The following is a 70,377-nucleotide window of genomic DNA, read 5'->3' as shown; positions in this document are numbered from 1 at the left end:
CCAAGTAGGCAAGTACCATGATCATCCTGGGGCCAGAACCCCGCCTCTCTAGCTACTTGCTTCATGCATGTGATTGTGGTGCTGGTGCCTAAAGTTCAGTTCGCATTCTGAAAAAAATGAGCTGATACTTGAGACCTTTAGCCTGGAATTTGAACATTGTGCCATCCTTATAAGTAACATTTCTCGCAGTATACGCTACAGAATTTAAGATTAAAGTTTTTTTTCAATATCTTGTGTGCTGATTTGAAAATATGCATGAGCATCATCGTTGAGACTATTTAAGATTAAACATTGTTGTTTCAGTGCTCCTTTTTTAGGGGTGGCATTAGTTAACTAATACTGCACAAATTTTTTGTTTTCAGAATTAATTGGCAGCTCCGTTTTTATTTCATGGAACTAATAGTTATTGTTTACAGTCCTTTCTTCGAGGTAGATTCTTCTTTTTTGGTGGAGGGCCTATGGACGATGAAGAATCAGTTTCTATGGCAACTGGAGAATTAGGGCAGCTTAGACAGAGCCATCCCGTCACCGATGATCAACAAACTAACCGTTCCGTTCCATTGGATGGTCAAAACAGTGCTGCCGAAAGTGAGCATCACAGTATTACAGATCATATTTTGCGTGACGATAATCATCACTTGGAGAATGATACTAGCAATCATGAGATTCATACGTTCCAACCAACGGAAGATGAATCTGTGAACGTACAAAACAGTAGCACTCTAAACAGTAATGATGCTTTGCAGGATGATATTGATCATGAACAAATGAACAGACATGACGACGGCGAGTATTCAGACTCATGGTCCCTAGAACAAGGCAGTGAGCAATCTGGTTTTTCCTCTTCTACCCTCCCTGACAACATTGAAGCAGGAGCTTATGGGCAACCAAATGAAGGAGAAGGCGATGCTTCCGACGGACCGCACATTATCGATTCCGAAGAGGCTGCTCAACCACGACAGCCGCAGCCAGATCAAAGTTTCTATCGCCACACTTATAATAATTGGTTCGGTCATCCGGTACATAGTTTCTATGGAGTGGAGCTTCCAGAACTCTTAACCAGGTACATATCATTTCTTCAAAATAAACCAGAAAAATGCAGTTTACCACTTTGTCAAATCACACTTAAACAGGTCATGTTTTGCAGGGGTAGAGTCTCTAATCTTCTTATCAGCGGATTCGGTCAAAGTCTGGACCAGCTCCTTATACAATCATATGCTCGAAGACAAGAGCTTGTTGAAAGGCAGATGTTGAACACAGCTGCTTCAGTGAATGAAGATCATGCCGAACATTGGATAAACGAACCGTACCAAGCCGAGCACGACTACACCACTGGCGAGCCGTCGTTTGTGTTCACAGGTGAAGGACGCAGGCGACGGCAGTGGTATTGGACCCGCCCTGAATTTGTGAGCCTCCTCTTCTTCATTATTGCAGGCCAGTGTATAATTCATAATCATCCATGCTTTGTGTTATTTATGAAAGAAAACTGTTTGACAGGTGATAGACTCCATCCAAGAGCTGCATGTAGACATGGCCGGGCTCTATCATGGAATGAACAGCATGCAGAGAGAGCTGCGAGCATGCAAGGAGATGCAGATAGAGCTGCAGAGATCCATCAAACAAGAAGTCTCTGCTGCTCTGAACCGCCCTATACGTGTCCAATGTTAGTCAGTTAGTCTTTCCCTTCTTCCCCATCTCCTGGAGTGTATACTTTGATTATCCACACTGTGTGTGTCTGACAAAATATGATGAATTCTGAACCAGGGTGGGCGGAACGACAACTAGATGATGCATCACGCTGTCATCTAGTAAGGAAAGGAACCTGTTGCGTCTGCTGCGAAAACAAAATCGATGCGCTCCTTTACAGGTTTGCTTCCATCTGTCACCATATGTGCACTCACATTTGTATGTAGTTGCAAAACTTATTGAACAACACAACTAATGTGACATATTCTCATGACATCTCAGGTGTGGACACATGTGCACATGCTCAAAGTGCGGGCGCGAGCTCCTCAACGGGGTCGGAAAATGCCCAATGTGCCGTGCACCCATCATCGAGGTCGTGCGAGCTTATAGTCCATAATGTGACAGTCTTAAATTTTGAAGCAGGAGTTGTATTTTGATTATGAGATTTAAATGTATTCCGTTGATATCCAATGGAGTACTAGTTTCTGAAACCTCTGTTGCTTTTTTTCACATTGAAACTCAGTTATTAGTTCTCCATTGTTTCTATATACGGAGCAATAGTTTAATATTGTGATTTGAGAACTAAGAGTTATATTTTGATTATAAGATTTAAACTTATTCCGTTGATGTCTTACTGCAAATTTTGGCTCTGTGCTTAAACTCTTCAAGCAAATGTGGCATGTGCCACAAATAGGCCACAAGGCTAATGATACTGTTGATCACAAATTACATTCAATGATATGTTATTTCAGTACAATACCTAGATACAATGCACTTGGAAACTCCTATCTAAATAGGGTCCTCTGAGCCAGTCACTCCTTTCTGTGGGTTTTAACCTAAGGATTTGAACCAAAGATCCCGGATTGTGTTGGATTTTAGGGTCTTGAACTACGATGCTTCTTAACCATGTGATGATCACGTTGTCTATGTTTATTTAGTGCATGATGATGAGGATTTGTTACACTAGGGCGTGTGTTAAGATATGAGTCATTGGGACTAGGATATTTGTTAAGATATGATTCATTGGGACTGCCCTAACTTGCCATTGTCCAAACTTCTAGTGGAGCAGCCATGTAATGCAATAATTGGTCTATAAGATTACTCATTGGCAATATAAATTCTGAGATTAATTTTTTTCCTACTCATAAATACAAAGTCGAGGGGGAGATACTTACTAGGAAGCTTATGATTGATTCATAAGACAATCACATCGCATGGACGGTGCAAATACGCTCTCCGGGTTTTTGGAAACAATCTTCTGAGGAGAACGACTCGACTGATCAAGGAGCAAAGCAAGCCATGCGTTGAAAACATTTATCTATAGGGGTGCAAGAAGAGCATCAAAAACTATCTGTGGTATTTTAAGTCAAATGTCTTGTGAGTTGGCGTAACTCCATGATGACATGGATTTTATAATCATCATCATCGCCATGGCAACAACTCTAGAAAGTTGACATTGACAATATCTATATTACTCTCTTGGCCATTAAAAATGGGTGATGGTGTCCGGTGTTCCTATGTTCCCCACTACGGGAAGCATGGAGATAATATGCACTAAGATTCAACTAACCAAAGTAAGCAGTGCTCGTGAAATATGAAGTACCAATTTATTTTGGTGTAAATGAAGTACCTATTACATCATCTAAATATACACTATGAATTTCCCTCTAACCACAAACAAGAGGCTTTGTATTGAATGATCGTTTGCATACATCAAAGTTAAGAATTTCACTTTGAAAAGTACCAGAACAACACAATCATAGTGCTGATAGTAAAACTGCTTCAGATACCATCAATTTAAATCATGAACTACAATTTTTATATGTATGTAATAGTGATAAATTAATGAATTTTTAATTTTCAGAAATATGTAAGTATATATTTATAAAAGATATGAAGAATAAATTAGTTAGAATTCAATGGGAGCTCATGAATGGAAAATATCATGAAATCATTTGAAACTAGTATACAAAATACTCTAGTTTTTCTTTTTTGAGACAAACAAATTACTCTAGTGAACTATGTTGAAACTAATCTAATATAGATGCACACCTATAACAAATTTAGTAGCTCAATCCGTGTCATGTAGCCATAAAAATTAACAGGCGAACGTCCACCACTCTAGCTGGTGTCATTTCATGTTCTTCTTAGTTGAGAGCCCCTCCTGTTTTTTTGTTATAGTGAACGACATAACCTTGTAACAACCTAGCGTGCTCTTTATTTCTGAACAAGCGTTTCAGCCGTGGTATTATAGTAGCATACCACATAACCTTGGCAGGAACCCTCTTCCTGGGGCGCTCGCCCTCAACATCACTGTGAGAGGGGCGATTTTTTCAACCTCCCAGTCGATCCACCACCTCGCCGTCGATCCGAAGGATCCCTCGCCCTCCGCCGGCCGCTCCGGCGGCGGGAGGGTGGGGGATCCCCGCCTCACGTGTGTAGATATGGTAGGCTCTTTTGGGGCTTCAACCGGCGGCGCTGAGGAGAAGCTGGGGCCGCCGGCGTTGCTTTTGGTGCAGGTGGGCGTCTTCTTCGGCGACGGCGCTCGTGGAGCTCCGTGGTGGCGCACCTGCTTGCCACGCACCCGCGAATCAGAGGATTCGCGCCGTGCTCTCTGGCCCGGCCAGATCTTGCGACGGCGGATCTGGGTGAAGAATAAGATGAAGGCTGCTGTTCATGGTGACCGCATCGACGGCGGTGGCGGCGCAGGGCGGAGGCTCTGCGGAGCCGAGTGGCGTCGACTTCCCGTCCGTGCAGGGGTGTCTCCCGATCCAAGGCTTTGGGGAGTTCGTGCGGCGCCGCGCCGGCGCGACGTTCTCGTTGCCGTCTCCGGTGTTGGGGTTCAGAAGGACCTTATTGTATTTTCTTTGTTTTTTCTGGACTGTTCTGTACGAACCGCGGTTTAATATGATCAGGGTTTTCTCGCAAAAAAAAAACATCACCCGGATCATCTCGTCTGATCTTATACCGCGCAATGCAGTGCATACCAGGCATGCATCCAAATTCTCGTACTCTCCGCGGTAGAGGATGCAGTCATTAATGCATGCATGTATCTTTTGCACATCTAATCCTAGATGGCAGACAACCTTCTTCGCTTCGTACGTACTGGCGGGTAATTTGTTGCCCCTTGGAAGCTTCTTCTTAATTATTTTCAGCAACTTTTCAAATCCTGAGTGACACTGTTCTTTGCCTTCCATTGCAACAATTCCACTGTGCTACCTAGCTTTTTATGGCCATCTTCGCAAGTTGGGTATAACAATTTGTTGTGATCCTGTATCATCTGGTCGAAGGCCAACCTTTTCTTTTCAGTTTCACATTCTCTCCTTGCATCAGCAATGACCCGACCAAGATCATCATCAGCAGGCTCATTTGGTGCCTCTTGATCTTCTGCTTCATTGTCTTCATTGCCTTCTGATGGAAAACAACCCCCCTCTGCAGTATCACCGTATTCAGGAAACATGGGATAGTTGTCATCATCCTCTTCTTCTTCATTGTCTTCCATCATAACCCCTCTTTCTCCGTGCTTGATCCAACAATAGTATTGGGGCATGAAACCGGATCGCAGCAGGTGGCCGTGAATGGTACTCGAATGAGCGTAATTTACGACACTCTTATAGTCAACACATGGACAATACATAAAGCCACCATGTTTGTTTGCCTCAGCCATTGCGATAAAATTACTCAGGCCCGAAGTGAACTCGTCAAAGCGTCGGTCAATGTAAATTCATTGCCGATTCATCTGCATGATATAATTAAGCTTATCAAAAACCAATACAGAATATCATGATTAGTGAAACGAACCCCCTTTTCTCGAACCCCCTTAAGAGGGGTTCTAGAATAGCTATTCTCGAACCCCCTAAACCGACCAAACCAAGGAGATTTACACAAAAATAACCCTTTTCTGAAACTATAGCACAGACTGACCATTCGGGCAAACTATTTCACTCATCTAACCCTTTTGTGTGGCGCCCCTCTCATGGGCGCCACACATGCCCGAGTGGCGCCAGTGTGGCCGGCGCCACTATCCATCCGACGTGGCATCCTCGACGCTGAGGTGGTGCTCTAATCTGACGTGGCAGGATGTGTGGCGCCGCGGCGCCACACTTTGAAAGTGTGGCGCCTGTGGCAAGGGTGCCACACATCCTGTTATGTGTGGCCACGCGAGCCTGCCCCAGCCCGACCCAGCCATTCTCCTCTCTCTTTTCTTCTTCCCTCAGGAAAGGCGGCCGGCTCTCTCTCTCTCCCCCCCTCAAATCCCTTCCCAAATCTCTTGGATTTCATCAGATCTGTCCGTGGAGATCGTTCCCAACCCGTTCCTTGAGGTAATCTCCTCCGTTCCCCTTCTTTTCATCCATTGATTTTGTGTATTTGGTTGAATCTACATGTGAAACCCTAGATGTGGATTTGGTTGATTTGAGGGTGGAGATGGATTTGGTTGGATGTTAGGGTTGTTGAAGTAGGAGAAATGGTAGTGTGCTAGTTTGTATGGGTAGATTATGTTGATTATGGTAACTAATGAACACATGTGTGTATGTGTGGCGCCCTTGCCACGGGCGTCACACTTTCAAAGTGTGGCGCCGATGTGGGTGGCGCCACACATCCTGCCACGTCAGATTAGAGCACCTCCTCAGCGTCGAGGATGCCACGTCGGATGGATAGTGGCGCCGGCCACACTGGCGCCACTCGGGCATGTGTGGCGCCCATGAGAAGGGCGCCACACAAAAGGGTTAGATGAGTGAAATAGTTTGCCCGGAGGGTCTGTCTGTGCTATAGTTTCAGAAAAGGGTTATTTTTGTGTAAATCGCCCAAACCAACTCGCACCGAACCGAACCCACCCATAAAAAATTAGACCCACCACACCACCGCACGAACCCCACCTATTCACCACCTTCTTTCTCCACAGTTTCTGCCCCAAATCCACGCGCGCCGCCGGCTAACCCCAAACCACGCGCAATGGTGGCCGCCCCCAAATCCACCCTCGCCACCGGCCGCCCCCAAGCCACTCGCGCCTCGGCTACCCCCAAGCCACTCGCACCGCCGACCGCCCCAAATCCACGCGCGCCGCCGGCTGCCCGATCCACGGTCGACACCGGCCGCCCCCCAAGCAACGAGCGTCGTCGGGCCCTTCCTCAGGCGCCAGCTCGAGGGCTGCCTCCCTCCCTTGGTCGCGCCCACTCCCGCCTTCCTCCGGCGCCAGGTCGTGGGCCGCCAGTCTCCCTGGGTCGCCGCCATTTCCACCTTCCTCGGCCGCGAGGTTGAGGCGCGCCGGCCTCCCTGGTACGCCGCTAGCCCGCTATCCCCACCTTCCTCCGCCGCGAGATCAAGCACAGGGGGTGCCATGGGCGCAGGACAAACCCCGTCGCGCGAGTTCACATGCCCCGCCGCGGGTAGTTCACATCACTCTACGCTGCCAGCATGTGCAGCTCCATCTTCAGGTTCGTGAGATGTACCTCTCGGCAGTTTGTTGTGCGATTTTAGGGAGTTTCTTGTGCGGTTTTGTGGCCACCCGAGGTGCTTCGGATACCTGGCCGCCCACTGGCTATACCCTGTCCATTTCTCTAAACTGAAGTGCCCTGCGTTGCCCTGGGCACTGAACTTCTTCGGTGATATAAAAACTGTTGCAAGTGTTGTACTATATTTCTTAACTGCTGCTCCGTGTGTGATTTTTTTCATAAAGATTGTTTGCTAGCTTTGTATTTGAGCAAATGTTGGATGATTGCAGCACATAAAAAACTGTTTCACCTAGTTCACACATGAAGTTTACTCATTTTTATTGGAAATTCGTTTCATATACTGATTACTATCAAAGCACATAAGCACTAAACTGTGAAGTTCGATTTTATTTAAAATGCAAGTGCACTTTTATTTAAAATGCAAGTTCTCTTGTCCAACTCAAGAAGTTCACCTTTTTTATCGCTAAGTTTTGTTTTGTCAGGAAGTTCACCCCATATGTGGCTGAAAGTTCATCATTATCTAGACGGTAAACTTATCTGAATAGCTATTCTAGAAGAACTAGGGTGTGATTGAGTAAGAGCAAAAAGTTCATAAGTGCAAATTTGTAATTTCATGTTTGAACTGCCGTAGTCTGTATTTATTTTAATCAATGCACTGGAGTACTAGTTCAGTAGTAGTGAGATTCTATTTAATGGAAGTTGGGAGAAGCAAGTGAGCTGCTTCTACGTAACATGTACAAGTCTGGTTATTTACTACACCTGGTCGTTTGCTGGTTTGTTCTCTCTCGCTAATGAATTCTCACCTATAGCATTTGCCCTCTACATGATTGTTGTTATGCCTAAGAGAGATTAAATTAAACACTCTTCGATGTTTGATCTTATTTTTTTGTGGAGTTCACTTCAACCTACGAAGGAAATCCATTTATTTTGGTCAGAGAAGTTTTATTAGTTCACACAGTAAGTTTGCATATACCACCTCAGTCTGGGTAAGTTCATCTTTCCCCCCTCTTTTGTGCACGAAGTTGAGCAACCTCTGCACTGCTTGATGCTATGGAAAGCTAATTCTGAACTACTGCATGGATACAACTGAACCACAACGTGTGTCGCTTGCTAGCGCTGCGCAATCTGCAGTTTAGAAAGAGTGCGCAGTTCAGAGAGATAGTGTTCAGAGAACTCATTTTTACGGGGAAGTTCAATAAGTCCATGATTAAAGATAGAATATGGTGTTTAATAAGTTCACTTCTTCTAAATCGTGAAGCTCACTTCTCCTAATATGTGAAGCTCACTTCTCCTAATTTGTGAAGTTCACATATACTGTTAGATAGAATATTTGTGAAGTTTGTGGCTGCGGATGGATGATTCTTGTATATGCAATAGTTTTATCTTATGATGATGCAATAGTTTTTATAATGTAAAAACAGAATTTTGCATTATTGAAGTTCACTTCATACTCATGAACATATTGTAACCCGTGTTAGCTACAGCCGTGTGTTGCATAGAGGGAGAATGAGATTTATTTCTCCGTCATGTATTCCATAGAGGAAATATAATGCAATTCTTCCTTTTGTCTATATAGAAGTCCAAGAGAAAATATATGGCGATGCTTCCTTTTTTCTATATAGTGCTCTGTCTAAGAGTTCACTCTTTTGATTAGGAAGAAAAGACAGTTCATAGAAAGTGAACCCGATAGCAGTTCAGTCGCATCTTTTTGGTAGTTCTGACACAAATACGTGAAGTTCATTTTGAGTGGTATGCTTTTATCATCTTGAAGTATGCTACAGGACCGATAGGACAGGAGTACAATCTGGTAAGCGCCCTCCAATAATTTCTTTCAGTTTTCCTATACTTGCTGTGCATGTGGCGGAGATGCTGCAGCCTCTTAGTGCTATCATTAACCATGCCAATCTCTGAAGTGATGCTATTAATTTCTTGGTGATTCTTAGTTGATTGCTCACTAAAGTTAATTGTATTCTATTTTGCAGAGAAACTAATATAATGTATTTGTCTGGAAGTGCACATTGGTGAAAATAGGAAATACGCTGTATAAAAAATAGAAGTGCACTTTATTTGGTAAGTTAACATTTTCCTGTCCAAAAGGTTCATTGTTTTGGTAGTTTGTTTGGTATTCATGGGGATATCATTCTTTATAGGAAGTTCAGTTTTGATTGAAAAATGGTTTGATCACCAGTGAACTTCTATTTAATAGACATGGAGAGAAGCGAGTCCACTTGTGATTTTTTAGTAGTTTGATTCGTCCCAACAAGAGTTCACATTCCTGTAAAAATAGGAAAAAAATGCATGTGCGGTTGTAAAGTACAATTTTGTTTTCCTAAAGTTCAATTCAATCAAACAATGGGAGTTTACTCTATCTCTAAAAAAGGTTCAGTATAATACATCGGGGTTTATATTATTTTGGGTAGTTCACTCTTTACCATCCAAAAGATCATTGTTTGGTCTCACAGAGTTCTATATTTTTTTTGTAGGAAGAACTCTGTAAAAAGCAGGAAACAAAAGTTCACTCAAGAAACTCCAAAAGTTCACTATGTGAAGCATTGAAGCCTACTATGAAAAAATAATGGAAAGGTGGAGGAGTTCGAGTAAACTCAGGAGTTTCCTTCATCGACTATTCTGTCGGCGAAAAGCATAGTGGAAGTTCACTTTTTCTCGGTGTGAAAGTTCAGCTTTATATAGCCGGGGAGTGTAGTCCATCCGCGTTTATGTTCAAGGTTTGTTTTGATCTTTGTGTCACCTCCTCTAAACTAATACAAGTGCACACTGAATGGTCTGAACTTTAAATATCTTGACTCATATGTACGCTATATTTCCTATTTGAATCTAACATGGTATGCTCCGAGTCTTAAGTTCCAAATTGAGCTATTAAAATATAAACTCGAATAATTTGTGTTTGCAAACAAAATAGTTATTAGTATAGAGTTCTCTGATAGTGACTGACATCTTGTTTCGTCAGATAAAAATAGTTAATAGCAAATGTCTAGATACAATGACATCTCTAGATTCTCTTATAATAGCAAATCAGTAAATTTTAGTGAGATCTGATACAAGCTTAATATTTATTCAGATTGGAACAGATCAAATGACATCTCTAGAACCTCACCTTCCGAGGACGATTCAGGCTGGGAGCTCGTGCATGCAGCCAGGAAAATTGCAGCAACTTCTTCTCCTCGATGCGCTGCGATACTTGAAGTTCAGAAAGGGAGACCAAATAAAAAGTTTAGAGATAACGACTCAGCCTCTCCTGTTTAGAGCAAGCGCTACCAGTATGAAATCCAGCGAGCGCCACTCTGAACTCCAACGCCCGTAGGCATGAACCACCACAAGCACCAACATGGACTCCAGAGGGCACCGATATGAACTACCCTAGGCTGCAGGTGAGGTTCTGCCCGTTGTTTGTTGTTTTCCAGTAGTACAATTCGTGAAGCTGCTGTTTAGCTTTTCTTATTGATTTGGAAGTAACAATTTGGAAGTCTAAAATTTCTTGTTCGGAAGTTCAGAAACTGAGTATAAGTTTGATTACATGTTACCTGTGTGGTTGTGTAGTGTTTATTCATCTATGTTACATGGAAAAATTGCATGAAGTAAAGTCGTTCAGCTCAAAAGAACTCCATTTATTTATAACATGAAATCCATATTAGGTTTATAACAGGAATGCCATGTCATGTAAGTTCAGGAACATGCTAAGTTTGCCTTTCTAATTTATTCTCACACTCTCACTAATTGGTTTATAAATCAGACACTCACCCTTTGCATCAATTGATTAAATAGCTTCAAAGATAGAAGTTCACCTTGTCCATGCCTGAAGTTTACTTATTAATTTTTGGAAGTTTATTTATTTTTGTTTGTAAGTTCACCTTGTATCGGAGTTCACTTGTTTATACTGACAAGTTCAATTTCATATTTTTGTGACTTCATTTCGTCTGGGTGACTATTTCATCTAAAACCGCTCAAAAGATATAGTTTAGCACGAGGCTGTTGCTGCTGGACAAGCTGTATATGACAATGTCCACCTGCAGTACTTGTTCATTTTAGGCAGTTCACTCGTTCGAGAGAGGTTCACTTTTTTAAATCTTGAAGTTCTAATCATCTGAGGAGGATGTTCACCTTTTCTGCTAGTAAAATTTTGCGAGAAGTTAACCTTTTCTGTTAAGAGTTAAATTAGCAGTTCACTATTCCTTGTCACAAAGTTCACTTTTAAAATGTTGGGAACATAAGTTCAATAAATGAACTACAAAAATGGTTCACTTTAACCACAATTTGTGCATGAAGTATTTTTAAATCAAGGAATTCACTTCATATGTACCTGAAGTTTTCCTCTTTTTATCCAGGGTTTTGTCTCGTTAATTTTGTTGGCAAGTTCACATCTTCCTTGCATAAAGTCCGCCTTTTGTCTCTATGGAAGTTCAAATTACATTATCAGGAAGTTCAGTTTGTGTGCAAAGTTCATTTTTTATGAGTCTAGTTTGTTCGAGAAGTATAGTGTGCATATAGTATAGAATTATAATGGGTCAGGAAGAGTTCATTTTTCTGTTTAGGAAGTTCAGATATTGCAATTGGAAAGTTCAGTTATTATTTTGTACTAATCTATTGGCTACAACCATGGCGTTGTTCTTTATCAGCTGGGAAGGCACATAAGAGAAGCCTTCAAGATGACACCATGGAATAAGCAATGGCGGTGGCTGCCTGTAGTCATGGGAAGTTCAGTAACAGGTTGTTTGATGTTTCTTTTTTCTTAGATTGTGGTCTGTTGCTATGCCAGTGTCTCCTTCTGGTAACCACCTTACTAGGTTGGGAAGTCCACTATGAGTATCCAGGGGAGTTTACCTTGAGCAGTTTGTTGGTTCTGTTGCAGATCAGTTGTTCAGCAGTAGTAGTGTGGTGGCTCGTCTAGATCTTGGTATTGTCGAGCGAGCAAACGGTGCGTGAGGCCCTTCCAACGGTAGGTACTGCTGCTGTAGCTGCTAACCTAATTTACATTGTTGATGCCACCCTAAGTATTAATGCTTTTGTTTCTCTTCATCAGAATAAATGGATGCTTGTGTGTGATACTTGAATGGATAAGCAAAAGAGCAACAATATATGGGAAAGAAATTTATATGTTATACGGTGGATCAAAGAACTAAAAAAACTATGTGTGGTGTTTCTATACCTCGAGGGCGTGGGTGGTCCTGGCAGCTCGTTTCAATCAGCATAATGAGAGGTATATTTCTCCTTCGACAAGGAAGATTATAATTTTTTGAACTCCTTGCGCCACTCTACTGTGTTAGTTGATTGTTCTGTCTTTCTTGGAAGTTGGTGCCCCTGTTAGTTTTATGCGCATGAGAACAAAAATTAGTTATTCATAATTCCACTTTGAGAGTACAATGGTTGTGAGTAAATTGTTCTTACTAGATAATTCTTTGGAATGACTATGGGTTTCCCTGCACTTTATCCCATTCATATGGATGTAGTAGTAAGAAACAAATGTATATGTAGTATGGTTGAGTCATGCATGACTAGCTCTAGTTATCCAATCTTAGAAAAACCAGTAGTTACTTTTATATATATAAATATTGTTCATCGAATGCAAATGTATGTGTTGATGCGTGGCTGATAAAACAAATAGAACTCACTTTGTTCTCGGAGCAAAGTTAACTTTTATATTGTGTGGAGTTCACTGTTCGGCAGCAGTTAAGGATTGTTGACAAGAAGAAATAAGTTGTTTGCTGACAAGAAATAGTCGTTTGTGTTAATTTCCAGAAAGACAACTTATGTGAACTTTTGAAGATTTAATCATTGTAGTTCTCAAATATAATTGGTGAACTTCTCGAAACATGATCGAAGCTATGGACTGCTGATCGACTATGTTCTTTCATTATAATCCAATATTTCGAGTTATTATTCACCTAATTAGTTAACTTTGGTGCTAGGTATTTGGGAAGTCCACTCTTATTGTCCGAGCATTACATGTATATACAACCGGGACTCCCCTGAGCGCTGCGACCCCGACGGGGCAATGCTGGAGAGGACGAGGTCATAAATGTGGTGCCAGCCCCGTCTGCTTCAGGGTGGACACAGCTTGGTGGTCGCTCCCTATACATGGCGTCGTCATGCCCAACAGCCTCACGTCGTGGGGGGCATCTGTTGCAGGAGCATTGCTAGGAGTAGATGGATTTTCATTTGAGTCTGCTAGATGAATTATTCCTGAAGTTCACTTCCAATGTTTGTGCTGCGGGGTGGATGATTTCTGCATATAAACTATGTGTTAAGTTAATTGTTATGTATCTGGTAGAGCAGTACACTTATTTGTGAAAAATATGTGCAGCCTACCGTATGAAAAGTTTACTTCTTCGACATGAAGTTTGTGCATCGAGTAAATGTGTAGCAACCAGGTGCTACTTCTACTGAACCCGTAAGACTTGAACCTGTAAGACTGGTTTTGAACTGCTAACTTGGATGTGTACGTTTGTGATTTCAATTTTACAAATTTTGTTTTCGCATAGATTAATAAAGTTGTGTAAAATGTGTTGTAGCACACGGGCAATGCATTCACTTGTCTTTTATCAATATTATATTTCAACGCGGAGGATGTTCATCACAAACATGCCGGATTTTTTTTGTTAAAATTCACTTTTTTACGGAGCGAAAGTTCACTTTGAACCATGTAGGAAGTTCAATTTAAACGTGCCTAAAACATTTATACCGCGATGGGTAGTTCACTAATAGACATCGGGAAGTTCACTTTCATATTCGAGCAGCTCACACACTTGTGGGCGGAAATCATACACATAGAAACCATCCGTACGACTACCGATTGCGTAAATCGACCCACTACACGTACAATTAGCACTAATGTAACTCTATTAATACTCTAACATACCGCAATGCCACAACTAATCAATCTAGATGAGCCAATTTCGAAATGTTCTCGTGTCGTCGTTATTTTCACTTTTATGTATTTCTAAAATTAAACTAAAATCATTTAGAATTTGGAAAAATATTCAACATGACATATGCGCCTAATTAATATATTTTCAACGCAATATCATTTCGTACATTTCGATAAGTGGTTCGGAAATAATCCACAAAAAAACAGTTCAAAAAACCGAGAAGCTCGAAAAGAGTAATCACGTATTTTTAAATCTGCTCTTAAACTGTAAAGAATTTAGAAAAGTTGTCTTCATGATAAAGGTGCGCCTATTTATCAGCTTTCCAATGGCGTATCATACGCATCAATCTGATAAACGGTTTGAAAACTAGAACCCCAAAACTGCACGAAAAGAGATAAATCCACGAAAACGTTGTTTTGTATATTTAAAATTACTTTTAAACAATACAGAATTTGGGAAAATAATGAACACGAAAAAGTTGCGAAATTTCCGTACGAATCCAATGGTATATTGTATGTATCAATCCGATAAGAGGTATGAAAATCAACACGAAAATAGTGTCCGCACGGACATGCAATTCTGGTATTCCGTCGGGAAGTTCACTTGGAAACATCCAGAAGTTCAGATGCGACGGAAGTTCGCTATATTTTCTGAAGTTCACTTCAAACTAGACTCAAGTTTTGGAAGTTCGCCCTGTACAATATTGAAGTCCGTCGGGAAGTTCAGATTTAGGTAAGAAGAAGTTCAGATGCATGTACCGGGAAGTTCAGAAAGGGTTCGAGAATAGTTATTCTCGAACTGGTTCGAAAATAGCAGTTACATCGTGGTGCCCAAGCACCATATATATATAGGAAGTTCAATTGGGGCACCATGGTGCCCAAGCACCATATATCATGACCATACAGTTACATCGTGGGTGTCACATTGCATCATAGGTGTATAAAGGAGAGAAAATCACTTTCGAAATATCAACAGGAGAGAGAGAATGCACTTTCCAATTATCAGAATTAGGTGCTGTGTAGGTTTCCTTTTATGATTTGTGGTGCCCAGGCACCATGGTGCACCAGTTAGTTTACCTATATATATATATATATATATATATATATATATATATATATATATATATATATATATATATATATATATATATATATATATCGACGCGGATTTGCTACCATGGTGGCTAGCTACGCATGCTGTTTTGGCCATCCGATCATGCTTAGTTATTTGTGCATTTTAACATCCGTTAGACAACTCCGTTGCTCTGCTGCTAGGCAGAAAGTTACACTCCTGAAGTGTATCTGAAATAGCATCCGAAAGTGTATCTGAAATAGCATCCTAAAGTGTAGCTGGTTGAAACTCACACAAACCATCGTCCAGAAGTGCAATTGAAATTGCATCGCAAAGTGAAGTGCAACTAAAATAGCATTGCAAAGTGAAGTTGAACCAGCATCCTAAAGTGTAGCTGGAAGTGTAGCCGGATTCGTGAAACAGCATCGGGAAGTTCCGCCAGCATAGTAACCGGATTTGTTATCATTCTGTAGCGCGGCATTCGCTCCGTGGAGTGCGAGGCCTTTACATCGCGAGCTAAATGCATCGTTATTCGAGTATATTTTTTCAAATAGCACAGCGCGCAAATATATTATGCTAGAAATTCCAGTGGAAAGGTAGCCCATTGTACATCTGAATCGGGACATACTTCCGTCAGAAATACAAACAAACAATTTGCAGAAACAAGGTGAGGGATCAAACTGAGCAGAAACGGAATTTACATTGATTTTCCCTAGTGTTTTACACGAAGGGGGGATGGGGGTTTTACAAGGTTTTCTTGTCAGGTTTTCTTTAGGATGAGGACCTGGAAGAACATCAATAGAAACCCATGGTTCAATCTGATACTGCTACGCGTTCTGTTCCTGTCCAGCAACAATAACATTGTGCGAGCTCGACTGCGCTGGCGGCACTGTCACCCTGGCCGACTCGGAGGAGTGGTGCGTCAACCCATAGGCGTGCAAGGTTGACATCAACACTGCCGACACGAGATAGTTGAAGCCGGAGGCAGAGATGATATTTTTCATCTGTCAACAAAGAAAAGAATCGTAACAACAGCAATTCACTTCATTATTATAGTCCAACTAAATACATCTAAGATGAATTAAAAATCAGCTTTGAAACTGGAAAATCTTCAGCTCTCCTTAATATCAATGTAATTTGTGTTTTTCACTAGCCAAATATTCATCTCCAAAAATTGAAAGGCGACCAAATTGTACGTCTGAATGCATACATGGAAGAGAAAAAGTGTAGCAGTGCCACTGAATGCATGGAAAATGAAAGATTATAACAAATAAACAAATTGTATCTGGATCGGGAGGCACACTATATATGTAGTAAAACACCTGGTTCAATGAAACGTTGAAGCAAAATCAATCCAGATCGGAAAAAAAAAGAGGAAGCAAATCCAGATGCAACAAAGGCAACGCATTCAGACGAACACATATCAACAAATTATTAGAGAGAATCAGAGGGGCAAGTTGAAGAAAATTGTTTTGGCAGGAGCACATGACGTTTTGCCGCTGCATCTGTGCTCCTCCCGATCTGGAGAAGAGGATTACCGGTAGAAAATCGAGCAGCGAACCGAGCAGCAAAACGAGCAGCGAATCGAGCAATACCGGCAGCATGCCAGGGGAGGAGCAGGGCGGCTCGCCGGGGAAGATTACTGGCAGGGAACTAGACACCAAACGGAGACACCAATTCAGCCTAATATTTGTACCACCTAAATTTGGTGCGTGGGCTAGAAATTTATTGAAAATCAATAGAACAAGAAATTGAAACCTGAATGGCATCGATGGAGATAGGCAGACAACTCGTCCGAAATTTTAGAAGTAATTTCTCTGCTCAAGAACATCCGTGCAGTAAAAAAATCAGAAAAGAAGAGAGGATGAGAAGAAACATGATACGGAGGGGAGCATGAATCTTGAACATCAAGTACATCCTGAAAATCCCATTACCATCCAAAGATCATAAATATCTTTCACATGTGGATTCACACCACGGACAGTACAAGATCTAGAAAAAATAACAATTAAGGATTGGGAGAGATGGAAGTAGTTGATAGAGATGGTGGCGTCATGGGGAAATCCAGGGGATCCACCACGCGGCGCCACAGCAGTGCCATGGTCCGGCCAGAGCGGTTGCAGGGACCTGGGGCAGCTCGCTTGTTCGCCGGGGCAGGCCGCCTTGCTGTTGTCCAGGAGGAAGAGGGGCGAGTGGTGGACTGGTGGCATTTGTGGTGGGGGTCGGGTGAGGTGAGAGAGAGGAGCGCCCGCGTTTGTGGTGGGCTCGGTGGGTGGTGGGACGGAGAGAGAAAAATACGGAGTAATCGACTGACGGCCGTTAAGTCGATGTGCGGTGCGAAATGCCCTATAGCGTGATCCAATGGCCAATCGTGGGTGCGTAGCTAGCCCCCATGGTAGCCCACTATTTTGCATATATATATATATATATATATATATATATATATATATATATATGCACATGCATTTTATCAATGACATATGAAAGGATAAAGTTGTTTACCTCGATGGAGCATTTCATCGAACACCTTTTGTGCATGTTAAGAGAGCAAAGCAACAACACCCCTCTTGTGATAAGAAGTGGAAAAATGGCTAATTGTGGCTCACACTTAGGCAGGGGCAAGGTATATGTAGGCAGATGGGGACTTGGTCCCGGTTTGTAACCGGTTTGTATTACAAACCAGGACCAAAGACCCCAAACGAACTGGACCAAAGGGTGGGGTCGCCCCGCGTGGAACGAACCGGGACCAATGCCCCCCATTGGTCCCGGTTTGCTTTAAAACCGGGACTATTGCTCCTAGGGGTGCTGGACAAAAGGTCTGTTCTCTACTAGTGGAAGGATGCCGAACCGTCGGAAGCGACGCCCCCAAGGAGGAAGCGACGCACATGGTGCCGTCGTCACCCAATCCATAGGATTGTAGGTTTTCACCCGGGAGCATGGCCGGGGTGAGGAGAAACGGGACCTCAGCAGCAGCGCCTCAAGAGGATGCACGGTGCCAAGGGGCGTCGCTGACATGGGCATACCCTTCGGGTACCCATTATTAGTATACCTGGATTGGCTCGGCCCAATATGGAGAGAAGGCCCAACAAGGCAACCCGAAGAAGTAGTCGACTAGGACTCTTGTAAAACCCTAGGCTGGTTGCATATATAAAGCTAGCCAGGGCACCCGAAATAAAGAGGCCAACATATAGACATAGAGAGACAACACATCTCCGCCTACGGCGGCACCCTGTAAACATACATATGATATTATACTGGATTGCTAGCAGCACGTAGGGATCCTCCACCGAGGGGACCCGAAGCTGGGTACGTCGTGTGCCTAATCTCGACCCCGGAATCTCCATCGTCGCTCTCTCCCGAAACCCTAGTCTACAATACGTAGGCATTGTCGAGGTGTTCCCTCGTCAATTGGCGCCGTCTGTGGGAATCGCGGCGGTTGGATTTTGTTATCCGGGCGAGATCCATCATCATCGTCAACAACATAAAGAACAGAGACTCGCGAAAAACTGGCGACGACTGATCAGCTCATCAGCACACGCGCGTCGCTGACGGTAGGATTTTTCTAGATCAAGCAACGACAAGCAGCAACATTGGTCAACGCATGGAGAAAATCGATCAGGAACCTGGTGGCATGCAGTATGTACGGCAGTATGCCACCAGCCTTTGCACGCATCCGGTGAATTCTAATTCTATCCGACAAGGACACACACGAGGCTTCATCCATCATTGAAAGTTACCACACAGATTGGCCCTTGGCTGAATTTTTTATCTTATTTAATTTTATATTCTTTCTCATTGATTATTTCCGCATTAATTGCTATCTAACCCTCCACGCACGGGCATGGTTATCATATATTGCATGTTCCATTGAGGTAAAGGACTAATATCGGATTTGAAGAAGACCGACGACCACGAAGCACGGAATACATGACTCTTTTCACTATGTCGCAATTTCACCACCCGATACAAGGATCAGGTGCTATATTTTCAATTACGTGAAATTTACTTGGTTATTTGGCCAAATATTTTCGGCCCGTACTATTATTTGCGTGCAGTTTTTTGCGCCGTAATATAACTGCAGATCGTAAAATCGGCTATTTCACTGGGTCGGCCATGTTCGCCATTACGCGTCTGACGTCGCCACGCTCGGGGGCTCTCCCGCCGCGAACTCAGCGATTATCTCCTTCGTGCCGACTACTTCCACCGTGTCGAATATTTTTGGCTAAACGCAGCATGGCTCTAGTTCTTCGGCTACGTCCGCTTCATCGACTCCGTCTGCCGGACGACCTATTTCCACTTCGACTCTGCTGCATCCAACAATAAAGCTAAGTATTCCTTTTCCAATAGTTAATTATGATTTATTTTCGCCACACCCGAATACTCGGGGCTGCGCCATTACATTATTACAGCAAATTCACCCAAACACTGGGGCTGCGCCATTACTTTCGTTACCACAAATATACTCGGTTACTTGGCGAATTTCTTTTCTTCGGCTTAATGGAATTATCTTCTCGGGAATATATCATTCTTCGGCTCAGTGAAATATATCATTCTTCGGCTCAGTGGATATATCTTCTTTGGCTCTGGATACATCTTCCTCGGCTCATTGGATTTATTTTTCTTCGGCTTAGCGAATTTATCTTCGGCTCAATGGATTTATATTCTTCGGCTTACTGGATTTGTCTTATTCGGATTCCTCTTATAAAATTACCATTGGCTTCTTCTAATATAATATTACCCGATGCGTTTCCGGGTCAATGGATTCATCTTTTATGGATATTACTGGAACTATTTTTCTTCGGGTCAATGGATTCATCCTATATAATATCAACGGATTCATCTTCTATGGTTATTACTGGATTCTTCGGGTCAATGGATTCATCCTCTGTGATATCAGCGGATTCATCTTCTATGGTTATTACTAAATTCTTCGGGTCAATGGATTCATCTTCTACGGCTATTGCTGGATATATTTTCTTCGAGACAATTTCCTCTACGATATGGGCGGATTCATCCTCAATATATGCTCTATATTTAATGGCATAATCCTCAATATGGGTTCATCTCAAGTACTTCATCCTGGATTCATCTTCAGGGACTCATATTATATTATTGACAATGGCTTCATCTTAAATGGCTTCACCTTATATGACGCCGCGACTCTGTCAAACTTATTTCGACATCATGGCTAACACTCGGGGGCTCGACCATGATTTCACCTCAGGTCACGACTGCGACACAACAATCATGACATCACCTCAGCAACGCTCGGAGGCTCGGCTATTTCTTCATCAACAATTTCGCGGCATCCACTTTTGTTATTTGGTGTTTTCTACTTTGGCTAGATTTCTTATCTACACTCGAAGACTTCATCATGCATCGACTTCGTCGTGTCCAAAAAGCTAAGTGATCTTTTATTTTGCACAAAGTTGATTATCGTTTACTTTCGTCACACCCAACACTCAGGGGCTGTGCGGCATATATTCATTTTACATATCATTGAATCCGAGCATCTGACATCGCATGCGAAAAAAGAGAGTCAAGGAAAAGATAGAAAAAGTTTTTCTATTTGTGCAGGAGAAAGCAAAATTCAAAGTATATAAGAGGGAACCCGAAGAAATTGTATACAGGGAGAACTCGACGAAATTGTCTTCAAGAAAGAACAGGACCCGAAAAATTATCCTCAAAAAGGTCCCGACAAATTATCCTCAAGGAGTACCCGAAGAATCTTCTTCAAAGAGGAACCCGACGAATTCAAAAAGGCACCCGACGAAATCTTCTTCAGGGAGGAACCCGACGAAATCAAAAGAGTACCCGAAAAATTGTCTTCAAGAGAGAACCCGACAAATTCAAAAGAGTACCCGATGAAATCTTCTTCAAGGATGAACCCGATGAAATTTTATTCAAGGAGAACCCGAAGAATTATCTCCTAGGAGGTCCCGACAAATTATCTCCTAGGAGGTCCCGACAAATTATCTGCAAGGAGGTCCCGACAAATTATCTGCAAGGAGGTCCCGACAAATTATCTGCAAGGAGGTCCCGAAGAATTTTCCCCAAAGAGGTCCCGAAGAATTGTCCTTAAAGAGGACCCGAAGAATTAGGAAGGACCCGAAGAATTAGGGAGGACCCGAAGAAATTTTCCTGAAGGAGAAACTCGACGAAATTATCATCCAGGAGGATCCAAAAAAAAAAAAAAAGAGGACAGGCAAATCTTCGGGTCTATTGACTCGTCATTTGTTCCGAGCAAGAGCATCGGTGATGTACCCGACAATATAGAATAACCAATATATTCGGCTGTCTCATCAAGCCCGAGAGAAAAATAGAAGAACCCGCAAAATGGGTCATTGCATTAGCCGAACAAAGCACTTGACAAAATATTCTCAGAGCGCCAAAGTCGCGAACAATCTCTGAATGCCGCAAAACTCTGCGAAGGTAAGACCCCGGGTCCGTCCTGTGTGGCGTGGCATCGCCAAAGACTGCGCTCTGCTACTTTTTTTCCACATCAACAGATGTGAAGAAATATCCCAGCGGACGCGCTGTGGACCCGATAAAACATGACTGGGACTCGACAGAATGGTAAGACCTTAAGCGGCACCTGTCGAGTTTACACCAGTATCCCGAGATCATGTCCGGGGACGTGATCTTGAAGTAGGTTTTTGCGGATTGCCACTAGAGCAGTTAACTAGTACCTGATCCGTCAGATGAACTAGCCCCAACTACCATTATCCCTGTACAATATAGATATGGATGTCAAATAAAAATAGCAACGGCTTGGAGTCGATAAAAAGAGGGGCTGCGCCAAGTTCTTTATTGAGTAGTACAACTTGAGCCTATGCCCAGGTGCAAGCACTTGCCCATAGGCTCGGGGGCTACTCTTATCAAGAGTATTGTTCACCCTCCCGATAAGATACAAGAAAGAGGAAAAGTTGTGGTGTCAATTAAAAGCAAGTTGAGCCTACACCCAAGTGCAAACACTTGGCTGTAGCCTCGGGGGCTACTCCCATCGGGAGCGCTGTCGCGCACCCGATAGGAAAATAATTTCGAGAATCGTCGACATCATCTACGCTACACATGAATCTACAACATGGACCTCGCCTTGTATTTTCTTCGACTTCGGAGATGGTTATGCTTGGAGTTTCTACGCAAGTCTTCGACTTCCCTATAAACTCGGGGGCTACTGACATGGGCATACCCTTCGGGTACCCATTATTAGTATACCTGGATTGGCTCGGCCCAATATGGAGAGAAGGCCCAACAAGGCAACCCGAAGAAGTAGTCGACTAGGACTCTTGTAAAACCCTAGGCTGGTTGCATATATAAAGCTAGCCAGGGCACCCGAAATAAAGAGGCCAACATATAGACATAGAGAGACAACACATCTCCGCCTACGGCGGCACCCTGTAAACATACATATGATATTATACTGGATTGCTAGCAGCACGTAGGGATCCTCCACCGAGGGGACCCGAAGCTGGGTACGTCGTGTGCCTAATCTCGACCCCGGAATCTCCATCGTCGCTCTCTCCCGAAACCCTAGTCTACAATACGTAGGCATTGTCGAGGTGTTCCCTCGTCAGTCGCCACCGCCACCGAGGGTCCAGCTAGCCAGGGATTTCTCCCTGTCGCATTCTGCTGGCGTGCGACAGGGATTGCAACGGCGCCAGAAAGTAGCTTCCTTGTGACGGTAAAGCACTCGTCCGTTGGGAACCCCAAGAGGAAGGTATGATGAGTACAACAGCAAGTTTTCCCTCAGTAAGAAACCAAGTTTTATCGAACCAGTAGGAGATGAAGGCCACGTGAAGGTTGTTGGTGGCGGAGTGTAGTGCGGCGCAACACCAGGGATTCCGGCGCCAACGTGGAACCTGCACAACACAATCAAAATACTTTGCCCCAACTTAACAGTGAGGTTGTCAATCTCACCGGCTTGCTGTAAACAAAGGATTAATCGTATGGTGTGGAAAATGATGTTTATTTGCAAAGAACAGTAGAGGACAATGATTGCAGTAGATTGTATTCAGATGTAAAAGAATGGACCGAGGTCCACAGTTCACTAGTGGTGTCTCTCCAATAAGATAAATAGCATGTTGGGTGAACAAATTAGAGTTGGGCAATTGACAAATAGAGAGGGCATGACAATGCACATACATATCATGATGACTAATATGAGATTCACTTAGGGCATTACGACAAATTACATAGACCGCTATCCAGCATGCATCTATGCCTAAAAAGTCCACCTTCGGGTTAGCATCCGCACCCCTTCCAGTATTAAGTTGCAAACAACAGACAATTGCATTAAGTATGGTGTGTAATGTAATCAACACAAATATCCTTAGACAAAGCATCGATGGTTTATCCCTAGTGGCAACAGCACATCCACAACCTTAGAACTTTCTGTCACTGTCCCAGATTCAATGGAGGCATGGACCCACTATCGATCATAAATACTCCCTCTTGGAGTCACAAGTATCAACTTGGCCAGAGCCTCTACTAGCAACGGAGAGAATGCAAGATCATAAACAACACATATATGATTGATTGATAATCAACCTGACATAGTATTCCATATTCATCGGATCCCAACAAACACAACATGTAGCATTACAAATAGATGATCTTGATCATGATAGGCAGCTCACAAGATCTAAACATGATAGCACATAAGGAGAAGACAACCATCTAGCTACTGCTATGGACCCATAGTCCAAGGTTGAACTACTCACACATCAGTCCGGAGGCGATCATGGTGATGTAGAGTCCTCCGGGTGATGATTCCCCTCTCCGGCAGGGTGCCGGAGGCGATCTCCTGAATCCCCCGAGATGGGATTGGCGGTGGCTGCGTCTCTAGAACTTTTCTCGTATCGTGGCTCTCGGTGATAAGGTTTTCGCGACGGAGAGTATAAGTAGGCGGAAGGGCAGAGTCGGAGGAGGCACTGGGGCCCCACACCATAGGGCGGCACGGGCCCCCCCTTGGCCGCATGGCCTTGTGGTGTCAGCGCCCCGTGGCCCCACTTCGTATCCTCTTCGGTCTTCTGGAAGCTCCGTGGAAAAAGAAGACCCTTGCTTTCATTTCGTCCAATTCCGAGAATATTTCCTGTGTAGGATTTATGAAACCAAAAACAAGAGAAAACAGGAACTGGCGCTTCGGCATCTTGTTAATAAGTTAGTGCCGGAAAATGCATGTAAATGATATAAAGTGTATATAAAACATGTGAGTATTGTCATAAAACTAGCATGGAACATAAGAAATTATAGATACGTTTGAGACGTATCAAGCATCCCCAAGCTTAGTTCCTACTCGCCCTCGAATAGGTAAACGATAACAAGGATAATTTCTGAAGTGACATGCTACTATCATAATCTTGATCAATACTATTGTAAAGCATATGAGATGAATGAAGTGATTCGAAGCAATGGTAAAGATAATGACTAAACAACTGAATCATATAGCAAAGACTTTTCATGAATAGTACTTTCAAGGCAGGCATCAATAAGTCTTGCATAGAAGTTAACTCATAAAGCAATAAATTCTTAGTAGAAAGTTTTGAAGTAACACAAAGGAACATATAAGTTTCAGCAGTTGCTTTCAACTTCAACATGTATATCTCATGGATAATTGTCAACACAAAGTAATATGATGAATGCAAATAAGCAAGTATGTAGGAATCAATGCACACAATTGACACAAGTGTTTGCTTCTAAGATAGAAAGAAGTAGGTAAACTGACTCAACATAAAGTAAAAGAAAGGCCCTTCGCAGAGGGAAGCATGGATTGCTATTTTTGTGCTAGAGCTTTTTATTTTGAAAACATAGAAACAATTTTGTCAACGGTAGTAATAATTCATATGTGTTATGCATAAGACATCCTATAAGTTGCAAGCCTCATGCATAGAATACCAACAGTGCTCGCACCTTGTCCTAATTAGCTTGGATTTCCATAGATTATCATTGCATTACATATGTTTCAACCAAGTGTCACAAAGGGGTACCTCTATGCCGCCTGTACAAAGGTCCAAGGAGATAGATTGCATTTGATTTCTTGTTTTTGATAGATCTCAACTTAGGACATCCATACCGGGACAACATAGAAAACAGATAATGGACTCCTCTTTAATGCATAAGCATTCAACAACAGATAATATTCTCATAAGAGATTGAGGATTAATGTCCAAACTGAAACTTCCACCATGATTCATGGCTTTGGTTAGCGGCCCAATGTTCTTCTCTAACAATATGCATACTCAAACCATTTAATCATGATAAATCACCCTTACTTCAGACAAGACAAACATGCATAGCAACTCACATGATATTCAACAAAGGTGTAATAGTTGATGGCGTCCCTAGAAACATGGTTACCGCTCAACAAGCAACTTATAAGAAATAAGATACATAAGCTACATATTCTTCACCACAATAGTTTTTAAGGCTATTTTCCCATGAGCTATATATTGCAAAGACAAGGAATGAAATTTTAAAGGTAGCACTCAAGCAATTTACTTTGGAATGGCAGAAAAATACCACATAGTAGGTAGGTATGGTGGACACAAATGGCATAGGTTTTGGCTCAAGGTTTTGGATGCACGAGAAGTATTCCCTCTCAATACAAGGCTTTGGCTAGCAAGGTTGTTTGAAGAAAACACAAGTATGAACCGGTACAGCAAAACTTACATAAGAACATATTGCAAGCATTATAAGACTCTACACTGTCTTCCTTGTTGTTCAAACACTTTACCAGAAAATATCTAGACTTTTAGAGAGACCAATAATGCAAACCAAATTTCAACAAGCTCTACAGTAGTTCTCCACTAATAGGTGCAATCTACATGATGCAAGAGCTTAAACATGATCAATTTGAGCAAAACAATTGCCAAGTATCAAATTAATCAAGACAATATACCAATTACCACATGAAGCATTTTCTGTTTCCAACCAAATAGCAATGAACGAAGCAGTTTTCAACCTTCGCCATGAACATTAAAAGTAAAGCTAAGAACACCAGTGTTCATATGAACGAGCGGAGCGTGTCTCTCTCCCACACAAAGAATGCTAGGATCCGATTTTATTCAAACATAAACAAAAATAAAAACATACAGACGCTCCAAGTAAAGCACATAAGATGTGACGGAATAAAAATATAGTTTCACTAGAGGTGACCTGATAAGTTGTCGATTAAGAAGGGGATGCCTTGGGCATCCCCAAGCTTAGATGCTTGAGTCTTCTTGAAATATGCAGGGATGAACCACGGGGGCATCCCCAAGCTTAGACTTTTCACTCTCCTTGATCATATTGTATCATCCTCCTCTCTTGACCCTTGAAAACTTCCTCCACACCAAACTCAAAACAAACTCATTAGAGGGTTAGTGCATAATCAAAAATTCACATGTTCAGAGGTAACATAATCATTCTTAACACTTCTGGACATTTCCCAAAGCTACTGAAAGTTAATGGAACAAAGAAATCCATCCAACATAGCAAAAGAGGCAATGTGAAATAAAAGGCAGAATATGTCAAAACAGAACAGTCCGTAAACACAAATTATTTAGAGGCACTTAACATGCTCAGATGAAGAAGCTAAAATTGAATGAAAGTTGCGTACATATCTGAGGATTATTCATGATTTTTCGCTGATTTTTCTGAGTTACCTACAGAGAGATCTACTCAAATTCGTGACAGCAAGAAATCTGTTTCTGCGCAGAAATCCAAATCTAGTATCAACTCTACTATCAAAGGCTTTACTTGCCACAACAATGCAATAAAATAAAGATAAGGAGAGGTTGCTATAGTAGTAACAACTTCCAAGACTCAAATATAAAACAAAAATTGCAGAAGTAAAATAATGGATTGTCTCCCATAAGCGCTTTTCTTTAACGCCTTTCAGCTAGGCGCAGAAAGTGTAAATCAAGTATTATCAAGAGATGAAGCATCAACATCATAATTTGTTCTAATAATAGAATCAAAAGGTAACTTCATTCTCTTTCTAGGGAAGTGTTCCATACCTTTCTTAAGAGGAAATTGATACTTAATATTCCCTTCCTTCATATCAATAATAGCACCAACAGTTCGAAGAAAAGGTCTTCCCAAAATAATGGGACAAGATGCATTGCATTCAATATCCAAGACAACAAAATCAACGGGGACAAGGTTATTGTTAACCGTAATGTGAACATTATCAATCCTCCCCAAAGGTTTCTTTATAGAATTATCAGCAAGATTAACATCCAAATAATAATTTTTCAATGGTGGCAAGTCAAGCATATCATAGAGTTTCTTAGGCATAACAAAAATACTTGCACCAAGATCACATAAAGCATTACAATCAAAATCATTGACCTTCATCTTAATGATGGGCTCCCAACCATCTTCCAACTTCCTAGGAATAGAAGTTTCAAGTTTTAATTTCTCTTCTCTAGCTTTAATGAGAGCATTTGTAATATGTTTTGTAAAGGCCAAATTTATAGCACTAGCATTAGGACTTTTAGCAAGTTTTTGCAAGAACTTTATAACTTCAGAGATGTGACAATCATCAAAATCTAAACCATTATGATCTAAAGCAATGGGATCATTGTTCCCAATATTCTGAAAAGTTTCAGCAGTTTTATCACAAACAGTTTCAGCAGTTTTAGCAGTTTCAGGCAATTTTGCACGCTTTGCATTAGGAGTAGAAACATTGTCAACACCAATTACTTTACCATTGATAGTAGAAGGTTTAGCAACATGTGAAGCATCAACATTACTAGTGGTGGTAATAGTCCAAACTTTAGCTACATTATTCTCGTTAGCTAATTTTTCTTCTTTTTCCCACCTAGCATGCAATTCAGCCATCAATCTAATATTTTCATTAATTCAAACTTGGATAGCGTTTGCTGTAGTAATAATTTTGTTATCATTATCCTCAGGTTTAGCAGCCATTTTATTAATTAAAGAAGATTGTGACTCAGACATGTATGAGATTCGGTTTTCAGCATTTGAAAGCTTAGTTTGCAAACCAGAAATTTCCATATTCAAATTTTCAAGTTGATTCCCTATATTTTTCAACAAGGTAGATTGTTCATTCATAGTTTTAGTAAACAATTGATTTTGCTCATATTGTGATTGCATAAAGCTCTTAGTAGCTCTTTCAATTTCTAGCATCTTTTCCTCATTAGGCAAAACGGATCTACCATAAAAATTACCACTATTAGAAGGATATGGCATATAGTTGTTGTTACCAGAATTATTCCTATAAGCATTGTTGTTGAAATTATTATTTTTAATGAAGTTCACATCAACATGCTCTTCTTGATCAACCAATGAAGCTAAAGGAACATTATTAGGATCAACATTAGATCTACCATTAACAAGCATAGACATAATAACATCAATCTTATCACTCAAGGAGGAGCTTTCTTCAACAGAATTTACCTTCTTACATTGTGGAGTCCTTTCAGTTTTCCATTCAAAGTAATTGATCATCATATCATCAAGAAGTTTTGTTGCGGCACACAAAGTGATGGACATAAAAGTACCTCCAGCAGCTGAATCCAATTGGTCCTTGAAGAAAAATTCAGTCCTGCATAAAAGGTTTGGATGATCATCCAAGTAGTCAGTCCATGGGTAGGGCAATTCTTTACTAAAGATTTCATTCTTTCCCATGCTTGGGCAACATGCTCATTATCCAATTGCTTAAAATTCATTATGCTACTTCTCAAAGATATAATTTTAGCAGGAGGATAATATCTACCAATGAAAGCATCCTTACATTTAGTCCATGAATCAATACTATTTTTAGGCAAAGATAGCAACCAATCTTTAGCTCTTCCTCTTAGGGAGAAAGGAAACAATTTCAGTTTTATAATGTCACCATCTACATCCTTATACTTTTGCATTTCACAAAGTTCAACAAAATTATTAAGATTGGCAGCAACATCATCAGAAGTAACACCAAAAAATTGCTCTCTCATAACAAGGTTTAGTAAAGCAGGTTTAATTTCATAAATTTCTGCTGTAGCAGCAGGTGGAGCAATAGGTGTGCATAGGAAATCATTATTATTTGTGCTAGTAAAGTCACACAACTTGGTGTTCTCAGGAGTATTCATTTTAACAGTAGTAAATAAAGCAAACTAAATAAAGTAAAGTAAAACAAGTAACTAATTTTTTTGTTTGTTTTTGATATAAAGAACGCAAACAAGATAGTAAATAAAGTAAAGCGAGTAACTATTTTTTTTGTATTTTGATATAAGGAAAACAAACAAAACAGAAAATAAAATAAAGTAAAGCAAGACAATAACAAAGTAATGAGATTGGATGTGGAAGACTCCCCTTGCAGCGTGTCTTGATCTCCCCGGCAACAGCGCCAGAAAAAGAGCTGCTGGCGTGCGACAGGGATTGCAACGGCGCCAGAAAGTAGCTTCCTTGTGACGGTAAAGCACTCGTCCGTTGGGAACCCCAAGAGGAAGGTATGATGAGTACAGCAGCAAGTTTTCCCTCAGTAAGAAACCAAGGTTTATCGAACCAGTAGGAGATGAAGGCCACATGAAGGTTGTTGGTGGTGGAGTGTAGTGCGGCGCAACACCAGGGATTCCGGCGCCAACGTGGAACCTGCACAACACAATCAAAATACTTTGCCCCAACTTAACAGTGAGGTTGTCAATCTCATCGGCTTCCTGTAAACAAAGGATTAATCGTATGGTGTGGAAAATGATGTTTGTTTGCAAAGAACAGTAGAGGACAATGATTGTAGTAGATTGTATTCAGATGTAAAAGAATGGACCGGGGTCCACAGTTCACTAGTGGTGTCTCTTCAATAAGATAAATAGCATGTTGGGTGAACAAATTACAGTTGGGCAATTGACAAATAGAGAGGGCATAACAATGCACATACATATCATGATGACTAATATGAGATTCACTTAGGGTATTACGACAAATTACATAGACCGCTATCCAGCATGCATCTATGCCTAAAAAGTCCACCTTCGGGTTAGCATCCGCACCCCTTCCAGTATTAAGTTGCAAACAACAGACAATTGCATTAAGTATGGTGCGTAATGTAATCAACACAAATATCCTTAGACAAAGCATCGATGTTTTATCCCTAGTGGCAACAACACATCCACAACCTTAGAACTTTCGTCACCGTCCTGCATTCAATGGAGGCATGAACCCACTATCGAGCATAAATACTCCCTCTTGGAGTCACAAGTATCAACTTGGCCAGAGCCTCTACTAGCAACGGAGAGCATGCAAGATCATAAACAACACATATATGATAGATTGATAATCAACTTGACATAGTATTCCATATTCATCGGATCCCAACAAACACAACATGTAGCATTACAAATAGATGATCTTGATCATGATAGGTAGCTCACAAGATCTAAACATGATAGCACATGAGGAGAAGACAACCATCTAGCTACTGCTATGGACCCATAGTCCAAGGATGAACTACTCACACATCAGTCCGGAGGCGATCATGGTGATGTAGAGTCCTCCGGGTGAAGATTCCCCTCTCCGGCAGGGTGCCGGAGGCGATGTCCTGAATCCCCCGAGATGGGATTGGCGGTGACGGCGTCTCTAGAACTTTTCTCGTATCGTGGCTCTCGGTGATAGGGTTTTCGCAACGGAGAGTATAAGTAGGCGGAAGGGCAGAGTCAGAGGAGGCACGGGGGCCCCACACCATAGGGCGGCGCGGGCCCCCCCTTGGCCGCGCGGCCTTGTGGTGTCGGCGCCCCGTGGCCCCACTTCGTATCATCTTCGGTATTCTGGAAGCTCCGTGGAAAAATAAGACCCTGGGCTTTCGTTTCGTCCAATTCCGAGAATATTTCCTGTATAGGATTTCTGAAACCAAAAACAGCAGAAAACAGGAACTGGCGCTTCGGCATCTTGTTAATAGGTTAGTGCCGGAAAATGCATATAAATGATATAAAGTGTATATAAAATATGTGAGTATTGTCATAAAACTATCATGTAACATAAGAAATTATAGATACGTTTGAGACGTATCACATTCTCACACCACCACCCCCAAGCCGTCCCCGACTCCAACGAGCAGAGCCGGCGACCAACACTGGTGGGGAAGAGAACCAACAAGAGAGGGAAATAAATGGACCTTTGGATCTGGCTAGTGGTCGCTAGAGCAGCCACCAAGCCACGAGTGCCACGCACCGCCACCTCGCCACCCACGCGGTCAAGGACAACGGCGCGCACCCGCGGACGTCACTAGCCGTCGCAGTCGACGCCGCCACACCTCCCGATGGTGTCGCCCTGAAGCCTAAGAAGACCCTGCCCGAAGAAGTTGCGCCGCCTCTGCCATCACCCGCGAGGAAGAGGGCAACACCGCCGAGCTCCGCCGCCTCCACCACGAGGAACCGCCTGACCGCGGCGCGCCGGCCCGCCGCGCAAGGAGCTGCTGGTTTGCTGCTGCAGATCTCCACCGCCATAAAGGACTTGCCCCGCGCTGCCTCCTCACGGACAGGGTCAGGATCCAGGGATCCGCCGCCGCCGTCAATACCGCACGGGCTTTGCCCGGCGACAGCGGCGGGGGGGAGATGGGAGGAGGGAGGCTGGAGTTAGGGTTGGGGTCGCCCGCCCGTCGCTCGCGGGAGCGCAAAATGACTCCAGTTTCCTGCAGGCTCTATCTATGCAGCTTCTTGTTATACATCACTTGGACGTGGATTCGGTTGACAAGTTGCTACCAGGAATGAATGCAACCACGAGATGCCCGTACAAGTGCAGCTAGCTGCCACAGTGCCACATAGTCTCGAGATATTAGCTAAGTGTCGTGCATGTGTTCTTCCAGTCTCGAGAAATTAGCTAATTATTAAGCATGGAGGTGCAACTGCATGCCTCTGGGCCCCGGCGGCTCCTCTTCTTCCTCATATGCTTCTTCTCCGGTCTGGCCACATGCCGCTCCGCCGTGGACGCGCCTCCGACGCTCATCGACAGCCTTCCAGGGTTCGACGGCGCGCTCCCGTTCCGCCTGGAAACTGGGTACGTACCACCTACGCCACGAACGCATCTAGCTTCGTTGATCAATCCCGCCGTTCGCGGTCGCTCACCAGCTCCTGCTTGTGGCAGGTACGTGACCGTGGACGAGGAGAACGGCGGCGAGCTGTTCTACTACTTCATCGAGTCGGAGGGCGACCCACGGCGCGACCCGCTCCTACTCTGGCTCCCCGGCGGCGACCGCTGCACCGTGCTCCAGGCGTTGCTGTTACAGCTGGGTCAGCAGTTCAATTATCCCCGGCCCCAAGCCTTCGGCAGGCCGATACGATCGTCGTCACACCCTGCACCTTGGCTTTACACCCATCTCCTGTTTCCTTCCTCTGCAGGCCCCTTGAGGTTCGTCCTCGAGCCTTACAATGAGACGACCACCGTGCCGCGCCTTCACCACCATCCCTACTCCTGGACTAAGGCTGCCAGCGTTCTGTTCCTCGATTCGCCCGTCGGCGCCGGGTTTTCATTCTCCCGAAACCCCAAAGGATATGATGTTGGAGAGGTCTCTTCTTCACTGCAGGTTAAAACGTTCCTCACCAAGGTAACGTTAGGCTTAGTTGATATGTCATACTACTACTACAGAAGATAATATATAGCTCTGATCGATTTGTATGTTCTATTTTTTGTTTTGTTACGGGTCAGTGGTTCACCGAGCACCCAGATTACCTCGCAAATCCTTTTTATGTCGGAGGAGCCTCGCATGCGGGAAAATTCGTTCCACTCATCGCACAGAAGATCTCAGAAGGTGGAGCCATCGTCAATTATTGGTAGTATATTGACTCATGGAAGGTGATGTTGGCGTCATTACTCCTGTCTATTCATACTTCAACACAATGTTTCTTTTCAGATATTGAAGCTGGAATAACCCCAACGGTTAATCTGAAGGTACCTACACAGTATTCACACAACTAACCATTTCAGTTGTTCGTATTGACGATGCAAACAGCTCAACAGATTACATTAATTGATGTGACCACTACTCGTGTTACGATCAAAATATTGTCAGGGTTATCTGGTAGGCAATCCGGCTATAAGTGAAGGCAATTTCTATGAATGGAAAGTGCCATATCTGCATGGAGTTGCAGTAATTTCAGATCAACTATACGAGGTGATTACTTAGGCACAACTCCAGCTCGTACTCTATCGCCTATATACCTACTACGTATATATTTCCCTATACCAGGTTTGTTCGTTAATCCCGTGTCCATTTGATTTCATGTGAATGTTCTTAAGTCGATAATGGAGAACTGTCAAGGGCATTATACCAACCCCATGAACGCGCTTTGCGCTCGAGATTTGGAAAGGTTTGACGATGTAAGGATAAAACTACTTGGACTTCCCCCTGTATACATTTGTGAATAAAATTTGGTGAAAGATGACCGATATGGTTTCGAATTCGCCATTCCCTTGACTTGCTCTAACAATTAATTAATTTTATACATAAATAATTCTCATTCACATCTGAATATGTGATATTGCTACCGAAGCAACTAATTTGATATTCCCCACAGCTGTTTGGCCAAATTGAACATGCACACATTTTGTACAAAAAGTGTGATAATGTGCCTTCTGGACCAAATGACCCGATCATACAAAGAAAGATCTTGAAGGAGGAAACTGGAGTACTAAAACATCAACCAACTTGCGCTCCGTTGGATTGTCAAGTAAGTTCATCTTAATTTTCTCCACTGATAAAAAAAATGATATCCTTGTACTCCCTCCGATTCATATTACTTGATACTAATATAGATGTATGTAGACACATTTTAATTGTAGATACATTCATTTTAGTAGCAAGTAATATGGATCGGAGGAAGTACAATAATTAGAAGAGGGGAGTTTAGGAAAAAAAGATGATACCCCAAATTAGTGTGTACGAGTGTTATTGTTTTCTGTGTAAGTTTCTAGAATTTCAATTTAATTTTATATTGTATATTTCTCCATACAAATTTCCTCCGTCCCAATTTGTAGGCCGTATTAGTTTCCTTAAGACAAGACTGACAAAGAATTACCTTGTTAATATGCCTTTTTTCCAAAACACTACCTGATAATTGTTATTTGATATCATATAAACCAAATATTGTAGTAATTCTTGGTAATCCTCTTCTCAATGAAATCTAAAACACCTTACATACGGGAACGGATCCAGTACGGAAAATTAATATAGATTACCTAATATGTTGATATGCCTTGCAAATAAATATGATGTTTGTTAATTATGTCTGATTTATTTTTCCATGTATAGAGTTATGGTGGATACCTTTCATATTATTGGTCAAACAACAACATCACTAGGGAATCCCTTGGGATCAAGAAGGTAAACTAAGTACACAAGTTTTCCTCCAAGAAGACTTTTTCATACATTCTATTTGGACCAAATGTCCAATCACCACTTATACATCTCTATGCCATTAACATAGGGGAGCAAGGACGAATGGGTGTTGTGCGACGAAAATGATATGCCTTATTCTTCGGACATAGAGAGTAGCCTAAAGTATCATCGTAATATGACATCAAAAGGTTATCGTGTCTTGGTATATAGGTAAATACTATCAAGGTCAAAAAATTCTATGTTACAACAAATGTGTACTTTAGGTTGCAAACATTTCATAATATCTCTGAAGTGACATTTGTATTGAAATACATATGTAGTGTAATTGATCAACATATCCTCTCATTTCATTCGGTAACTTTCAAGCTGAAATATGTAATTTTTCCAACCTCTAATCTACCTTCCATGTACAGTGGAGACCATGATGCCATTATACCATTTCTGGGTACAGAATCTTGGGTGAGATCACTCAATTATCCCATTTTGGATGAATGGAGGGGTTGGCATCTTGATGGACAGTCTGCTGGGTATGGATTTGTATGAAAGGCACATTGATTATTACTTCAATTCTTTGTTTCTATATTTTTATTTGAAAATATTAGCTGCTGCAAATAATTTTACTTACATTTTCAATTATAATGTATATGCAGATTCACTATAACATACAAAAATAACCTGACGTTTGCTACCGTGAAGGTAATAATATCTCTCTCCACAATCATTTCTGTGACACCTAAAAATTGTGTTATCTAGAAAAATATCCCCGCATGATATTCACATTTGATTTGATAAATTTACAATGAAAACATAAAAATTCTATATCTAGTGGAATATAAATTTTGCAAGTAGATTTCACTGGCACTCACTTTATTCAAATATAGGGTGGTGGACACAGTGTGCCGGAGTACCAACCAGAGAGAGGCCTCGCTATATTCAGTCGTTGGATTTCCGGTGAGCCCCTTTGATGATGCATCTGAGTAATGTAAGAGGTATTGGAGCACCCAAGTGTATGAGTGTGGTACTTGAATATGTCTGAATGTTGTAAGAGTAAATACCCGAAAGTACGATGGTAGTACCCATTTGAGTGTTAGAGGTACGTATTTGGATCGGAGTATACTATATAATATAAACCGCTTTTTGTTAAGTGGTGTAAGTAGAGTTCATTTTATTTTTAGCCACCATGACTGAAACTTTTGTTTACCTGGTGATTGAGACTTGAATATTCCTGTCGAGGCTTAGCGTTTCCTTTTTCCTCCAAAAAAGGTTCGGCATTCCCGTGTATAATCTTGAAGGACCGGATCGTCAACGAATGAGCCTTTTGGTTCCATGGACCTCCACCGACTCAGTATCTTCAGAGGGGGTGTGTGCATTGTTCCACTGCAATTACCACCTCTGAGCAGCTCTAATTTTGCCACTTCTTTTTGCCGGACGGTTTGCGCAACCGACGATGAATTGGGTACTGCTCGTCGGCCAGCTAGCTCCGCACCACTCCACTGCCACTGCCCGAACACGCCTCCCCGCTCAAGCTTCCGCTTCATGAGGCTCCAGGAAATATTGTCGGAATTTCCTAGATTTTTGTATTCCCCTGGGTATATATGATGCAACTTCACGAGCTCCTCACAACGTTTTGAGCTCCTAGGCGTTGAATCAATCCTCAAAACAAATCTCAGTCGTTCATTTGCTTTCACCGCACGGTATAAAACGGCTCCCCACAGTCAAAACACTAGCCGCCACAACCCAATCTCTAGGGAGATCCACCTCACTATCGACGTGTGGGGTTGCTCAAAATTACGTGCGAATCCTAGAGTATTCTCCAAGTCGTCCGCATTCGTCCCTATCCTCGAATGCCAAGATTCGCACTCAAAACCCTAATGCCCCAACCACTGCATTTCGGTCGTCCTCGCTAGCGGATCGGAGCTGTAGAGCTCGCCTAGAGATATAAAGCCCCGAGAAGCACCACCGTGCCCTCCTGGTTCTTCGCCACCCTCTAGTTCTTCCTCCATCTCTTTGTATCGCTCGCAACCATCTGCAATATGTCGCCGGACTCATCACGGTGCTGTCGTTTGAGACCACCCCGGGGTCTCTGGAGGGGTCGATGAGAACCGCTAGGCCATGCTGAGCATCTAGGTCGAGTGCAACATCAAGGGGAGCACCGAATCATGCTAATTTAACCACTCTCTTCTCTAGTGACTGGCCGGAATTTTAACACCCCAGGTTTCTAGGACACATGTGAGGGTAGAGTTAGAATTTGTTCATACATCTTAAAAAGTGGGGGAAAATTTTCCGCTTCGATCGAAAACTCAAAGTGATCGAGAACCTTATATGAGTCTTGGTGATTCAGGGTTATCATCTTGGCAAATGTTTGGTTTCGAGATAATCTTTGTTGATATTTAGCGAAAAAGTTAAAACATGGAAAAGATAACATCCAATGTCATTTGAATTCAAAAATTGGAGTATTGAATCTTATTATCTTATATTCAAATTTGAATTCAAATTATCATATAACTCAAATATTAGAGTAAAGAACTTGTACAATAAAATAAAAAACACATTGTATTAATAACCAAGACATTACAAATTTGAATAAAAAGAATATTACAAATTTGAATACAATGAACAGTAAACCTATACTAAACTTACACTAAAGAGTCTTCAATCTCTACTCTTCAAACCTGCACACATGCAGAACTAAAAATACTTGATAATGCTAAAATATTGCCAGCACCATAATGGTGAGGCATTTTAATGTATGAGCTTGATAAATAGACTAGGAATAATCTTAGAATCTTTGTTTGGAAGAAGAAAGGAAAATCAGAAAGTAACACAAGAAACCAAAATAACCAAGTAAATGATGAATTGACAAATGACCAGCAACAATAAGAGGGACACTGCTTAACATCCAAATTTACTGAACTATGAAGCTAGGCAGAGAAGATTAACAGCACCAGGAACACCACGAAAGTATACAAGATCAAGGAAAAGGTGCCAAGCTCATTTGGAATTCAAGAAAGGGAAAACAGACCAATGGAAAGGATTTTGACGCTAATAGTCAAGATCATTACCAAATCATCAACTAATAAAGCAACAATGGACAAGTGAATTACCAGTAACCGTCAGATAAGCCAAACACTTCAGTAAAGTAATTTGTGACTCTGGAAAATGGATAGCAGTAATAAAATAAATATCTTGAGTACAAACAAGATAAATAGAGCGCAAGTCAAGTAACCAGACGAGCTCATCCTCAAGGATTGATGAAAAAGTTATAACTGAAACTTGAACCAGATAGAGTACCCACATAGAAGCAGTTTAATCACCTAAATGCATGCAGAGAGGTGTCGAGCATTTGACAGCAGCCAAAGCATGATAAAAAGGGAGCAGTCGACCAAGGAGGCCAACTCCAGATCGATCACACCCATTTGGCTGTCGACCAAGGAAATGAAATTGACAGAAAAACACTTCACACTACTCAAGATTATCTCAACTAATGATGATCAAATAGATCATACACCAGGAAAATGGAACCATAACACTTGTCCAACCTATCTGGTGGTTGGAGAGGGAGTAATTTAGCATCATTTGATCCAATGGATCATAGCTAAGCCAAGCAAATACAAGCACCTACATCAAAGCAGCTAACACTTGCAGCAACCAAAGTAAATCATCAGAAAGGTATTTTTCAACACGTTCAAGCAAAAAAATGTGTAACTCTTATTTTGGTTGCGCCCATGCCGCCACAACCCCACTTGGCGTGCAGCAGACCACCATCTGTTGACGTATCTACAGGACGAAAATAAGATCATGTTACTACTTTCGAAGGTGTACTGTCGTATTTTTCTGAAGAAATTCCTGTCTATTTTTCTGAAGATCCGATGCTGGGTCTCGTCGTGATCAAGCCAGGCGGAGTCAGATCGGACAGACGGTACGCTATGCTAACTGATGCGCAGGTAACACAGGTCGTCGTCCGCGTTCATCGGAGGCTCGATCGCAGTCCGGTCCGCGTAGTTTGAATCTCTGAAACGGGTATCCGAGGAAGTGCACCCAAATCCCGCGCTTAATCCGCAGGAAATACGTTGTGAGACAGCCACACAGCTGGTATCCTATGCCTACGCACGCAAGCACGCACGCCGTTCGCCCGTCGGTTCCATCCGATCGGTTGCTGTGTTTTTTCAAACACGCCCGGAGAAACACGTCTGCTTCCTGGCGTGAAACAAGGGCAATTTCCAAGCTGCTTCCTCTCTTCCTCCACGGCCAGCCTAATCTGTCGGGCTGACCGGTCTCCTCATCTTCCTTCTCCTACAAATACGCCGCCACCACCGCCGACCTCCTCTCGCACACACCAAATCAAACCAACCCATCTATTCAAACTCGGCTCGCCACCACTCTCCTTCCATCTATCCCAATGTCGGCCTCACCCGAATTCTGTAAGCCCGCCGCCGTGCCGGACTACACGGCGCGTCTCTTCGTCGCGGCCGACGAGGACAACTCCTACGTCTACAGGACGCCGACGGGCACCCGAATCAGTTATCTCGGGGAGCCCGCAACCTGCCCGCCGGCGCCGAGGAAGCCGCGCCCGCCGCCGGCCTCCGCGTGCCGGAAGCGTCTGTTCACCGCCGGCGATGTCATCACTCTGCGCTTCGACGACCTCGAGGAATCTTCAGCCCTGCCTCGCTCTGGGAAACCGGCAGCGCGGCCGCTCCGAGGACGAGCTCAGCAGCAGCTACAGCAGAAGGACCGTTGGCACCATTTGAGATGACTGCTTAGGGCTAGTGCCAGTACTAGTTGCCAATCGTATGGATGTGTAAGCCATAGGTATAAACTGTTCATGCACGATCGTAACCAAGTGATCGTACACGAGCAGTACTTGCATTTTCTTAAACACGTACGCACCCTCTGTAACGATCGATCCATCCTAAATTCCTAATAATAAGATTATTGTTTGTCTGCTTCTTACTTTCTTTACCAAATAGGATTGTTGTTCGATTTCATGAATTTGTATTGTAATCCTCGGCTCCACCGCTTGAGCCGAATGCAGTACAGGACAAGGGAACACTAGGTCAAAGCCATGTAAAACTCAAACTAAACTTGTTTGGCATAAAATGAAAAAAAAAATGTTTTATGTTTCCTCATAAGGGGACACAGCCCATATCCATGATTTTACTTTTCAAAATCAGATCCGATAGTAGTAGATAAGATGATGAAGAATCTTTCTGTATGGAAAGAAAAAATTATCCATTTTTTTTTCCATATGTACACTTACCAAATGACACAAACTTTTTGGATGAAAATGTTCCATGTAATACCCGTTGATTGACAGATTTTTGAAATTTCCTACTGCGAGGGACCTGACTCCAGCAGTTATTTTTTTGCGGGGCTCCAGCAGTTGACTCCAACCAAATTTCTTTTCTTTCGTGCTTCAGTTGTGAGGTACTTCAAATGGAATCATGGCTTATTGGCCATGAACAGCAATAGTCAAGTGATAAACCAAAGTCCCAAGTTAGGACCACCTCAGTTCAAGTGGAACGACATTGACCATCAGGAATGAGGGCAAGGTATCTAGACTACGGCCCGGCTGAAACCCGCCACTTTCTCTCAGTCTATTTACTTTTGCATCCCGAGTCCCGACACACCCCCGTCTCTTCTCCGACGTCCGGCGTCTGGTGGCCGTCCCACTTGGGGTGAGAATGGGCGGGCTACCTAGCTTCTAGGTGTGGTTTTCAGCGAGATGTCGGTCTTTGGCCACATTCCGGTGGCAACTGGGAGAGCAATGGACCTTTCGGGTCATACTCGGTGCTACCTTGGAGCTGAAGGTGGTGGGGAGTGGTTCTCCAATGTGTACTCCAATAAGGCACTTGCTAGTAGTGGCGGCCGGCCGGGGTTGGCGAATTGGGAACAGATGGCTTCTTCTTGTTGTTTGGCGAGCGCAGAGGTCCGACGACAAGTACTGTTGCCTGCGACGGATCTCGGTGGTCCTCTCCGACTCATGCCGAGGCATGGGCGGGACAGGCACCCGGAGTTAGCTAAGCCGCCGGCCGCCGCCAGGCAGGTGCACGTCCCCTGAGCGGCGGCACGGCATCCAGTTTTGGGACATGAGCCGCGCCATTTTAATGGGGAGCGGCATCCTATTCGGTTGCTCCTCCTTCTTCATGCCGCTATCGAACACCTCGGAGTCGTTCTTCTTCTTCCCATGGCGATGCAGCGGCACACGGTAATGAGGGTGGGACTGGAAGTGTCGGTGGTGTGGGCGACGACAGGGATGATGTCGGTCACCTTTTTAAAAGACCATGTGCGCGCGGAATACGATAACATTGATGACGGCGTAGAATTCCAGCCACCGCTCGCTAGGCCTGGTGCGCTTGTAGAAGATGAGTTGGAGACGGCTCTTAGGTGAGTGTTTTCGAAATTACCCTGCTGTGTGTTCACACCCTGCAGTGAGGTGGAGATCTCATCCTCCACATTCCGCGCACGCGCGCGCATCCAATGCTGGGTGTGTGATCATGTCAGATTACGCAGACCGACGTTAATCAAGCAGTCAGCCATATCCACGTGGCTGGTCTGCCGACTAATTTGAATTCTGAACACAGGCGGGTATCCAAGGAAGCAAATCACAGCGCGGTTCGCTTAATCCTCGGCGGCGACATCGCTAGGATCCTATGCTCGTCCGATGTCTCCTCATACGGTCATACCGATCTTTCAAAACAAACCGAAAAAATTGAAACCATACCGCGATACTGTAGCATGCAAGGTTGTATGCGTTCTCTGAAATCCAAGAAGAAAAAAAAAGGCCACCTGACGTTGCACGATGGGATGGGTCAGCTGCCAGAGGGCCCATGGCTTATCGTGGGCAGCAAGGGGATCAAAAGCGAACCGACCCCGCGATTTCCAATCAGCTTCCCGTCGGTCGGTTCCTTCTCAAGCACACGTATTCCCCGTTTCACACGCTGACCGTCTCCCCTGATTCTCCTCCTACATATACTCCAACTTCCTCCAAACCCACACCACAATCTTTGCTTTTTCAAACTATCTTCCTCTACTTCTCTCCCTCCAATCCGCTCCAAGATGTCAGCCTCGCCGGAGTTCTACAAACCCGCGGCGCCGCCGGCGGCCTACTCACCGCGCATCCTGCTCGCCGTCACAGAGCCGGCCGCCGAGGACTCGTGCTACTACGCCTGCAGCACGCCGACGGGCGCCGGGATCAGCTTCGGCGGCGACGCGGCCACCTGCCCGCCCGCGCCCAGGAAGCCGCGCCCGCCGCCGGCGTCCGCCTGCCGGAAGCGCCTCTTCGCCGCCGGCGACGTTGTCACGCTCCGCTTCGACGACCTCGAGGCCATCTTCCGGCCCGCTCCGTCGCCGCGCTTCGACGGGCTCACCACCCGTGCTAGTAGGAACCGTGGTGCTATCTTGAGCTGATTGCCTAGCTGCAGCATACGTGTGTGGATGTTTGAATTCCATTGCGTTTATCTTAGTACTAGTAGTCGCCGATACTCTGCTTACTTACGAACGAACCACTCCTCTGTAATGATCCATGGTTATAATAATAAGATTCATTATTTAAGATTGTTTGCATCCTCGTTGGTCTGTTCTGATTGCTGATACAAATCATGTACGGCTCATTTGCTCCTCCATTCACTTGTTAAGTATACAGAAGAAAAATGAGAGGAATTGACACAGAGGGCACTAGCCGTGGGCAAGTGCAAGGGTACTCCTCGAGATGGAAAATGAAAAAAAAAGATTGATTTCTCATTTGTATACACAGAGTTTAGGCTATATCCATGTAATTTTTTAAAAAACCATTCTAGATAAGATAGAAGACTATGCATGGAAAGAGCAATTCTTTGGTCCATCATACAATCTTTTTACAATTGTTTCCAAATGAGACGATTTTTTTGCAGCCCCAAAATAATGAACCTTCCAATTATATATACCTCATTGATTTAGGGATATTCTTTTTTTTAGGGGAGATTGAGGGATATTCGAAAATTCCTGTATGGAGAGATTTGCTCAGCCAGCTAATTTTGGATTCCAACCTAACAATTAGGCCTACTCTTCAATCAGCTGACCGTTGACTTCAAACTTGGGGAGACTTTGACCACACTAAGCTGTCGACTTTGACAGTTGACTAACTTCCGCAAGTGCCTTTTTTTCCAGGTTCTCCCTCTCACTTTGTTTTGTCTCGGTGCTGCACTAGACTTCAGTCCTTTCCCGCAATTTGCAGACTTGCAGGGAATGTGACCACTTGCGAATGTTCAGTGATAAACCCATGAGCATAATCGAATGAGATAAGCAGAGGTGTAGCAAAACAAGTTCCAAGACCATACTTGAGCAAGATAAATACAGTATAACAGAGCAAGTCAAAGTTAGGAGCACCTCAGATCAGCTGGTGGAATGGAACAACACCAACCACCGGGCATTCAGGTCCCACAGTCATGTACCAAGGAAATTACTGATTTTATTCAGATATACATACGTTACACATGTTCACAGCCGCTTATTTATTTTAGGCTAAGACTGTATCAGGGGACACTAATTGCTGTCATCTGAGGCAGCATCTGTCTACAGAGGAAGGTCATACTAATAGTAATTATTATTATTCTGCGAGCCAACTATTTCCAGTTAAGCTGCTATCCACATGGCGGTGAGGAGAGCTGACCGCTGCGCAGGCCTATTTCCATCAGATGGTGTTCCCGGCTCCACAGCGAGCTGATCGCACCCATGGCATTGCCAACAAGGAAAATTCTGCAGATTTATAGGCTATATGAGTTAGGTGCTGTCTGATGCTCCAAACAATTCGTTTACGCACTACAGTGTACATGCAAAATAGAAACATGCAGCACAGAAGCCCAGATGATTTGGGCTAACCTCTCATTGCTCGCTGTATTGTTCCAGGTACTCTTTGATCATCAGCCTTTCTTCTTTTGTAAGAGCAGGGTTTTGACCAGTCAGCCGCTCCCTCATTTCTTGCTCCTCAACGCTCGTGTCGTCCCTAGAGACCTGCAAGGAAGGAGGATGTGAGCTATGCTGAAATAGTGGAATATGCAAGACTTCCGTGAATTTAGGAGGATATCTTGCCTGTATGTAGTTATTCACATGGCCATCAGCGTTTGGTTTGGTCTTCATCTCATGTTCGTTGCACAACCAGTTGCCATCCACTACGTATTTGTACTCATACCGTCCTTCCTTCAGGGAAACACACATACAGAAGGTGTAAGATGCATTGAGCTTGATATTACAGGCTGATTGTATTCAAATGTAAATGCTCTTGGTATAATAGTTAGTTCAATACTCACAGGTAGCTCCCTCTCAAGAAACCATGCTCTTTTCTCATTATCATATGCCAAGGGAATTTTCTGTATAAGTACAAGAAATTAATATAAGACATACAAATAAATCAGCTAACAGTGCCTTCTGTGTAACAAAATACATTAATATCGTAGAATCTACAATATATAAGACATAGTTGAAGAATAAACATACCTGTCCCCACCCAATGTCAAGCCCCGAAATTTCAACAGAAGAACAACTACCATTTTTCCACTTCAAAGTGATGCAGTTCTTTGACAAACCCGTCAGCTAAAGAATAAGACAGTCATCACTTATAGAACAAAGATCCAGGACAAACAATTATATCAGAAATCTGTTTTATCTTCCCCATCATATCATAACTACAACTGAGAATACAACATAGTGCTCACTTACAATGTCAGCAGTTGCCAATTTGATGGCTTCCAACTTTGGAAAGCTAGGCCTTTTGCTCTACAAAGTAAATAAATGGTTGGATTCAAATTACGGAAGTATAACAAAAAGATAACTCACCATGTGGTAAAATGAACTTAAATCTACTGTAGAAGACGAATAGAGAGGTGCCAAGAAGCAGCTGGTTGGTGGATATTGGCATCAACAGTGCACACGTATTATATAAAAAAAATCATTTCCCTACCAAGATTTTTGTACATTCCACAATGGCAATGAAAAGGTTCTCAAGTTCCTGATACTACCTGTAGTAGTCGATGTCCTTCGTTCAGATCGTAACCAAGAATCCAGAACATATATGCTAGCTGAAATTTTGCAAAATGTTCAAAGAATTAGACAACTATTAGTTCATAAGATTATGGACAACGCCAAATCGTAGTGGAACAGCTGGATAAAAATATGAAGACACCAGCATAGGAGTCAAGTTACCAAAGCACTTTCTGCAAACTGTACATTTTATTGACTCCAAATAAGATGATTACGTTACTATCTAATGAATCATGAATTAATGATTTCAATGCGGTAATAACATTAGCTATCTGGTGGATGGCACTTCTAGCAAATGCATTTCTACATGTTTGTTTCAGTTACTTCTCTGCCTTGTTTTTGTGTGGGTGGAGACTGGGGATAAGATTCGATCAATCCAGAAGAGACAAAACCATCTAAACCTATATTGGCACATCAGAACATATTGCAGAACGGTAAGTGAAGGACTATGTGAACCTACTGCCACGGCAGGAGCTCTTCCAAGTCCGGCTGTACAATGTATATATGTTATCCCACCATTACGGCTGGCAAGCTTGTACAATTTGCTAATCACAGCAGGAAGCCTCAGTCGCAAATCAAAAGCATCAAAATCCCTGGTTTAGTTCAACGTTAAACCAATTTAGAACATCAAATATGTGCAGCTCAAACAATGAAAAACATGCCTCAATGCAAGGAAAAGGTACATAGCCATATACATACTGGTTGATGGAAATATGAATCATCTAGCTCAGAACTATAAGTATTGAAATGTGGAATGTTTGTGATTGGATTGAAATCAGAAGCAAAGCGTTAAAAACAAAGAGATTTTTCATCAGAGTTAATTTTTATACTCCGTAAGATTTTGTTACATTTCTGAAATATGTCATATTGTGTATGTATAAGATTGGCAGGAATAAGAATAACACATACTATAAAAGGATAACAATAAGATAATCTCTCTGAAACTAGAGGACAGCTGAATGAACACTAGAACTTTATCAATTCCAAGCAAGAGGAACACTGTCATCTTCTTCAAGTTAACTACTCCTTGAAACAAGGAATTGCATAACTGCATTTGGCATCATGCCAAATTCTTAGTTCCAATTTTTATGAGCACCCATAGAAAATATAACTTTTAATACCTAACTTCTTCACGGCAGTGCTCAATATCTTTACATTCTAGACAGTAGTCTTGAATTGCACTGATGTCAACTCCAAAATATCTAAGCAAAGTGGTTAAGGATGAAACACACATATTCATAGTATGCAAGCATTTGAAGCAGTGGAAGTAACAAATAATTATGCCGTTAGGATAAAAACTAAATCATGTTAAAACATGTATATACACATTGCACATAATAAAATAGCTGCAGATAAAAATGCATGTTTAGATAGAAAGTTACAAAAAAAAATCTGTAACATTTTTCTACATATAATGTACACGTTACGATCTTATGAAAATTCATATTTTCTATGACTCAGACTCCAAAATATTTGTTTACAGTTTGGCAAATAATCTAGTAAATATATTTCTTCATTTGCACCAGAGAAGATGGCAGAATGATTTTCAATGGTAGGGATACTCAAGGTCTGGATCTTGCTGCAAGCAGAATACAGTTTTTACACCGATCTCACGAAGCTTATCAACATCAAGCGGGCTCTGCACATGAAAGCAGATAGTCAGATGGAGTCAGAGGTGTAAGATTATTTTCCAAAAGGTTGAGATGAGAACCTGTAAGCAGGAGCCTACGATCAAGTCCGGGCATATAAAATTGTAATTCATTCCAAGCTCATGCCTATACGTCAACACTAGAAATGACATTTGGAAACAAGGAAATATTTTAGGAACAAGTGTTTGTAAACATAAGTTAGCAAAAAAGGGATCATGCGACATGCAATCATATTCTACAAATTCGCGCTTAATTGGTGGCCCAAAGGTAAGCAAATTTTGAGTGCTTGGTATCAATGGTAAGATACTAAGATTCTATACAATATAACGAAGAAAATAAAAGAGAACAACGTGATAGCACAAGCAGGGAAACTTTCAGTTGAGGAACAAAACTACATGTAAAGTAGCTCGAGTCCTCTACAAGGCCAGCTGTTGAAATACTCGTTCTCAGATAGCGGGAGTAAGATACAAAAATACATTTAGATGGATAAGCTGTTGCTAAAATCTAAAAGTCCATAAAGGGCATAACGAAAGCGTCAAACTAGGATAGAGAATATCAGTTTGCTCTGAATGGTTCAAATCAAGTAATAATAGACTAATAGCACAAGTCAGCATTTCGACGGAGACGTCTACACGAGTTGGACCGCTTCTCAGTTTCCAGCTACCATGACGGGATTAATTAAGTCGGCAACCAGCCAGTCCAACTCAACACAACACAACTAGTACCAGTAAGCTAGTAGTAGCGTCTAACATTGCAATTAACACTGGATCAGCTACGCAACTGTGTCATAGATGTTCCCTTTACCTGCTCCCATGGCCTGCGTCATGTTGGTGCTGTAGGAATCGGACTTTTCCGCGCCTGGCTCCAGCGCGCTGCTCTCCGTGCTAGAGGTGGATGCCCCGGTTGCCTGAAATGGGCAGTCCGCAGCCGTTAGAACAGCGCAAGGAACTTTCTCTGGTGCACAGACATACGGGATTCTAACAGCAGATCATCTGAATAGAAAATCAGATTGCAGAGGACGCGAAAAAGCGTGGTGAAAAATGCTTACAGTCTTGACGGTGTTGGACCGGCGACTCCCGCCGCGAACCATGGCCTGTTCAACCACCCGCGACGAAGACGAACAGATTAGAGGAGCCCGATCCGCGGCGAAATCAAATCAAAATCAAAACAAACAAAAAACAAATCGCAGGAAATGGGATCGAGGGTCACCAGGTTGAGCGGCGAGGGCCGCCTCATCGATCTGGATCCGACGATCGGAGGCTCCCTGGGCGAGGCGCAAAAAATCAACCACGATGCGGGGGACGAAACATTTCCGGCGGAATCGAAAGAGGGGGAGCGGGGAGACGGACGCGCCGCCTCCCAGGCCGGGCCGGCCCCGCCCCACTTACTTGAGCAGGTTCTGGAGGCAGTTCATGTCGGCGGCGGCGCGCTCGGCGGCGACGCGGAGAGGCGGAGGCGGAGGCGGAGGCGGGGAGAAATATCTGGCGAGCAGCTCGCGACGGAGATGAGGTGAACGAAATGGTGGGGCCCGCTCGCTGGCCTGCCTGCGTGCGTGGACCGGGTCTACCGACTGCTCGCGTGAGTGCGTGACCGTGGTCTGAGCCGCGCGGGAGGGGTATATAGGCCGGGTGCAGGGAGGTTTTGCGCGATGGGGAAGGCGCGCGTCGCTGGCTAAATCGGGTGGGGCCCACTTTTAGCCCTGTGCTTTGACCCGTTCCGCTGCCGTCGCGTGGGCGAGAGCGATCGGACGACGGCGACGGGTCGTTCACGTCGGGAGCGTACGGCGCCATCGGACGGCTCCGGGATGGGACACGTGGGACGGGGTCGGCCGTTGGTTCGGGGAACACGTCAAGTGTCACGCTCATGCGCACGCATCGTGCTATCTTGTTCCTTTCTTCAATCTCATTCGTTCATGATGCCTCACATCCCTCTCGCCAGATGCCACAAATTTTTATGATGTCATCAGTTTTTTTATTGTTACGGATACTTAAAGAAAAAAAATATACTCCCTCTAATCCACAATAAGTGTCGGGGGTTAGTTCAAGCTCTTGGAAAGTTGGAATGGCCCACCAAATTTTTTGTTGGAGATTATATGGATTGGTGAGTACTACATAACTGGGTTTAACAGGACTACCATGAAATTTTGGTGGTCTTGTTTTTTATTTACCCTGAGCTTCCAAGTTCCAATAAAACAAATTCCATCCGTTCTAACAAGCGACCGATGGCGCATTGAAGTGCGCGAAGATGATGTATGAAAGAACAGTTGGGGGTCGTTCAGCAGCATGACAAAGTGAAGTTGGCTGGTTCATTGGAATGTTGGTATGGTTTTGTTGTTGTTGTTGTTTATAGCTGATGACCCTCTTTAGTTCCTTCTTCTGGTTTTTTGAAGTTCGAAATGATTTTGGGATGGTAATAGGCCTGGAATTAAAACTCGAAACTCACGAGCTAAACGAGTAACTCGTGACTCGACTCGCCTCGACTCGAACTCGGTGTATAACGAGCCAAGCCGAGTTTCATATTTTGTCGTTAAACGAGTTCAAGCTAAACGAGCCGAGTTCATCGAACTCATGAGTAGCTCGTTTAGCTCGGTAAAAATGATTTTGGCCCAAGCCCACCAAAATGCGCAAGTATATTTGTGGTTTCTCAACCTGGCAATCTTATGCTGATGATATATTGATCGTTGTGGTTTATATTTTTTTGGTACCATAGTCCTAATGCTTGTTGTTCATTATTTATGCCCAAATATTCGGGAAAAATGCATTCTACATATTACATGGTCTATTTGACAGTTTTAAACGAGCTACTCGTGAGTTACTCGCGAGCTTTGCGAGTCGAGCCGAGTTTCAACTTCGGACTCGGTTGTTAGACGAGTCGAGTCGAGCTAACTCGATTGTTGACCGAGCTTTAGCGAGTCAAGCCGAGCTGGCTCGGCTCGGCTCGAATTCCAGCCCTAGATGGTAATATGGGCCAAAAGAGCAACTAGAATTACAAGGGATTTATGTTTTCTTTAGCTGGGGCCGACTACTCTAGTTTAAAATATAAAACGTTGGAGATATGCCCAACATGGAATAATAAGAATGTTTATTGTTATATCTTAGTGTCCATGATAAATGTTTACATCCCATGCTATAATTGTATTGACCGGAAACATTAATGCATGTGTGTTGTGTAAACAATCAGAGTCCCTACTAAGCCTCTTGTTAAGCTAGCTTGTTGATTAATAGATGATCATGGTTTCCTGATCATGAACATTGGATGTTATTAATAACAAGATCATATCATTATGTGAATGATGTGATCGACACACACTCATAGTAAGCATAGCATAAGATCAAGTCATTAAGTTCAATTCGCTATAAGCTTTCGATACATAGTAACATAGTCCTTCGACCATGAGATCATGTAAATCACTTACACCGGATGGGTACTTTGATTATATCAAACACCATTGCGTAAATGTGTGGTTATAAAGATGGGATTAAGTATTCAGAAAGTATGAGTTGAGACATATGGATCAAGAGTGGGATTTCTCCATCCTGATGACGGATAGATATGCTCTGGGCCCTCTCGGTGGAATATCATCTAATTAGCTTGCAAGCATATGACAAGGTCACAAGGGATGATATACCACGATACGAGTAAAGAGTACTTATCGGTAACAAGGTTGAACTAGGTATAGAGACACCGATGATCGAACCTCGGATAAGTAAAGTATCAAGCGACAAAGGGAATCAGTATCGTATGTTAATGGTTCATTCGATCACGAAGTTATCGTTGAATATGTGGGAACCATTATGGATCTCCAGGTCCCGCTATTGGTTATTGATCAGAGAGGAGTCTCGATCATGTCCGCATAGTTCACGAACCGTAGGGTGACACACTTAAGGTTCGATGTCATACAGTATATATGGAATATGATATGGAGACCGAATGTTGTTCGGAGTCTCAGATGGGATCCAAGACATCACGAGGAGGTCCAGAATAGTCCGGAGAATAAGATTCATATATGGGAAGTCATTTTCAGGGTTACCGGAAAAGTTCAGGATTTTTCGGTATTGTACCGGAGGTTCTAGAAGGTTCCGGAGTGTACCATAGTGGGGTCCACCTATCCCAGACGACCAACATGGACCGGTGGGGGTCACATAGGCCCACATGGGCTAGGCACACCAGCCCCCAAGGCCCATGCGGCTGGATCAAGTGGATAAGATCAAATCCCTTGAAAATATGGACTTAACTTGAGGGAAAGTTGCCCCCCTTTTTTGGCCGACCCTAGGGCTTGGAGGAGGGGCCAAGGCAGCCCCCACGCCTATATAAGAGGGAGGGGAGGGTTGGGGCGCAGCACATCATCCCCCAAACCCTAGCCAGCCCTCTCCTCCTCCGCATACTTCCTGCGCCGGCTTGGCGAAACCCTGCATGAATTTCTCCTCCACCACCACCACCACGCCGTCGTGCTGCTGGGATTCCGAGGTGATCTACTACTTCCGCTGCTCGCTGGAACGGGGAGAGAAAGGACGTCATCGATACCGTATGTGTGACTGAGTACGGAAGTGCTGCCGGATTGTAGCACTGGAAGGACCGTCTACATCAACCACGAGATCTGATCTCGTTAAGGCTTTGGATCTACGAGGGTTAGTTCCTCATCTGTCTCGTTGCTCCGATCTCATAGATTAGATCTTGGCTTTTCCATAGATTGGATCTTGGATTTATTATTCTCTGCGATAGAATTTTTTTATTTTCCATGCATCGAACCATACATAAAGTTACTCGCTTTTCTATTTTTACAATTTTGCGATTGAAATACTCTCATGAAAGAGTTGAGAGACTTTACTTATGTGTGAAATCGTGTTTTAGCACTTTTATAAAGTAAAGAATCGTGACAGTGAAGAAAATGTAAGAGTTAACCAGCTCTTGGATTGCCATGTTTTTCTCTCCAACGGAGCGAGCTAGTCACAACTGTGATGACTAACAAGTGTATTTCTTGTATTATATAAAGTCATATAGCGGAGTTCTAATAATGCAAATGTCTCAAGGGTAAGAAAGATCGACTATTAAATCCATTTGTTCATCATCATATGCTCACTATATAAGGAATGACATTGGTAGAGCGGTGTTTTTGTTCAAATTTTTGACATTTCGAAATATAATTTTTTAGTATTGGGAGCATACGCACCCGGGAGCCGAATTGAATTTCCCTGACATTGGATCATCATCAAGTATGGTCGTGGTTGCATTAGGAAGATGAATAGTGGGATGCCAACGCCCATTTGCTCGTAAATATATGTTATCTTTAAGTGATTCACCCACAAATTGGTTATTGTCAAGTATTTCGCACATAAATTGGTTGTTGTCTAGAAGTTCATATCTAGCAAAGTGCAACGTGATGATACCATAGCCTGTCATTTGATTATATTGTACAAGTAAATTTATGAAATATGTGGAGATTATTGTAATGAGGGAAGTGTAAAAAAATGAAGATGATCTAACACGTTGTTGACACAAACAATTAAAAGTTTGAATTTAAGGCATCTCAGTAAAACATTAATCCTAGATCACGAGCAACAAGGAGGTGCATTTATTTAAACTCTATAGTAGGGTTGCATTGAGTTTTCCATGATCACAGTAAAAATTCGATGAGTGCCACTGAACAACTTTAGACTACCCACAATGGGAGTATCATAGCTAGTATCATGCATCACATGCATGCAAAAAGCTGATGTGTCACATTAATAAATGAAGAAAGAGATGGTAGTAGTATCATAGGTAGATACTGTATCATAGCATGTAGAACTAATGTCAAACCAATCTTGTACACACTTTTACATTGAGATTCTACAAATCACTAAATATAATTAACTTATGATACTACTACATGATACTCTGCATTGTGAAGATAGTATCACACACTAGTATCATATGCATGATACTACTATATGATACTTCCCATTGTGACTAGTCTTATATTGAAAGACATATATTTTGAGTTACTACTAACCATAGATATAACATATTCAATTCGGCTCCCGGGTCCGTATGCTCCCTCTACCAGAAAAACATATTTCGAAATGTTAAAAAATTTGGATAAAAAATTCTACATGTACATCTCCATAATGTATGTGCATTCGCTAAGTTTCACGAAAAAACCAATATTTTTTGTGGTCTATGTAAAAAGGAGAAACTTTATCTTGTGAAAAGCATTATTTTTAGCACTGAATTTTGTCTTTTTTACACACGTTACATGATAAGTCGATTTTTTATGAAACGACTTTGTAAGCATGTAGCACGTGAAGATGTACGTACAAATTTTTTGTTTCAATTTTTTTGAAATTTAAAATGTACATAAGATGCATTTCAAAATATAAGGAGCATATGCATTAATATACTGTGATAAATTAATTATCAATAAGAAGCATTATTAATTGAAGCACACCTTCTAAACTTCTTGAACACCCATTAACAAGCCACATTCCAAAAACAACCGAAAAAAAGGATTTCCAGCTCAAGTCAACAACAGCACCAACCAACCAAACCCACGCGCTTCGGTGTCCTCCCCTCCCTTCCCTCCCGTCACCAGCAAAGCATAGCCAGCTCCGCGCGCCATGAGAGATCCCAAGCTACCCCGGCCGCCGGCTCCGGCGGCGGCGGCGGCGAGGCGAGGAGCCCCCACCTTCACCGGCAAGCTCCGGCGGCACTCCGCCTGGCTCCTCCTCCTCTGGTTCGCGCTCTCCGTCTACCTCTTCCTCTCCGCCGCCCCGCCCGCCGCCTCCCCGCTCCGCCCCGCCTTCCTCCTCCCCCGCTCCCTCGCCGTCACCTCCACCAAACCCCCCGTCCGGATCTACGTCTACGACCTCCCCTCCCGCTTCAACCGCGACTGGGCCGCCGCCGACCCCCGGTGCGCGCGCCACCTCTTCGCGGCCGAGGTCGCGCTGCACGAGGCGCTCCTCAGCTACCCGCCCGCCCGTCCCGAGGACGCCGACCTCTTCTTCGTCCCGGTCTACGTCTCCTGCAACTTCTCCACCCCCAACGGGTTCCCGTCCCTCTCCCACGCGCGCGGGATGCTGGCCGACGCCGTCGACCTCGTGCGCCGGGACGCGCCGTTCTGGAACCGCTCCGGCGGCGCCGACCACGTCTTCGTCGCGTCCCACGACTTCGGCGCCTGCTTCCACCCCATGGTGAGCTCTCCAACCCAATCCTGTTCAGCGCCATGGTGGTTGCGTGTCGGTTAGGTGCGTGCGTTTCTTGCGGTCAAACGGAGTTTGCAACATGGAAGTTAGCTGCATGCTCCCTAAATGGCGTAGGTGCTACCGTGCTCTTGATAGGGAGTGGTCAATGTGGACTCCGGTACAGCGATCGATGAACTAGTTCGGTTTTGCAGCCAAAATCCAATGGATTGAGTTCAATAAATCTCGCCAAATTGAGAAAATTGAGCATGGAATACTCCAATTTCTCACAAAATAACCAGAATTCCTCTTCCGCTGTCACCGTGAAACTTGGTTTGTTTTGAACTGAACCAAACTCAATTTAGTCAACCCTTCATTCTGTTGTCATGATAAAACTTAGTTTGACTAGAATGAATTGGGTTCAATCAGAATTCCTATTCCCTGTCACCATGAACCAAACACAATTTGGCCACCTGTTTGTGTATTTATGGAAACTACGCACCCAACCATTAAAATTCTTTCTGTTGTCATAATGAAACTTAGTTCTATTCTGTTGTCATAATGAAACTTAGTTCTCTTTAATTCAACGCTGTTTTTCCAACTCTTAATAGATTTAAGGGAATGGCTCATGTTCTAAATATTTTTCCATTTGATTTATTAGGAGGATGTGGCCATTGCGGATGGCATACCGAAGTTCCTGAAGAGATCAATCCTGATACAGACATTCGGTGTACATGGTCCTCACGTGTGCCAGGAAGCGGAGCACGTGGTTATCCCCCCACACGTGCCTCCGGAGGTTGCCCTCGAGCTACCAGAGCCGGAGAAGGCAAGAAGGGATATTTTTGCCTTCTTCCGGGGTAAGATGGAGGTCCACCCCAAGAACATCAGTGGCCGCTTCTACAGCAAGTAAGCATATGCTGCACTTTTCTTTAGTTGCTTCACCTAGCAATTATTCCTAAATGAACATGAAGGGGGTTGAGTTTGAGGTTTTCTCTGTCAACCTTCGATTATGTCTTCCTTTAGTTATGCCTCCCGAGAATTTGATAATACAATTGAATCATTTGTATAAACACCGATGAAAAATAGTTGTAAATCATAAACACCGGTTTAGTTGCTTGGCAAAATTGAAAACAGTACCTAGGTCAGGCAAAGCCTCATCCCTGTTATAATATCATCAAGAGTTGTACATATAGACACCAGAATACTTTGAATTGAAGCTAACTCCATTAGTTCATAGCTGCAATTTACTGGTTCTTACCTTTTTCCTTGCAACAGGAAGGTGAGGACTGAGCTACTACAGCGTTATGGTCGTAATAGCAAGTTCTACCTTAAGCGGAAGCGGTATGATAACTATCGATCAGAGATGGCCCGTTCTGTATTTTGCCTCTGCCCGCTGGGCTGGGCACCATGGAGCCCTCGGCTCGTGGAATCTGTACTTCTGGGCTGTGTTCCTGTCATAATTGCTGACAATATACGCCTGCCGTTCCCTTCTATCCTTCGGTGGCCAGACATCTCGTTGCAGGTGGCTGAGAAGGATGTCGCCAGTCTTGAGACTGTGCTAGACCATGTTGTGGCGACTAACTTGACTGCAATACAGAGGAACCTCTGGGATCCTGCAAAGCGTAAGGCGCTTGTCTTCAACCGACCTCTGGAAGTGGGAGATGCCACATGGCAAGTGTTGAGGGAGCTTGAAATTTTGCTAGACCGATCTCAGAGGAGTTATGTTGGATCTTGGAGGTGAAAACTAGACATTGAAGCACACTAACAAGGATATTTGGTTGGCTGCTGACATCTCTGTTCAGTTGCAGCTGTGCAACAACGGTGTAGAGCTTACAATTTTACCTAACTAACAGAATCAGATGTTGAGCATGAGCTCTACCAGTGACATGGTTTTTCCTTGCTAGAAGGTCAGAACATCGGTTCCTCACATTTCATCCCAATATTTAGTGCTGAATTGGACGGTTTGTGAGTCATGTAGTGTAACAACAGAATAGTGATGGGCTGACAAGTGGGGCAAGGTCTGTACAGGAAATTAGTTTTATTCATTTAGTTGTATTTATTAGTAGTGTGAAGAGCCTGATTGAGAGGAAGATTAAACATTGTATTATAGAGGGAGGTATGCAAACATGATCTGTGGATATACTTGTAGAGTTGTTCAACTGTTATATACTTCCATGTACCATATATCCAATCTTCTTGTTATAAAAAAAGGTTGCTTAAGTTATGTTAAGGAAAAAAAGGCTGTTTCAGTTGCTGGCACTTTCTACTGTAGTTTCCGGCACATTCTTGTAAAAGTTTAACCACTGTAGAGTTCATGAACAATAAGATTGTTGCCCGGAAAGGACCGGGATAACGACCCAATACGAAAAGGTGAAAGAACAGACGAATCCATAACCAGTAACGACCTGTATAGATCAGGCAGGAGGCGCTTCTTTGACCCTGAATCCAAAGACGGATTCACCCAACCAATCCACGTTCACCGCGACAAACGATCTGAAATCTTAGTTTTGATCTGATGCTTATGATGCTCCAATAGCTGCTTGGTCAACCTAGACTAGCCGGGAAGTGCCATTCAGATCCTATCCCGAGGCTGGCTAACAGGGAAGGCAGCGTCTCACCGTAGCGAGCGTTTCCTTGAGCAGTTATGAAAAACGATTTCATATCATCAAGGAAATCAGTCTAAGATTGGCAAGTTGCTTTCTGAATTTCCAATGCTAGGTGGAAAGTAACTTTAGCTTCTTCACGAAGAGGAAGAAGTCAGATCGGAGTAATCAAAGTGGTGAATGTCACGCAACTTGGTGATCCGTCAATGGCAATCGATAAAGTATATTCAGGGATGACAACAGTCAGGCTCGAGTGAGAAGGTGTGTCCTTCTTACGCCCCTTCACTAGGGGGGGGGGGGGTAGAACAACAGGTGTGTCTCAAATAAAATGTTGTCGAGATAAACAAGAGGATGATACGATCCCGCTATAAAAAGATTTGTATATGCCCTACACCTGGGGCGTCATCGAGCTGAAAGAAAGGGAGGAAGGTTTGAGAAGGGAGGAAGACGCTATGTCCAGAACAGAAGGGGTAGCAAAATGCAAATACAGGATGCCACTTATCTTCAAATAAACTAATCTAGTAAGTCAGGATGTTTAGGAGGAGGTAAGACAAAAAAGCAGGCAACCAGGGGGGCGGGTCACTAGTAGTAAGTGAATGGACGGCTCCTCGACAGGCGGTAGTGGAATCACCCAACCTTAGAGTGCCATTGACTGACTACTGCTTCTGATAACGACCGGGCGTTATCTGGCCGGGTCTTAAAATAAAGACCTAAACCGTTAATCCTTGGGGCGGTGGCAAAGAAGCAGCGAAAAGAAGCGAAGCGACGACGTACGGCATAAAATTAGGTATTGTTTCACCTTGGCTTTGGCATCAAAACCAAGTCAAGTGGTCCAGGTGTCCCCTCAGGGACAAACAAAGGACTTTTTTTCTGAAAGAAGCAGGCAAGTTAGCTCAGTTCGAGGGGAATAACCTCGAGCTATTAGGCAGATATATTTTACTAAATAAGGCTTAATTTTCTCGATTTCGAGAAAAAATGGTAGGAATCTAATCGATTCCAGCTACTTTTCACTTGAAACAGAGAACTAATCTGTCTTTTCAGTAGTCTCTTCCTAGCTAATGACTGACTGGAATTGACTCACAACAGCTAAGAGACAGGAGACTAGATACCTCGGAGGCTGCAACCTTAATATTGCACGCCAAAGAGGTGACGAACGAAGGCTATATGGTCCCTTTTCACACACTATTTCAGAAAAAAAAAAGATTCAATGCCTATGCCGGGTGCGCGGAGGAGAGGCGATCTCTTCTATCTGTAATTCTCACTAAGAATACACCCGTAATTATTCTTTGCCAATTCCAGGTATGTAGCTGCTGGATTCAGTATAAACAAGAGCCCAAAAACATAAAAGGAAAAGAAAAGTTCTCCATGCTATTCCTCAGCGCAAGTTATAACAGATGGAAATAAAAATAGACAGCTCCAGAATTTGCTGTAATTTAGCATTCTTTTTCTGTGTCAGGTGGAATTCAGTGCAATCAGAACTGAACAATTCATTCCTGCTACAAAAGTTCTAACAGTTTTACAGAGTTTTACAGTCCCAATCTAGGGCTTATTAGTGTTTTTCCCAATTTAATTTAAACGAACTGTTATGATTGGGCATGATGATTGCTTGCCCGATTGCACATGCACAGTAGGAGAAACCAAAGTTATGACGAAAAACAAAGAGGCACAATTTACCTGTCTGAAGGACAGATGTACGTGTTCCCCCTAATTGAACACCCAAACTTCCACAAATCAGAATGACACAAACTGAAATTTCATTAGAACCTCTCTACACCAAAATTAACAAAGAGTCCGGCAACAAGTGATACTGCAAATAATAGTTTTGCTATAAAAAAAAAGTAGAAACAAGAGTGCATATTTGGGAACATACAGATGATAGAACTTCAGCTGAAAGATAGGATGCAGAAGGCCATCATGCGGATGGAAGCATATATTTTCAATAATTGCCAATAAGTTTTGCAGTTTACATGGCATGAAGTAACTGTCGATTCAATGGATGGATCAACATAGCGTCATTGCTGGTTCATCCAACTGAGAGATGCCATTTTAATGTGCTATAGAAGTAATCAGCTACAGATGGCTATCTTGTAGACAGCGAGCGTTTTGGTAACGCGCGGAGCAATATCCCTCGCGGTTGAAAAAACTGCAACATGTTGGTACCAGTGCTCAAGAGCATACACCCTTGCAAGGAGCGTCCTTGCAGCGGCAAACAGGTCTCCCTGAATGCTCCCATCCATTGAATCCACGTTCGAGGACCGTGATGCTCTTGACGGCTGAATCTTCCTTGGTCTCTGATAAATAGTCAGAAAACATTCTTGCACAAGTTGGACCGCGCACCTGCAGTTTGATGGGAGAGGTTATAAGACGAAAAAAGTGGCAATAACCTGGGAGATAAATCTGCGATGAAAGAATACAAATGGTATACAATGCCGGATGTAGGAGGAGAGAGATGGACAGGGTAACTTGCTGCCACCAAAGCCAACTCTATTTACATTCGATAAAAGGTCAAGTCTATCTGGTGATTCTGTAGTGTCAGCGTTGTAGCAACTCAGCGAAGAGTCCTAGAGAGCTAGCAGTACGATCAAATGATAATTCTCTCTCGAAGAGAAAGCCATGGCTTATATCGGGAGTACCAATTCAGCCAAAACCTAAGCATACAATGAAGTCTTGACCATAGGCCCAGCGCAGGGATGCAGAAAAAAGCTGACCCTTATACGCGACAACCATGATTAGCATTTGAAATTTCAGCAGACGGTAAAACATCAAACAGACATCTAACACACAATAGAAAATAAGGTAAGTCCTACTGTTACGATGTCTGCACAAAAGCTGTCTCCTCTTTGCCTGTTATAAGCAATATCTCTCCTTGCTGGTTATCTTCATTAAACCTTCAGAGGCTATCTGATTCTCTCCATCATTCCAATTTTATCCAACTCTCAAATTTAATGGCAACTCTAGTTCTAACTACCTTGTTGATGTCTTCCTATATTGTACATTCAGAAGGCCATATTTGCATCATGTCAGAACTGACAATGAACTCGAGACACAGATAGCCACATAATTGTCTTCCATGAAGAAAATGACAAAATTTTGAGATCCACAGAGAACACCTATCGTTTTACTAGTAACCCCGCTTACTTTGCTAGGAACTAGGAAATGATGCTGGAAAAAAAATACAGAAAAAAAAGGAGGAGAAGATGTGGCCTCCCCAAATAACTACATCTTGTCAGGATTAACTATAGACTCAAGTCACAGATTTTTCACATTATTCCCATTCTTAGAGAAAACCTTAATCACATGGATCGCCGATATGAGCCAAACAATCTCTGCAACCTATGCTTCCATTTTGACCAGCTCCGATGAGCGGTCACATCAATCAAATGAAAGATTCTGAGATCCACGGAGAGAAACCTATTGCTCCACTAGCACTAGTGATTGCTTGCTTATCTACGAAGTGATGTTAGATCAAGGGTTGCAGGAGAGTAGTAATTCTTAAGGAGGGGACCTGCCTGGCTGAGGGCGCAGTGGAAGACGAGGGTTTGCTTGCCCCTGGTGGCCTCCGCGATCTCCGGCAGCCGCTCCGCGAAGCCATCGCTGGCGTAGTGGTGCGAGCCGGCGATGTGGGCGTCGCAGATCCTCTCCTCGTCCCTTCCAGAAAATCCCAAACACCCTGTTAGCTTCTCGCTCGCGCGCACTCCCCAGCACGGAGATGGTCAGTAGGTACCTGACGTCGATGATTGCGACGTGGGGGTCGCTGACCATGGACACGACCTCCGCGGCCGTCACGTACGACACCCCCTTCCTCGCCATCTCAGGCCGCCGTCGGAGCCTCGCCGTCGCCGGAGAGGATGCGGAGGAAGGGAGAGATTCTCCTGCCCGACCCTTCCTCTGCCGCGGTTTGCACATAACCCCTCGAGTTATGCGTATATTAGAAGAGGTCGAAGCGACTGATCGGAGCTTGTCGTCGATGTGATCTTCTGAGATTTATTATCCCTCGAATTTATTATGTAGTGAAATGGAAGTACCATCTGCTGTTAAATTTTAAAAATCAATCAATAGAGTATAGAAACAAAAAATGTTGACAAGAAAGCAAAAGAAAAGGTTGTGGCTTAATTGAAAGTTTAGCATCGGAAAGTGTCTTTTGCACATGAGCACCCCTGTTTTCTAAAAATCATATTATTTGGATGCCAAAAAAATTATATTAAATACACACATACATATAAACATTCCAAAGATACATTATGAATTTTGGAGATAAATATGTTGTATTTTCAGCTATACAAAAAAGAAAAAATTCTGACAAATATATGCCCCTATACGAGTAGCTCCAATTTTTTTCATGTAGCTTAAAATACAATGAAATTTCTATCAAAATTTTGTACAAATATTCAGGACATATGTATGTATTCATGGAATAAATGTGATGATTTTTTGAAACAAAGATATACTATTTTAAAATATTTTGAAATCCAGGAGCACTGGTGCTCATGTACACCAAATCTGCTTCCGTTTAGCATATCCGACGTAAAAAATATTAAGTTTTAAATGGTAAATTTAATTATTAAGTCTATACAAAAATATGTGAAAATTTACAATACCAAAACTAGAAATTCAATTGAATTGGAAGAGAGTGAATATAAAAAATGAAGGTACAAACAACGCTAATGGTGAATTAAATAATGTCTAGGACGCATAAGTGAAAGTCAAGCACGGATTATTCTCGGACTTTTTGAGCCAGAGCTTTTAAGACTTTGGCCGACATTCACAAACTTGAACCCTTCAAGTTTTTCCTTGGGGCGATGTTGTGGATATACTTCATAGGTATACCATCGACATGGTCCGAATCCGGCAAGCCCGGGTGGCTCACAGATGGTGGTGATGGCTTATGACCCACCGGGCAGCCCAGTTGCTGTTGATCCTAAAGGATGAAGTCCAGCCCAGGATAGGGAAGCCGGATCCCAGCCGACCATCGGAGGAAGTCGGATCCGTGAAGGTCCATGTGGAACCCGGATCCATGGAGGCCCAGGAGTAACCCGGATCCATGGAGGCCCAGGAGTAACCCGGATCCATGGAGGCCCAGGAGTAACCCGGATCCATGGAGGCCCATGTGGAACCCGGATCCAGTACGACGTAGGGAGGAAGGCAGATCCTTGACGTACACGGCAAGACCTTGTACCGTAGTTAGGCGACCTGTAATCCGGCTAGGACTCTCCATGTAAACCCTAGATCCGTGCGCCTTTATAAGCCGGATCCTGGGAGCCCTAGAGGCACGTTCACGTTCACGTTCACGTGCACGTTCAGAACAACCACAACTCATTGTAACAACGCGAAAGCGCCCAGATAATTCCGGCATAAGCAGCAGAGGCCCCGTCATCGTGCGTGTGTTCCGAAGCCGGGTAACTCGCGTACCACCGTCCCGAGAGCACTCCGCCCTATGGCCCCTACTTCTTCTCCCCTCGTGAGGATCCCTCCTCCGGGGTACCGTCGATTAGGCAACGACAGTTGGCGCCCACCGTGGGGCCCTGCGGCGTACTGGAGGCCGGGAACCGGCGGGTTCCACATCTTCATCTGCGAGACCGTTGATTTCGACGGAAACGCATCGTTAAGTAATGTAGCTACGACCGCCGCCGAGCAGACGCAGCCGCAAAGATTCGATCTGAGTTGCCGGACCTTCCTAAGGAAGACTCCGCCTTAGATCTGAAAATTTCAAATTGGTTTCGTAGCCGGATCCGCGCCTACGTTTTGGTAGTCGGATCCGCACCTATGTTTTTGGTTGCCGGATCCGCGCCTACGTTTTTGGTAGTCGGATCCGCACCTATGTTTTTGGTTGCCGGATCCGCGCCTACGTTTTTGGTACTCGGATCCGCATCTATGTTTTTGGTTGCCGGATCCGCGCCTACGTTTTTGGTACTCGGATCCGCACCTATGTTTTTGGTTGCCGGATCCGCACCTACGTTTTTGGTAGACGGATCCGCACCTATGTTTTTGGTTGCCGGATCCGCGCCTACGTTTTTGGTACTCGGATCCGCACCTATATTTTTGGGTAACCGGATCCGCACCTCAATTTTTGGGTAGCCGGATCCGCACCTCAATTTTTGGTAGTCGGATCCATACCTATTTTGGTAGTCGGATCCGCACCTATATTTTTGTAGCCGGATCCATACCAAAATTTTGGTATGTGGATCCGCACCTAAATTTTTGGAAGTCGGATCCACACCTAAATTTTGGTAGGTGGATCTGCACCATCGCGACAATCAATCTCGCACCGGCTCGACGGAACGCTGAAGAAAAACCACCACGACCGACGTTGACTCCGCTCCAAACAGCTAAGTGCCTATTTATATTTAATATTTTAATATTTTATGATCATGAGATTAAGATTGGTTCACTCATATCCTGAGTCTTTTACCGCTTTCGCTGTTGGTCATATCTTTCCCACGATTTGCCTTGCGCTCGTGAAAAACTTTGTACTGTTTTTGCCGCTTAAGGCTCCAGTACGCTGCAAAATTTCCGCCTTCGGGCGTTAGCTTGAGTTTTCTCGGCCTACACGTTTCTGTTGTTTTATGTGTGGATTCCTTAGTAGTGATATCTCGGTACTTAAAGCCGGCCTCTGTTTTTGAGGTTCTTGATTGTTTCGCTATTAAGCGCTATCGCCTCAACAGATGTTCTGTGTTTAAAGTTTGCCGTCTCGCGAAAAGTCAAGCATATAAACCAGAAGAACGGATAAACCAAAGCACTTGCTTAAAACATATAAATTACATTAACTGTTCAAGATAGTCGAGTTGTTTCCGCCTTGACAGTTTTATGTTGTTCAACTGCTGCATAGTTTCAGCTTTAAAACATTTGTTCAAAGGCCGTTTTTGTTCCGCCTTACATTTGTTCGTTGAACATGATCAAAGAAACAATTTAATACAAATATGTTTTTATGTTTATGTATCGTGTACATGACACTTGGACGTACAACAGTCTCCCGAGGTTAGGCGGATCCATGGCGTGCACAGCTGGAAAAGCAACTTGAGTCTTGATTCCGCTATGCTTTGCCGGAACCAACCCTCGGGGGCTGCGGTTTGATCTTAGGTGAAAAGTGTGTTTCCTTTCGGGTATCAGTGCTGGAAATTTCCGCCTAGATGCTTGGGATTTACGCTATTCCTAAGTCACATATAAAGATAAAGCTAATCTAAGAGCACCAAGCCGGATTTTCAAGTAAATTCACCTTGGCGCTCGGGGGCTACACCGATGAAGTTCTCTTTGGAGCAATAGGCCGGAAATTTTCCACCTTGACGCTTGGGGGCTAAGTTTCTGAGCATCGAGTCTCCTTGGAGCAAGCCGACTCAACGCTCGGGGGCTACATACATATGGTTATGTCAAGAAAAATTTCAAAGATGGCGAAAATCTGGCTAACTAGTCGGATCCGCACCTAATTTTTTGGTAGTCGGATCCGCACCTATTTTTTGGTAGTCGGATCCGCACCTCAATTTTCGGTAGCCGGATCCGCACCTATATATTTGGTAGCTGGATCCGCAACTATTTTTTGCAGCCGGATCCGCACCTAATTTTTGGTAGTCGGATCCGCACCTCAATTTTCGGTAGCCGGATCCGCACCTAATCTTTTGTTAGTCGGATCCGCACCTATATTTTGGGTAGTCGGATCCACACCTATATTTTGGCTAGTCAGATCCGAACCTACATTTGGCTAGTCGGATCCATACCGAAGATTACGTTGGATGGTGTCTCCGAAGAATCTGACCATTGGATCATGAAGTTTCCGACCAATACTTGGTTGGAGATACGAAGTTTGGAGTCCTTCAAGATTCTCTATTATTCGTTCCAGCCAAAGGATGAAGATACATGCGCAAGCTGAGCTGGATGGAAGAACGGTGAATCTTGGAGAACTCCGGGGGCTACTGTTGTGGATATACTTCATAGGTATACCATCGACATGGTCCGAATCCGGCAAGCCCGGGTGGCTCACAGATGGTGGTGATGGCTTATGACCCACCGGGCAGCCCAGTTGCTGTTGATCCTAAAGGATGAAGTCCAGCCCAGGATAGGGAAGCCGGATCCCAGCCGACCATCGGAGGAAGTCGGATCCGTGAAGGTCCATGTGGAACCCGGATCCATGGAGGCCCAGGAGTAACCCGGATCCATGGAGGCCCAGGAGTAACCCGGATCCATGGAGGCCCAGGAGTAACCCGGATCCATGGAGGCCCATGTGGAACCCGGATCCAGTACGACGTAGGGAGGAAGGCAGATCCTTGACGTACACGGCAAGACCTTGTACCGTAGTTAGGCGACCTGTAATCCGGCTAGGACTCTCCATGTAAACCCTAGATCCGTGCGCCTTTATAAGCCGGATCCTGGGAGCCCTAGAGGCACGTTCACGTTCACGTTCACGTGCACGTTCAGAACAACCACAACTCATTGTAACAACGCGAAAGCGCCCGTGATAATTCCGCATAAGCAGCAGTAGGCCCTGTCATCGTGCAGGTGTTCCGAAGCTGGGTAACTCGCGTACCACCGTCCCGAGAGCACTCCGCCCTATGGCCCCTACTTCTTCTCCCCCTCGTGAGGATCCCTCCTCCGGGGTACCGTCGATTAGGCAACGACAGGCGAGATCTTAATCCGTTAAAGACTAAGACTCTCCTTCGTTTATCACCAAATTGTAGAATCGGTTCTTTGCGTTCCTAAAGCATTTGACATAGTCGACTAATGACTCGTCATGTCTTTATCAGACCGATGTAAGATGGAACAACTTTAGTTCATTGTCACCGAGGGGTCACCCCTCGGCGCTCGTCATTGCCAATTATAGCTATCACCACAAATTATGCAAGATCTTGTAAGGGCATGTACAATGGTAGAGAAAGCATGCTTTTCCTTACTTCGCCATATTAGTTAGAGAAGACATTAGATATGAGTCATACAATGCATTACCTCTTACAACCATCTCTAGCAATTAATATGAATAATTAAATTTTGGTAGGAAATTTGTTGCTAAGGGAAGACATATGTGATACAATAGAGAAAATAGTCTTCCCTTATTTCCTAAGAGATGATATCTTAGCTAAGGGAAGACAACCTTCTCTCTCTTCATTCTCTCTCCTCCAACTAAGCTAAAATATGATGTGGCATCTCTAAGGGAAGGCTGACATCACCCCATTGTACATGCCCTAAGAAAGTTGAGTTATAAGTCAAGACGACCAGGAGAAACAGGAGGAAGACTACACAAAATTGAATGTGGACATGTCATTTTTTTTTTCTGGAGCAAGCACTGGAGCGACGAAAGCTATGATTCGAGATGTCAGGGGCTTTTAGCGCATTTCTTGCTTGGCTACTCCAAGTTGATCGTTAACAGTTATTGAATGGATGTAATTTCTACCATGTTGACTGAATTTGATTTCGAAGTTTAACATGTACTACCTTCGTTTCAATGAATAGAGATTTATATTATTTTTTAAAAGTCGACCCATCTAAAGTTTTTATATTTTTTTATAGAAAAATATTAACATGCAAATTACAAAATCAATATCATTAGATACATCATGAAATATATTTTCGTATAACATCTATAGAATATCATATTTGTTGATAGAATTTTGTAAAAGTTTGATTAAAATTTGCTTAGTTGCACATTCTTTTTAAAAACCCTTATTTATTGGAACGGGTAGTATTATACTGTCCCCTACAAACCAAAATTATCTGTGTTTTCTTTTTCATCTCAAATTAATCTACCGTTAATTTGCATTTGACTGTCCACAGTTAGCTCTTCCCTGTCTCTCTCTCGCCTATCAGCCTATGTAACCCAATCGAGTTTAGAAGCTAGGAGCGGAACATGATTTGTACTAGCAGCAGCAATATCATCATAAGAAAACGAACAAGGATAGAAATAATCATCAATAACCCGTATCATGATGGATGGATCTTACAGAGGACGATAGTGCGCCCTAGTGCAACTTCTGCTGCTAATTTTTTTAATACCTAATAATGATGATAATATATGTCGACTCAAGTGTTAAGCACCAGCACTAGCACCACTGAGCACTCAACTTAACATAGTAGAACGACGGCTCCCACCACTAATCTTGCCGGGCCGCCGCTTGCCGTTGCGGAGGAAGGAGGGCCGATCGATGGCCTCGAGGTCGTCGTCGAAGCGCAGCCTGATGACCTTGACGTCGAAGAGCCGCCTCCTGCATGCGGAGGCTGGCGGCTCCCGCGGCTTCATGGGCGCCGGCGGGCAGCTGAGTGGTTCCCCCAGATAGCTGACCCCGGTCGGCGTCCGGCAGCGGTAGTCCTCGCCGTTTGCAGACGGTTCCGAGGCGGCAACGCGCAGGCGTCCCGGCGAGTAGGCGGGCGGCGCGCACGGCTGGTAGAACTCCGGCGATGCAGCAGACATGACGGGAGATGTGGAGAAATTTGAAAAGGATGTCGATTGTTGGGCGAATATGTAGGAGCAATCGGAGGAGAGTGTCAAACAAGAAGCACGCGTCATGCGGCGAGGAAAGAGAGAGGAAAACAAGGGACTCTTTCCTTCTTTTCCACGACGGTTTAGATAGGATTGGGATGTTTTCTTTTTCGATTATCACATATCACATGCCGATGATTAAGAAGGGAACAACCGATTTATTTGCGACTTGCCTCGGATACTCGTTTCTAAATTTGAATTACCGGACAAGCCACGTGTGCTTGACTGCCACCAATAGAATAACTGATTTGGCTGTGCATACCATCTCTGACCGACCCTGACCTGACTGATCACGACGCCCAGCATAGGATGCGCACGCCCGTAGGATGGGTCACCTCACCGCTTCATACAATCCCTCGTTCCCCCACGCCATCCACTTCCGGTCATTTATGACGTGTTTGCTACTAGGTCGGCTGCTCTTCGGCTAGACTTGATCGGAACGAAAAACGGGTGTTTGGATGTTCTTTTTTTGAGGTTTAAATAGTTCATTCAATCAACATAAACAGGTTCATGGTTACAATCAAAGTTTAGAGCTCTACTAATCTGGTCTGGGAACATGTTGTTCCACAAAGTACCCGATCCTATTCTTCTAACATATTCAGCACAAGCATGTGCAGCATTGTTTTGCTGTCTCTTTACAAACACGCATTCTCATCCAGGGAGATCAGAACTACAATGAAAGAAATCCGAGAAGATACTCCTCAGCCTTGACCTGGAATCATTCTTCTGTTGGATAGCTTTCACCAGCGTCATACAATCAGACTCAAAAATGATAGGTTGTCTTGTCCAGTTTTTCGCCAAACGACATCCCTCCAGTAGTGCCAATGCTTCAGCTTCTTCAGCATTTGAACATCTAGGGAGAATGGAGCCACTCGCCATAATAGTATGTCCCATATGATCACGGATAACTACTCCAGTAGATCCATTTTCAGTTTCCTGCATAAAAGAACCGTCAACATTTACCTTGATCCATCCTTGCGGTGGATGTTGCCAGTAGCATTTCGTGTCATCTTTCTTTTCTTCATTCTTCATCTCGACCATTGCTTTCTTTCCTTTTTTATCTGTGTTGTCTGCTTCTTCAATGGCTGCATCTTTAGAATTCCAAGTATTGGCATAAGAAATGAGGAATTTGGCAGAGTTCTCAATGGTAGATTTCCCTTTTTTGTGGTAGATGTCATTTCTTAATTCCCATGCTCTCCAAAGTACCATAAGGATGGCCTGGTGCATTCTCTTATTCGTATTGTCTAGTAGGACCAGTAGCCAATCTTTTCCTGTTCTGCTAAACTTCTTTTCACTCAGAAGTTGCCAATAGTCTCTCATTTTGTGTCTCAGAGCTTTCGCCTTTGTGCATTCAACAGTTGCATGGAAACTGTCTTCGATTCCATTTCCACAGATGGGGCACGTATTTTGGGTCTCCAGTGTTCTTCTCCATTTGTTTCTCTGTGTTGGGAGGTTGTCCGATGCAAGTCTCCAACTGAACACCCGAACCTTATTGGGTACTGGGGCTTTCCAAATGTTTCCCCAGATTTTCCTTTCTCCATTGGGGTTGTTGCTTGTGCCGTCACCATTTCCTTCTCTAATGGTGTAGGCCAACTTGTATGCACTCCTAACACTGAATTCGCCATCTTTTTCATAATGCCAAGCTACCTTGTCATTATCAGATTTGGTATCTTAGTTTTCAGGATATGTTCAACGTCATGAGGTAGGAAAATATCCTTAACCATCCTGTCATTCCAGCCATTCTCCCCATTTCCTAGTAAGCTTTTTACCCATTTAATTCTGGTGAACTTCTTCCTTCCTGTTATTTTGAGTCCTCCATCTCGGTTGATCCAATTATCTCTCCAGATTTGTATGTTGGTTCCATTCCCTATTCGCCAAATTACACCTTGCTTCAGAAGGTCAAGACCGTGTTCCACCCCTTTCCAACTTGCCGAACTATCTCTCGTGAAAACTGTGTCAAGGAGGTTGCCATTTGGGTAGTACTTGGATTTTAGAATCCTTGCACATAGAGAGTTTGGTTTCACCAGTAATCTCCACGCTTGTCTTGCGAGCATTGCCTGGTTGAATATCTTTGAGTCTCTAAATCCCATTCCTCCTTTGCATTTTGGTTGAGTCAATATATCCCAAGATTCCCAATGAACTTTCCTTTGATCTTCTTCTTCTCCCCACCAAAATTTCCTTACCATCCTCATGTAATCTTCATGGAAGCCGTTATTCATTTTGAACACTCCCATGACATGATTTGTTAGAGATTGAGCAACCGATTTAATTAAGACTTCCTTTGCTGCCATCGCCATGAACTTTTCAGTGTTTGGATGTTTTGAGGGGGATTGCATTGTCGCTAGCATGGGTCTTGAGGCATTATTGGTAGGGATGGCAATGGGTACGCAACATCCGCGTACCCGGCGGGTAAAAACCCAATAAAAGTACAAGTATGGGATAAAAATATTACTCATGAGTTTGTAAATGAAAAAATATTATACCCATCGGGTAAAGCGGGTATGAGTATGGGATTGTAGAACCCATACTCACGTACCCAATTACCCATCTAAATTTGACAAGTGAGCCGTTGTAATATTCTAAAGTACTTAATTTTACTACTAATCACGCCTTCATGTTGCTAGGATTGAACTGATGGGGTTCGTTGCATAGAAAACAAAAAATTTCCTACCGCAAGGACGAATAAATCCAAGATCTAATCTATGGAACACCCAAGATCTAATCTACAAGATCGGAACAACGAGATTGATATGAGACTAACCCTCGAAGATTTCCAAAGCCTACGAGATTAGATCTCGTTGTTGGTGTAGACGATCGTCCCGGTGCGGCAATCCGGCAGCACTTCCGTACTCGGTCGTGCGTACGGTTGAAAGGACACGGATGTCGCCTAGAGGGGGGGGGGGTGAATAGGCGGTTTAAAACTTTTACGAGATGGGCTTAACAAATGCGGAATAAAACTAGCGTTTACTTTGTCAAGCCCAAAGCCTATATACTATGGTTCACCTAAGTGCACCAACAACTTATTCTAAGCAAAGGTTCACCTATGTGCACCAACAACTTATGCTAAGCAATACAAGCAAGTATGTGATAGCAAGATATATATAACTTCAAGCACGATGGCTATCACAAGGTAAAGTGCATAAGTAAAGAGCTCGGGTATAGAGATAACCGAGGCACGCGGGAGACGATGATTTATCCCGGAGTTCACACTCTTGCGAGTGCTAATCTCCGGTGGAGAGGTGTGGTTGCTTAGTGCTCCCGAACGCCACAAGAGGCTCACCTTGAGGTGTGGTTGCTCGATGCACACCAACGCCACAAAGGCCTCACCCCAAGATGCGGTACTCACACCACACACCGAACGCCACGAAGGCGCCTCACCTAAATCTCCGGTGTTGTGGGTATACTTTATGGGTATATCAACGGCATGGTCTGGATCCGGCAAGCCCGGGTGGCCCATAGTTGGTGGTGAGGCATGTGGCCCATCGGGCGGCCCAGTTGCTGTAGATCATGAATGATGAAGTCCAGCTCAGGAACGAGGAGCCGGATCTCAACCGACCTACAAAGGAGGCCGGATCCGTGGAGGCCCATAAAGTATCCGGATCCAGCACGACCTAGGAGGAAGGCGGATCCTTGACGTACACGGCAAGATATTGTACCGTAGTTAGGTAACTTGTATTCCGGCTAGGACTCTCCATGTAAACCCTAGATCCGAGCGCCTATATAAGCCGGATCCTGGGAGCCCTAGAGGCACAACCTCAACTCATTGTAACAACGCGAAAGCGCCCAGATAATTCCTGCATAAGCAGCAGAGGCCCCGTCATCGTGCAGGTGTTCCGAAGCTGGGTAACTCGCGTACCACCGTCCCGAGAGCACTCCGCCCTATGGCCCCTACTTCTTCTCCCCCTCGTGAGGATCCCTCCTCCGAGGTACCGTCGATTAGGCAACGACAGTTGGCGCCCACCGTGGGGCCTGCGGCGTCTGGAGGCCGGAACCGGGAGGGTTCCGCCATGGGAAGCTTCGACGACACAATCGCTGTGGGGTGTGTCCTTTACGCCGGAAATCTGCCGATCGTCCCTCCGGATGAGT

General features: G+C 43.6%; 7 protein-coding genes and 1 long non-coding RNA gene across 8 annotated transcripts in view; 4 read left to right on the top strand and 4 right to left on the bottom strand.

Annotated features, from left to right (window-relative positions):
- Window positions 1-1,668, top strand: part of LOC127348225 (uncharacterized) — a 2,372-nt gene extending 704 nt beyond the window's left edge. Inside the window, exons 2-4 of the mRNA XM_071818403.1 lie at window positions 417-1,063; window positions 1,148-1,406; window positions 1,498-1,668. Coding sequence (XP_071674504.1) covers window positions 417-1,063; window positions 1,148-1,406; window positions 1,498-1,668 — 1,077 coding nt within the window. The remainder of the gene's footprint in view (window positions 1-416; window positions 1,064-1,147; window positions 1,407-1,497) is intronic.
- A 14,107-nt stretch (window positions 1,669-15,775) lies between these two features.
- On the bottom strand, window positions 15,776-17,366 carry LOC127297572 (uncharacterized). Its single transcript, XR_011744227.1, has 2 exons — window positions 16,633-17,366; window positions 15,776-16,098 (listed from the first exon to the last, which is right to left on the bottom strand). It is a non-coding gene; the product is annotated as an uncharacterized lncRNA (long non-coding RNA).
- Window positions 17,367-31,782: 14,416 nt separating this feature from the next.
- On the top strand, window positions 31,783-35,639 carry LOC127297573 (serine carboxypeptidase-like 14). The gene is made up of 13 exons (XM_051327896.1): window positions 31,783-32,071; window positions 32,159-32,304; window positions 32,413-32,618; window positions 32,720-32,822; window positions 32,925-32,962; window positions 33,084-33,185; window positions 33,311-33,391; window positions 33,589-33,741; window positions 34,323-34,394; window positions 34,498-34,619; window positions 34,823-34,936; window positions 35,060-35,105; window positions 35,291-35,639. Exons 1-13 carry the CDS (start codon window positions 31,908-31,910, stop codon window positions 35,372-35,374), a joined length of 1,431 nt encoding a protein of 476 aa, XP_051183856.1. The 5' UTR covers window positions 31,783-31,907; the 3' UTR covers window positions 35,375-35,639.
- Window positions 35,640-41,401: 5,762 nt separating this feature from the next.
- LOC127297575 (cyclin-dependent protein kinase inhibitor EL2) lies at window positions 41,402-41,961 on the top strand. The gene has a single exon (XM_051327898.2). The coding sequence runs from the start codon at window positions 41,466-41,468 to the stop codon at window positions 41,814-41,816; it is 351 nt and encodes a 116-aa protein (XP_051183858.1). The 5' UTR covers window positions 41,402-41,465; the 3' UTR covers window positions 41,817-41,961.
- Window positions 41,962-42,835: 874 nt separating this feature from the next.
- LOC127297574 (phosphoglucan phosphatase DSP4, amyloplastic) lies at window positions 42,836-47,599 on the bottom strand. Its single transcript, XM_051327897.2, has 15 exons — window positions 47,461-47,599; window positions 47,282-47,336; window positions 47,121-47,165; window positions 46,877-46,979; window positions 46,135-46,211; window positions 45,986-46,062; window positions 45,545-45,625; window positions 44,884-45,016; window positions 44,402-44,461; window positions 44,103-44,159; window positions 43,881-43,976; window positions 43,694-43,753; window positions 43,476-43,583; window positions 43,266-43,397; window positions 42,836-43,142 (listed from the first exon to the last, which is right to left on the bottom strand). Exons 1-14 carry the CDS (start codon window positions 47,484-47,486, stop codon window positions 43,269-43,271), a joined length of 1,107 nt encoding a protein of 368 aa, XP_051183857.1. The 5' UTR covers window positions 47,487-47,599; the 3' UTR covers window positions 42,836-43,142; window positions 43,266-43,268.
- Window positions 47,600-52,605: 5,006 nt separating this feature from the next.
- LOC127297576 (probable glucuronosyltransferase Os03g0107900) lies at window positions 52,606-55,394 on the top strand. The gene is made up of 3 exons (XM_051327899.2): window positions 52,606-53,241; window positions 53,891-54,135; window positions 54,505-55,394. The coding sequence occupies exons 1-3, from the start codon at window positions 52,669-52,671 to the stop codon at window positions 54,968-54,970; spliced, it is 1,284 nt and encodes a 427-aa protein (XP_051183859.1). The 5' UTR covers window positions 52,606-52,668; the 3' UTR covers window positions 54,971-55,394.
- A 2,356-nt stretch (window positions 55,395-57,750) lies between these two features.
- Window positions 57,751-59,752, bottom strand: LOC127297577 (arsenate reductase 2.2). Its single transcript, XM_051327900.2, has 3 exons — window positions 59,557-59,752; window positions 59,342-59,480; window positions 57,751-58,169 (listed from the first exon to the last, which is right to left on the bottom strand). The coding sequence occupies exons 1-3, from the start codon at window positions 59,736-59,738 to the stop codon at window positions 57,999-58,001; spliced, it is 492 nt and encodes a 163-aa protein (XP_051183860.1). The 5' UTR covers window positions 59,739-59,752; the 3' UTR covers window positions 57,751-57,998.
- Window positions 59,753-66,942: 7,190 nt separating this feature from the next.
- LOC139830401 (uncharacterized) lies at window positions 66,943-67,518 on the bottom strand. Its single transcript, XM_071818402.1, has one exon. The coding sequence runs from the start codon at window positions 67,516-67,518 to the stop codon at window positions 66,943-66,945; it is 576 nt and encodes a 191-aa protein (XP_071674503.1).
- Between the last annotated feature and the right edge of the window lie 2,859 nt (window positions 67,519-70,377).

Source organism: Lolium perenne, chromosome 4 (assembly GCF_019359855.2).
Source record: "Lolium perenne isolate Kyuss_39 chromosome 4, Kyuss_2.0, whole genome shotgun sequence".
In the NCBI taxonomy this organism is placed as follows: domain Eukaryota; kingdom Viridiplantae; phylum Streptophyta; class Magnoliopsida; order Poales; family Poaceae; genus Lolium; species Lolium perenne.
Note: the sequence above shows the minus strand (reverse complement) of the source record. Positions and strands in the feature narration are given on the sequence as shown.

Excerpts from the sequence above, each read along its gene's own strand:
- LOC127297573 (XM_051327896.1), top strand. The coding sequence starts at position 31,908 with ATGGAGGTGCAACTGCATGCCTCTGGGCCCCGGCGGCTCCTCTTCTTC. Across the intron at positions 32,305-32,412 it reads GGCGTTGCTGTTACAGCTGG|GCCCCTTGAGGTTCGTCCTC; the intron begins GTCAGCAGTTCA and ends CTTCCTCTGCAG. Across the intron at positions 32,619-32,719 it reads TTAAAACGTTCCTCACCAAG|TGGTTCACCGAGCACCCAGA; the intron begins GTAACGTTAGGC and ends GTTACGGGTCAG.
- LOC127297575 (XM_051327898.2), top strand. The coding sequence starts at position 41,466 with ATGTCAGCCTCGCCGGAGTTCTACAAACCCGCGGCGCCGCCGGCGGCC.
- LOC127297574 (XM_051327897.2), bottom strand. The coding sequence starts at position 47,486 with ATGAACTGCCTCCAGAACCTGCTCAA. Across the intron at positions 46,063-46,134 it reads TCGTAGGCTCCTGCTTACAG|AGCCCGCTTGATGTTGATAA; the intron begins GTTCTCATCTCA and ends TTTCATGTGCAG. Across the intron at positions 45,626-45,985 it reads CAGCAAGATCCAGACCTTGA|ATATTTTGGAGTTGACATCA; the intron begins GTATCCCTACCA and ends CACTTTGCTTAG.
- LOC127297576 (XM_051327899.2), top strand. The coding sequence starts at position 52,669 with ATGAGAGATCCCAAGCTACCCCGGCCGCCGGCTCCGGCGGCGGCGGCG. Across the intron at positions 53,242-53,890 it reads GCGCCTGCTTCCACCCCATG|GAGGATGTGGCCATTGCGGA; the intron begins GTGAGCTCTCCA and ends TTGATTTATTAG. Across the intron at positions 54,136-54,504 it reads AGTGGCCGCTTCTACAGCAA|GAAGGTGAGGACTGAGCTAC; the intron begins GTAAGCATATGC and ends TCCTTGCAACAG.
- LOC127297577 (XM_051327900.2), bottom strand. The coding sequence starts at position 59,738 with ATGTGCAAACCGCGGCAGAGGAAGGGTCGGGCAGGAGAATCTCTCCCT. Across the intron at positions 59,481-59,556 it reads GTCGCAATCATCGACGTCAG|GGACGAGGAGAGGATCTGCG; the intron begins GTACCTACTGAC and ends ATTTTCTGGAAG. Across the intron at positions 58,170-59,341 it reads TCCACTGCGCCCTCAGCCAG|GTGCGCGGTCCAACTTGTGC; the intron begins GCAGGTCCCCTC and ends ATCAAACTGCAG.
- LOC139830401 (XM_071818402.1), bottom strand. The coding sequence starts at position 67,518 with ATGCACCAGGCCATCCTTATGGTACTTTGGAGAGCATGGGAATTAAGA.